General features: G+C 38.1%; 3 protein-coding genes across 4 annotated transcripts in view; 2 read left to right on the top strand and 1 right to left on the bottom strand.

Moving 5' to 3' along the window:
* Positions 1-11,206: 11,206 nt before the first annotated feature.
* Positions 11,207-12,185, bottom strand: LOC136687203 (uncharacterized). The gene is made up of 2 exons (XM_066661504.1): positions 11,705-12,185; positions 11,207-11,620 (listed from the first exon to the last, which is right to left on the bottom strand). The coding sequence occupies exons 1-2, from the start codon at positions 12,054-12,056 to the stop codon at positions 11,208-11,210; spliced, it is 765 nt and encodes a 254-aa protein (XP_066517601.1). The 5' UTR covers positions 12,057-12,185; the 3' UTR covers position 11,207.
* An 8,019-nt stretch (positions 12,186-20,204) lies between these two features.
* si:ch211-132g1.1 (T-cell surface antigen CD2) lies at positions 20,205-28,786 on the top strand. Its single transcript, XM_066661503.1, has 5 exons — positions 20,205-20,320; positions 20,517-20,807; positions 20,937-21,155; positions 21,510-21,668; positions 25,909-28,786. Exons 1-5 carry the CDS (start codon positions 20,257-20,259, stop codon positions 26,196-26,198), a joined length of 1,023 nt encoding a protein of 340 aa, XP_066517600.1. The 5' UTR covers positions 20,205-20,256; the 3' UTR covers positions 26,199-28,786.
* A 20,436-nt stretch (positions 28,787-49,222) lies between these two features.
* Positions 49,223-72,089, top strand: part of ptgfrnb (prostaglandin F2 receptor inhibitor b) — a 46,735-nt gene continuing 23,868 nt past the window's right edge. For both annotated transcript variants that reach the window (XM_066649829.1, XM_066649838.1), the window contains exons 1-4: positions 49,223-49,688; positions 52,628-52,993; positions 57,997-58,404; positions 69,233-69,592. In XM_066649829.1, coding sequence (XP_066505926.1) covers positions 49,652-49,688; positions 52,628-52,993; positions 57,997-58,404; positions 69,233-69,592 — 1,171 coding nt within the window. In that variant the 5' untranslated portion in view covers positions 49,223-49,651. The remainder of the gene's footprint in view (positions 49,689-52,627; positions 52,994-57,996; positions 58,405-69,232; positions 69,593-72,089) is intronic.

Here is a 72,089-nt window from a genome sequence, read left to right on the forward strand (position 1 = left end):
GTTTAGACCTAGATTAAATTGTACTTGGTTGATGCAGTTGCCATATGTGAATTTCCTTAATCAGCATGAAAATATACTGACAGCACGGCCTGATGCGATGGAAGTAAAATCTGTGAAGACTAAAGACTGTTTTTGTTCCAATGATACTCACAATGGACAGGGGATGTTTATGGGAATATCTGATTGTGCTCGTTATAAGATGAATTTTAAAGAGCCTAAACCTAAGGACGTTTTGTTTAAAGTGAATTTTCATACACCAGATAGCAAACAGAGTAGAACATTAATGGTGCAGTATGACATTTTGCCTGTAAATGTGACTATAGGAAATTTTAAGGATATTTGGTGGGTTTGTGGAGATAAAGCATACATATTTCTACCATATGGATGGACAGGCTGTTGTTATATGGCAACATTAAAGCTTCCTTATGAGGTTTATACTCTCCAAAAAGTTGAAGCAACTGATGAAGGGAATTCTGAAGGTAATTCTGTGAGAAGAAAGAAAAGGGAAATGGCTCAGTTTCATAACTTGGAAGCATATCATTGGAGAATCAGTATAGGAGAAAAATGGGGTATAGGATTATTCCCATGGTATGGTGTGACATTTTTAGCAGATCATATAGATAATATTACGTACACTTTACAAGGGTTTGCTAATGAAACAATAAGAGGGTTTCAGTATTTGTCAAATACTCAAAAAAGTCACAGATTAACTTTGTTGAAACATGACATGGCTCTGGATTACATTTTAGCTAAGCAAGGGGGTTTATGTGTAGCTTTGAATCTGACAGGGGATGCCTGTTATACTTTGATTCCGGATAATTCTGATAATATGACTAGTGTTATAGAAGCATTGAAGCATATAAGGGAGGCGTTTGGTCCATCAAAAGGAGCTGGATGGTCTGTGAATGCTTGGTTATTGGAGAAATTAGGACCACTAGGAGCAATGTTGGCTCAAGTTTTTGGAGCAGCTCTTTTAGCAGTGTGTATAATGTTTTGTTTTTGTACACTGTTGTTAACTTGTGCAAAAGCTATGATTTTGAAATGGGTTGGAGTTGTAATGCCTGGAAATCAAGTACAGATGCCATTATTAAGTAGAACCGACTCAGACAAACATGAGGAGGAAATGTTGGAAAACAACCTGGTAGAAAGATATCCATTTTGAATATCCACTATTATATATTTTTCATTCACATATGTTATTATCTTTTATTTTGTTAGGTTTATTATTTAGTAATCAATTATAAAGATTGTAGGATGAAGTATACACTGTAGCTTATAAAACGTATTAATCCATTAATGTTACTATTATTAAAGTTTAATTTGATGTTTATTTGCATATGTCATTTTTGCAAAAGATACTGGCTGTTGTTTCTTTCTTCCAGAAAGAAAAAGGGGGGAAGATCACTGTAAGGGAGGATGGTTGTTCGAGATTCCTGAAATGCTACAGGGATCCAAAAACTCAAAAGAGGACAATAAAACAGAAGGACTTTGAAAAGAATGGTGAAGACTTGCTGAAGCTCAATATGTCATCAACATCACATCAGAAGACAAAAGTTGCTGAAAAGACAATATTATGTCATATGTCTCTATTGAATTGTTTATTATTAGTAATCTTTGATAGTGATAAACCATTATATGAGTGATATTAAAAATTGTAACAACTGTGTATTATGAAGATTTATAGACTGATGAAATGTAATCTGTGTAAGTGTATTGAAATCTCAGAGTTTTTGTTTGTTTTCTCGATGTTAGGGCCAAGGGGTGTGTCAGGTAGGGACAGGTCCACTGGAAGGTCCGATGGGTCGACCAGCCTGAATTTGGACATTGGTTTGATTTTATTTTCTGAGATTTTTATATACATATACTTAAGTCAACTCCCTACACATATAGAATAAATTTAATTGGATTGGAGTACAATTTTTTGTGATCGCCGGGCAGAGGGATCGTTGAGGGAATTTTTCCTGTCTAAAATGTTTGAAGGATTTTCAAGAAAGATTGCTGCCGGACAGCTTTTTTCGCCCTCACACTCCATGAAATTTTGTTAAATCATAATGCAAGTGATGTTAAAATTGTGTGTAGGAAGGTATCAATTATTTGTTATGACATTTACATGTATGGGTTGCTTAAATTTTTTACGAGACTTTAACAGTCTCGAAGGGAGGAAATTATGAGGTATATTTATCAGATAGCCTCATAAGACAGTATTCAGTGTGTTCAGCCATATGCTCTATGTATGTGCGCCACAGAGAGGAATGTTTAGGATAAGCTGTCAGTGAGAGTAAAAAACTATAAATTATACCCCTCCCTTAGAGCATGCAAATGTAAACTGTCCTTTATGTTTGCCTTATTTGGAGAGGTGAGAGAAGGATATAGGAAAAGATCAGAGAGAGAGGGAGAGAGATGATCGGAGCACTCAATTGAACACTACTCTCTCACGGGATCCTTAAGAACCCGTAAGACACTGTTTTGGTAAATAAAGATGTATTTACACTTTTAACCGTGTCTGCGGAGATTCTTTTCCATCACCTGTCTTCACAACACAGCAAAAGTTAACAACACTGTGTTTAACACATGTTCTAGTTGAAATACAGCTGTCTTCACAGAAGCTTATATATGACGTCACAGCGTCTGTGTATTCGTCCAGTCCGTCTGTCGCCTCCTCAAACACAGCCCAGTTTGTGGATTCGAAGCAGCCCTGCAGCTTCTCTATATCTCCACTGGCCACCTCTTCACTGTTGTAATGGCCGGCTTGTTGGTTTTAAGTTTCTGCCGGTACGTGGGAATGAGGTGAACGAGGCTGTGATCGGAGAGCCCGAGAGCGGCGCGCGCAACAGCGCGATAGGCATTCTTGATGCTTGTGTAGCATTTGTCTAGTGTGTTGCCTTCACGTGTAGCGCACGCGATATGTTGCCTGTATTTGGGCATCTCCTTCGTGAGGTTAGCGCTGTTAAAGTCCCCCAGAATGATCAGCAGCGAGTCTGGATGACCTCTCTCTAGTTCCATTATCTGTTCGGCCAGTTGTCTCTGCGCGTCGCTGGTGCACGCGCTCGGCCTGATGTACACGCCGGCCAGAATGAAGGAGCTGAATTCTCTGGGAGAGTAAAACGGCCGACAGTTAATGAAGAGAGACTCCAGATGAGGAGAGCATGATGTTAACAATACTGTAGTGTCTCTACACCAGCGCTCGTTGATGTAGAAGCAGATTCCTCCTCCCCTACTCTTCCCGCTACGTTCCACGTCTCTGTCCGCTCTCAGTAGCTGGAAGCCCGGTACGTCCAGCACACTGTCCGGGATCAGCTCGTTCAGCCAGGTCTCCGTGAAGCAGAGGGCAGAAGCAGAGGAGAAGTCCTTGTTGGTCCGGTGGAGCAGGAGTAGTTTTGTTTTGTTGCTGAGAGATCGGAGGTTGGAGAGGAATAATGATGGTAGAGGTGTGCGAGGCCCGCGCCGCCTGAGACGCACGAGCGCGCCCGCGCGTCTGCCCCTTCGTCTGCGACTCCAGCGTCTCCTTGCGAGGCCGAGCAGTGTCAGCGCGGCCGTTGTAAAGATTTCCACACACTCTGAAGGTTTTTGAATAAATTCCGGCATAAATTCAGGAGAAATGTTGTCCCTGGCGGTTAATAACTGTTCTCTGTTCCAGCTGACCAAGTTTGAGGTACAATAGACAACATTAATTAACAAAAACAAACATAACACGGAGGAGCTCGTCACCGTGGCTGCCATCCTCGGCGCCATCTTTGAGACTGTATATATATAATTTTTTTTCACAATTTCTTACAATATATATTTTTCTTTGTATTTTGAATATAGGTTCATTGGTTAATTTCTCTTCTCTCTTTTGGGTCAAATTTTTCTTTTTTTATAGCACCACACATTCACACTTTTACACATAGACATAAATATATAGATTTAAAGATTTAGTTATATGTATTTCAGTCTGTTTGACAAACTTGATTTTGTGGCGTTCTGATCCTCGGTTACTGAAACTGGCTTTTGGAACATGGAACGTAACTTCTCTGGTGCGCAAGGTTGAGAGGTACCGACTAGATATAGTCGGGATCACCTCGACATACAGTATGAGCTCTGAAACCGATCTCCTTAAGGGGGACTGCATGCTCACATGGGTAATGACAGTGAGACCTGGAGGGGCGTGATTGGGAGGAACGGCCCCGCTGATCTGAACCTGAGTGGTGTTCAGTTATTGGATTTCTGTGCCCATCACAGTTTATCCATTACAAACACCAGGTTCGAGCATAAGGGTGTCCATAAGTACACCTGGCATCAAGATACCCTAGGCCGCATTTCGAGGATCGACTTTATAGTGGTATCATCTGACCTGCGGCCACATGTTCTGGACACTCGGGTTAAGAGAGGTGCTGAGCTGTCAACTGATCACCACCTTGTGGTGAGTTTGATCAGATTGTGGGGGAGGATGCTGGACAGACCTGACAGGCCTAAACTTGTGTTGAGGGTTTGCTGGGAACTTTTGCCAGAGGAACCTGTCAAAGATCTTCAACTCCCATATCCGGCAGAGCTTTGACTGCATCTCGGGGGAGACCGTTGAGACATTGAGTCTGAATGGGCCATGTTCCGGATCTCCATTGTTGAGGCAGCTGAACGGAGCTGTGGCTGCAAGGTTGTCGGTGCCTGTCGTGGTGGCAATCCCTGCACTCGGTGGTGGACACCCCGATTTAGGGAGGCTGTCAAGCTGAAGAAAGAGTCCTATCGAGCCTGGTTGCCTCAAGGGACTCAGGAGGCAACTTACGAGTACCGAAGAGCTAAGCGGCTTGTGGCTTCGGCTATCGCTGAGGCTAAACACGGGTGTCGGAGTAGTTCGGTGAGGACATGGAAACTGACTTTCGGTTGGCTCAGAGAAGATTCTGGCAAACCATCAGGCGACTCAGAATGGGAAAGAAGGTTTCCACCAACACTGTATATGGTGCGGGTAGGGAATTGTTGATCTCGACTGGGGATGCAATTAGGCAGTTGAAGGAATACTTCAAGGATCTTTTCAACCCCACCAGCATGTCTTCCACAGAGAAAGAAGAGTCTGTGGATCCCGGGGAGGGCTCGTCTATCACTGGGGCTGAGGTAGTAGGAAAACTCCCTGGCGGTAGGGCCCCGGGGGTGGATGAGGTCCGCCTCAGGTCCCTCAAGGCTCTGGATGTTGCCTTGTTGACACATACAAGTCTTTCCAAGAATTCCCACATAGGTATGCACTTTTTGGACACTGCTGAATAGATCACAGTAGAATGGAGGATCTTCTCATACCTTGAACTTACAGGTTAAGTGCCAGTGTGCAAATCCATTCATTTGGGCCAGCTGTAAAACTGCTACATTCAATGGAGGCAGCAGCGAGCTATTACTACATCTGTTTTTAAGACAAAACGACACACAACTCAGCATTAACAGACAAGTCCATTTCAAATACAGGAAATGAATCGGTTTCCTGCATTTGTCTTTGAAATGTTTTAGAAGAACAATGCACTTCAAAGCTGGTGTCACACTCTCACTCTTCTGTGTCCTGATTTTTTTCTCCATTACAGGTAAGATGACATTGTGTATTAATATTGTTGATTGTGTTGTGATCAATTTCATTGAAAATTGTATTTAATACATTGCCAACACATTTGGTTCTTAAAATCTGTAACATTTTACCATTATATCTTTTGCATGGAGAAAGTAAATCTTCTAGTAAATCAAGGCAGAATTTTAAATATTTTTTTATGTGTCATGTCTATAATCATTCTTCAGAGTGCAGCAGTGAAAACTGTGCCAACAAGGCTAAAGTCGGGAGTTCTGTCACCATTCAGCTTTCAAAACCTGAAGCTTATTTTGAAATAAGATGGAAACATGCTAATAAAAATGTTATCCGGAAAAAGGGTGACAATACAGCTCTACAGGCCAGTAATACAGCTATGGATGACAAAGGGTCCCTGCAGCTCCAAAATGTGAAAATGGAAAATGCTGGCGAATATAGTTATGAGTGTTATGGTAAAGATGGTGACTTTGAACTAAAGGGCTCAACCACGCTCTGTGTTTATGGTAAGAGATACATATAATGTTATGAAATCTTAAATAATAAAAGCTTAATTTGTGTGAAAATGGTCTTCACATAAACACAATTAACATAAACACAAATGCTGTGTTTTTTGTAATATATTTATCAGATAAGATCTCTAAGCCAAGTGTGAATTTCACTTGTCAAAACGGCCAGCCGAGTCTCAGATGTGAAGTTGCGAGCGGTAATGTAGAGTTCAGTTGGTATGAAAGTGGAAAGAAAGTATCTACTGGACCAACATTTACTGGAAAGGACAATAGAATCTATAAATGTATTGTCAGTAACCCATTTTACAATAATACAAGTGATGACGTCCCAGTATCATGTGAGTATTTCAGTTTTATTTACTCATTAATACAATTGTAAATAATAAGGAATTAAATTAATCTTTTGATGTTTACAGAATATGCTGTTAAATGTAGTGAAAAGTAAAGGAATATTCAGTTTCCAAAAGTGTGTGTGTGTGTGTGTGTTAGTTATAATGTTAAAGGCAGTTATAGCTATCACCAAGTTTACTTTTTCATATTTCATAATTCTGTGTAGCAGGTTTTTAAAAACCAGATGCAATTTTCCCCATTCTGATTTTTAATATGTGGTTAATTTATTCACACTTAGTTGGAGCTTATGTTACTTTTGTATTCATTTTCTGACATATTGTGTTGTTCATGTATAGATGTCTTTACTGTGCATTTTTGCATTAATGTACTATTTAATTTTGCACAGGTTCTCCAAAAACTTCAGAAGGACAAAATCTCTATGGCTTTGACTGGTGGATGATGGTGGGCATCCTGGCTGGGGGAGGAGGTCTTGTGCTTTTGTCGATAATAGTACTGGTAACTTGTGCCTGTGAAAGCTGTAAAAGACAAGAGAAACACCTGCAGGGTAAGCTAAGAATCAGTTATATGATTGGCACAAATTTGAGATCTTTTTTTGAAAAAATGCAATAAATACATTCATTAATTGCCTGTAACCACCTATCCAGTTCAGGGTTATGGTGAGTACGAAGTCCATCCTGAATCACTGTGCACAAAGAGGGAACACACCCTGGAGAGATACCAGTCCCTAGTAGAGCAACCCACAATCAGACATTAACTCATACACTCAAACCTAGACTTGAGTGTGTGGGCTGCCTTGGTTAGAGAAGAGGGCTTAGGACTAAGAGGTTAAATTCCCATGACCGGCAGGAAAATTAGGGGCGGTGTGAGTGAAGGAACAGAACTGTCCTCCACCCTCAACCTATATCCAAGGTGCCCAAGGCACCAAACCCACAGCTGCTCCCTGTTCCCAGCCCCCTAGTACACTAGTGTGTGTGTGTTCCCTGCCCCTAGAACACTAGTGTGTGTGTTTGTGTGTTCCAAGCCCCTAGTACACTAGTCAATCAATCAATCAAATTTTATTTATATAGCGCTTTTCACAACAAAAAGTCGTCACAAAGCAGCTTTACAGAGATCCGGGTCCAAGCCTCCTATGAGCAAGCCAGGGGCAACAGTGGCAAGGAAAAACTCCCTCAGCACACGAGGAAGAAACCTTGGAAGGAACCAAGACTCATACGGGGAACCCATCCTCCTCGGGTCGACACCGGAGACACAATAGAGAACAGAAGTAAAAGTGAAGGGGTTATAGTAATATAAATGTAGTATATTAGTGATGATATTAGTGATGTATGAGTCTTAGCAAGGCCAGGATCTTGTACAGGACACGGGCTGGATCAGGGCAAAACCTGGAGAGCAGCAGGACATCTCAAAGCATGAGAGAGAGACAGGAGAAAGAAAGCCAGACAAAGGGAACAAATAAAAATACAAAAGGTTAGTAGGGTCATGGTAAAGAACGGGGAAATTTGTCCTGCGAAAAAAGCTTCCACTGATCAGGCAAGAGAACCCAGCGACAGACAGCGTTGTTGGCAGTTACTACAAAGCTAACTAAGAATGCTGTAGCTATGGTGATATGACAGGATTAATACAGAACAGTGATAATATGAAAACCAGCCCGAACACCAATATAGAAGGAGTAACCTGAAGGTGAGTGATTAACCAAAAGCTTGTTTGAAAAGGTAGGTTTTTAATCTAGATTTAAAGATTGAGAGTGTGTCTGAGCCCCGAACAGTAACCGGAAGGCTATTCCAGAGTTGAGGAGCTTTGTGAGAAAAGGCTCTTCCTCCTGCTGTGTTTTTCTTAATGCGAGGAACAAAGAGTAGATGGGCATCCTGTGAACGAAGTGTACGTGACGGGCGATAAGGTATGAGAAGTTCAGTAAGATACTGCGGGCCTAAACTGTTTAGAGATTTATAAGCTAAGAGGAGTATTTTATAGTCAATGCGAAATTTTACAGGTAGCCAGTGTAGGGACGAGAGAACTGGGGTGATATGTTCAAATTTTCTAGCTCTAGTGAGCACCCTGGCTGCTGCATTTTGAACTAACTGAAGCTTGTGTAACGCTTTGCACGAGCTCCCTGCCAGGAGCGCATTGCAGTAGTCTAGACGTGAAGTTATAAAAGCATGCACTAGTTTCTCTGCATCTTTTAATGATAAAATATGCCGAATTTTGGCAATATTGCGTAGGTGGAAGAAGGCGGTTTTGACTGTATTGGATATGTGGGTATCAAATGTGAGAGTCGAATCAAAGGCTACACCTAAGTTTTTAATGATGGCATTGTGTTTTACTGTTGAATTATCAAGATTAATAGCAGCATTTCTGAGTGAATGTATCTGAGTATCTGTACCTAGTAACAAGACCTCAGTTTTATCAGAATTTAACATGAGAAAGTTTTGCATCATCCAGTCTTTAATTTCAGTTAGACATTCTGTTATTTTACGTAGACAAGCAACATCATTGGGTTTGGCTGATATATACAGTTGTGTGTCATCAGCATAACAGTGGAATTGAATCCCATGCTTACGGATTAGTCTACCCAGTGGCAGCATGTAGAGTGTGAACAATACAGGGCCGAGCACTGATCCTTGTGGGACACCATATTTAACTAAAGTATGATTAGAGGATTTATTATTCAGATAAACAAATTGGTAACGATCAGATAAATAAGATCTGAACCAAGAGAGGGCAGATCCTTTTATTCCTACCAGATTTTCCAGCCTATCAAGAAGCATCACATGATCTATGGTATCAAATGCTGCACTAAGGTCAAGCAGCACCAGAATAGAGATATAGCCCTTATCATGTGAAAGGAGTAAGTCATTAGTTACTCTTGTTAGAGCCGTTTCTGTGCTGTGATTTGGTCTAAATCCAGATTGAAAAATGTCATGAATGTCATTGTTTTGTAGGTAAGAGCACAACTGCTGTGACACGACTTTTTCTAGAATCTTAGCAATAAAAGGGAGGTTTGATATTGGCCTGTAGTTTGCGAATACAAGAGGGTCAAGATTGGGTTTTTTAATAATTGGTTTGATTACTGCTAGTTTCAGAGGTTTTGGTACATATCCAATGTTGAGGGATGAGTTTATTATTGTGAGCAATGGTCTAATGACTTTAGGTAAAATTTGTTTAAATAATTGTGTTGGTACAGGATCCAGTAAGCATGTAGTTGATTTAGATGAGCTAATTAAACTAAGCAAGTCATTTTCATCGACAGAATTCAAGTAGTCTAAGTGCACCTCAGAGCTGGCAGGGGGTTCATCTACGAGAGCCGATGTGACTTTGGACTGATTTTGGATTTTGAGGCGAATGCAAGCAATTTTATCATTAAAAACCCTCATAAAGTCATTGCTACAGAAATCAGAGGGAACAATGGGGTTGATTTCCTTTTTGTTTCCAATTAGATTTGATACAGTGCTAAAAAGGAATCTAGGGTTGTCTTTGTTGTTTTCTATAAGGGAAGAGATGTACTGTGATTTGGCTTTAGATAAGGCATGTTTGTAGTCGGTGAGGCTGTGCTGCCATGCAATTCGGAAACATTCTAGTTTTGTGTGTCTCCATTTACGTTCATGGTTACGAGCAGCCAGTTTTAATGCACGCGTGCTGTCACTGTACCATGGAGCAAGCCTTTTCTCTCTAAATTGTTTGGTCTTGACTGGTGCAACACTATCTAGGTTTGTACACAATAAGTGGTGTAGGTTGTTTGTAATGAGCTCCAGGTCATTTGGGTGAGTTGGAAAAGAAATGGTGGTAAGGTCTGGAAGGTTGTTGATAAAATCACTAACTGTTGAGGATGTTATAGTGCGCTTTCTAATATAGCGTGGTTGTGGACAAATATCAAAGTTTAACGCAATTTCATATGTGATTAGATGGTGATCAGAGATGGTCTCATGTAGCGAGAGATTGGATAGATTCTTTATCTCAATGCCCCGTGTTAACACTAGGTCCAATGTGTGTTTGCATTGATGAGTGGGCCCAGTAACATTCTGAGTGAACCCTAGCGCATCCAAAATTGATTCAAATGCAATTTTAAGTGGATCATGGTCCTTCTCAAAGTGAATATTGAAATCACCAACAATTAAGGCCTTTTCTGATACGATAACTACACTTGAGAGGAAATCAGCAAATTCACAAAGAAATCCTGTATAAGGGCCAGGAGGACGATAGATTGTGATGAGCATAAACGAGTGCTGCCTTTTTGATGCAGTGACTTTAAGAGTAAGTACTTCAAAGGATTTAGTATCATAACTAGATTTTTGTGTTGTGTCAATGGTAGGGTCATAAATTGTGGCTACACCACCACCACGACCAGATGTTCGTGGGCAACTGTAATAGCTGAAGCCAGGGGGAGTGGACTCATTTAGGGCAATGTATTCATTGGCTTTAGCCCATGTTTCGCAGAGACATAATGCATAGAGTTTGTTATCAGTAATAATATCACAGACAGTGAGTGCTTTGGATGTTAGAGATCGTATATTTAAAAGCCCTAATTTAATGCTGGAAGTGCTGAAATATTGCGTTCGCTGCAGTGCCTTGGTGTTAATTCTAATTAGGTTGTTAAAACTGATTTTTGGGCGTTTGTGATAACAAGCTTTGCGGGGAACCGACACAGTCTCAATGCTGAAAAATTTATTAGCGTTAATCAGAGTGGGTGACATGGACATGCTACTCATCATACTAGCAGTAGAGAGATGGTCAGGAGGAACATTAGGAATTTTAATATTACTTACCTGCTCGCTATCCATTCCACCTACCTGACTGATGTGACTGGGAATGACCAGTCAGTTCCGGCGCAGAACCACCTCAATGTTCTCAGAGAGAACTGCGGATCCTAGACGGCTCGGATGAAGCCCATCCCAACGATACAGGGCCGGACGCTCACGAAAGCACTCCCAGTTGTCGACGTAGTCCACGCCGACAGTGCCGCACCAATCCAGGAGCCAGGAGTGGAGCCCGAAGAGCCTGCTAAACGCCTCGCATCCTCGACGGTAGGTGGGCAGGGGGCCAGAGACGATGATCCTAGCATCCGTCTTCTTCCGAGCGGTATCCAGAAGCGAACGGTAGTGCTCCTTCAGGACCTCGCTGCGGCGGGCGGAGATGTCGTTCGTTCCCACGTGGAGAACGACGGTGCCGAAGTCCTCACGCTGCCGAAGCGCCGACGGAAGACGCCTGGCAACGTCCAGGACACGTGCGCCTGGGAGACAAGACACGGTTGCATTACTCTTTATCCCCGGCACTTTTAAATGTCTAACTATTGAATCACCCATAATAAGAACACCGTCCTGTTTAGTCTTCGGCGCTGGAGCAGGTGAAGGCCAGGAGCTGAGCACCTCAAACCGGTTGGCAGAAGTGAAGACTGGCTGCGGTGGAGGGGGGGACGGCCTCGGCTTCCCACGCCCACGCTGGCGCTCCCATCCCGGTGCAGGCGTGTAGATGGGTACCCCCGCAAACCGCCGCGGCAGAGGAGCCGGAGAGGCGACGGCCACGTAGGAGGCGTCGCGGGCTGCCTCGAGTCTCGTCTTCTCCCGCTGGAGCTCCGTCTGCTTCTCCAAGAGACGCTGAATCCGGCGACCAAGCTGCTCGAGCTCCGCGCCGAGCTCAGAAAGAGCTCGTTCCTCGGCAGGCGCCATGAAGAGAGAAAAATAAACAATGAGAAATAATATGTACGAAAAAAATGAAGTTAAGAAGCACGGTGGGTTAGGAATGATGAAGACAGCACACTAGGATAAGCAATGCCAAAGAATATGCAATAGAGATTGTAAATAAACGTCTAGAGGACTAAAACAGCGACAAACGGCAAACAATTTCAAATCAAGCACGCGAGTAGTCAGCCGGAAGTGACGTACCTGTGACGCTCCTGTGACCACTAGTGTGTGTGTGTGTTCACAGATGGGTTAAATGTGGAAGACACATTCCATTGTACGTTATACAATCACAAAATAATTGTACACCTCACCTAGGGACATTTTCAAGTAGCCAGCAATAAATACAAGAATCTGTTATTTGTTCTATCTCTTGAACCTCTATTTAACTGACGAATTCACAAAGAAGCCTATTTTAAGTCTAAATTCTGCTCAGTGTTATATGCATATGAACAAGCATGAAGCCTTCTTTCTATACTCTGTATTCTGTATAGAGTTTAACATCCACACCAATGTAAAGGACACATAGAAATATGAGGGAAATGACGGTTACAATGCATTCAATTGCGTAAAGAAAGAGAGCATAAATGAGCCTTTAATGGGTGTGACCTTTTGAGACGTCAAAATGGCACTACATGAGAAACCCTCACGCCACTGTGATAAATATGGCCATATGTCTGAGAGAATACCCCATTAAGCTTTTTCACAATTTTCATTATCATTACACATGTACAAGTACAAGGCTTCGCAGTTTGGAATCTAACCAGAAGGGCAATAAATCTCACGAGCAGGATTTAGAGTATCTACAGTGTGTACAGGTTAGATGAATATATTAGTATTCTATAAAAACACAATCTGCAGTGACCTGAACCTTTCTTTAAAGAGTTGAAAGCCATACATCTATTATTGAAGCTGCCATATTCACTGGGCTGGAACTCATCTTAGATAAACTGTAAGATAATAGAAATATACTGGGATTTTAGAAAGACATATGCTGCTAACAAGGCAATGTCCTATCTTACAAAGTTCATGGTTATTTCAAGACAATGCCAGACCTCATTCTGCACATGCTAGTACAGCATGGCTTTGTAGACACAGAATGACTGTGAGAAGAACTGCAGACACAGAAGAACCTGAGTAAGTGAATGCTTGTGCATTCTGTATTTATTTACCAACTCAACTGATCTTGTGGACTTCCTGTGCTGTGGCTCCAGTCACCTGACTGCAAGTATCAACTGAAACCCATTCTAAAGGTGTTAAGTATCACTGCTGATTCAATTAGGGAAACAATCAGCTTGAGGGAGTTTCAGCTATGACCAATCCCTCAGGCCTTTTGTTCTCTACCAAACTGTCAGTGGGCGGTCTCAGCTGGGACAATCAATCACCAACACAGGACAGCTGTGTGAGATCTCCATTACAAAAAAGAATGATCCCTCTGAAGCGTCAGCCTTTGTGTTCAGCCTTTCTGGGGTGAAGACATTCTGGGGTAAAGACATAACGTGTCTCCCAATCGTGTCCCCCAAGCGAGGCCACCAAACAAACAAACTAAGCCTAATTTTCCTCTTTCCACAATGTGTCCCTACCCCATCTCTCCTCTCTCTGGAACTCGCAGGCGCTTCTACTTCCACAGACGGAAACAAAACCTTGATAACCTTCGCTCTCTATATCACACATCCACACCCATAACCAATTCCTTCTCAATAGGTCTATGGAACTGTCAGTCTGCAGTAAACAAAGCAGACTTCATCTCCGCCTATGCAACCATCTTTCACTAGACATCCTAGCCCTCACTGAGACTTGGATCAAACCGGAAAACAGCACTACCCCCACTGCTCTCTCCATCAACTACAGATTCTCCCATACGCCACGGCCTGGTAAACAAGGTGGTGGTACGAGGCTGTTGATTTCCAACACATGGAAATATACCCAGTTCGAATCATCAGTCTCATACAGCTCCTTCGAATTCCACCAGTAAAAATGTATGTAGTCGTTGTATATCTTCCCCCAGGGCAATTGGTGATTTCCTAGAATAACTAGACACCCGGCTTTCATCCATCCCTGAACATGACTGTCCCATGCTCATTCTCTGTGGCATGAACATCCACCTTGACACTCCGGCTGCTGCTGACTTCTTCTCTCTGACCCACTCCCTTGAGCTACAGCAGGTATGCACCCCCTCAGCTCACAAAGCAGGTAATGCACTTGATCTCATTCTCACCAAACACTGCCTAATTAACTCTGTAAATGTTACTCCTCTACATCTTTCTGACCATTACTTTATTCAGCTCAATGCTTGTCTCCCTCAGCAACCCACTGTGTCCGCTCCCTCTGTCCCCTTCCAGCGCAATCTCCGCAACCTATCTCCCACCCACTTCTCCGCCCTTGTGACTTCTGCTCTCCCACCCCCCAGCACCTTCTCATCTCTTGAGGTCAATGACGCCACAGAGTCACTCTGCACAACACTGAGCTCCTGCTTAGATCGCCTGTGCCCTCTGACTACCAGACGCGCAAGACCCATGCAGCCCCACCCGCGGCTTACTGACTCCCTTCGATCAATGCGCACTAACCTCAGAGCTGCTGAGAGGAGATGCCGAGAAACAAAAGACCCATCACACCTGACACAACTACAATCCCTGCTCTCAGCCTTCTCAACAAATGTCACCATTGCAAAAAAGAAATTCTGCCAAGACAAAATCAACAACGCTACTGACACCCGGAAGCTGTTTTCAACCTTCAAGTCTCTGCTGAACCCTCCACCTCCACCCCCTGCAACCAACCTTACCACTGATGCATTTGCTGACTTCTTCACCAGCAAAGTTGCTGCAATCAGCAGCCGGTTTTCTGTCCCTTCTACACAGCCTCCGGCTCCCCTTCGAATCCTCCTAAACCTACTGCTTCCTTCCCTTCTTTCACTCCTCTCACAGAAGACGAGGTATCAAATCTTCTTAGAGGTGGCCATCCCACATCCTGTCCACTGGATCCCATTCCTACCGCCCTACTGCAAACCATAGCCCCCTCCATTGTGTCCGCAGCCACTTGTAATCAATTCTTCACTAACCTCTGGAACATTTCCAAACACCTTCAAGCAAGCTCAAGTAAGACCTCTACTCAAAAAACCTTCTCTTGCTCCTTCTATAGTAGAGAACTACCGACCAGTCTCTCTCCTCCCCTTCCTGTCTAAAATCATTGAAAGAGCTGTCTTTAAGCAGGCAACAAAATTCCTCTCCCAACATAACCTTCTTGACTCGAACCAATCTGGCTTCAAGAGCAGCCACTCGACGGAAACTGCACTTCTGTCAGTAATGGAAGCTCTTAAAGATGCCAAAGCAATAGGTCAGTCCTCAGTTCTCATTCTGCTCGATCTATCAGCAGCATTTGATACGGTCAACCACCGCATCTTACTAAACAAACTCACTGACATGGGCTTCAAGAACAATGCGCTCTCCTGGTTTGAGTCTTATCTCACTGGATGATCCTTCAGTGTGTCATGGCTTGGACAAACATTAGTGCGACACCGCCTCACCACAGGTGTGCCCCAAGGCTCAGTACTGGGACCCCTCCTCTTTGCCTTGTACACCACCTCTCTAGGCCCAATCATACATTCGCATGGCTTCTCCTATCACTGCTATGCAGATGACACACAGCTCTATTTATCCTTTCCTCCGGAGACACTTCAGTGGCAACTCGAATCTCTGAATGTCTCTCTGACATATCTACATGGATGAAGGAACATCACCTCCAATTGAATTACATTTGTATAATTTGTGCTGTAGTTCGAATATGAGATCCTCTTTTGTAAGTTGCTTTGGATAAAAGCGTCTGCCAAATGCATAAAAATGCATAAATGCATGACTGCACTTAACTGTCCTGCCTAATGCAAAAAAAATGCAGCTCCAGACTGTTGAGCAGCTGAATACTTAAAGAATAACTGGGCAAAAGTTATACTTGTAAAACTGTAACAACTTGTATCCTCTGTTCCTGAATGTTTAAACATGGAAGTAGGGCTAGAGTTGATAAAAGTGACAGTGAGTAAAATTTGTTTATTTTTTAGGACATTTTGATGCCAACATTATATACAGATTTAACCCATAAATGCAGCCCCTTTCCCGTCTTATTAGAACGTTATATGTGACTCACTTTCATAGTTATCAGTCTATGAACGGCCGTTCACTTGCACAAGATATACATAATTTGCTGCTCACCATTTTTTGAATTATGTGTTTATTGATTAATTTACATTTTGTGTGAATGTGACTAATGGACACTCAGAACAGCATTAAGATAATTATAATAATAATGTGCAATTACTTGTCATTGTACAACATACAATGAAATGTGTCTTTTAATCCATCTGTGGCAGTGGACACGCTCACACACTAGTGCACTAGGGGCTGTGAACACACACCCAGAGCGGGGGGCAGCCATCCCCAGCACCTGGGGAGCATTTGGGGGTTTTAGTACCTTGCACCAAGGATGTTCCTGTTGGCCCTGGGGATTGAACTGGCAACCTTCAGTTACCAAGCCTGGTCCTCTAACCAATAGGCCAAGGCTACAACTGAACTGACTGCAGCAATTTTGGAAGATGCAAAATAGATATGGAGTCTGAAGGGTTTGAATCTCATAATATGAGTATCCTGTTTTATGCAAATTACTAAATGCAGATATAAAGGCATGCAAATTCAAGAAAATGTCCTTAGTTTATATTTAGTTAAATCAGTTTGTATTTACAAAATATAATCAAGCTGGTAAATACAATTTTTAAGTAATTTCTTTGTACATGTTAAGGTTAAATAAAGGTCCTATAGAATTAACACAACACAGTAAATTTTACAAAACAAATCCCAAATTTCCTGGAAACAGAGTTCACAGAAAATAACCAAAAAAAGTAAGATATTCGATTTTATAAAATTTTGCTGGTTCTTTAATATAAATTTTATAGGATAAATCCTATTACTGGCCATACGTAATACTCAGGTTATTTTTTGCCATCAATTTAATGCAATTCAATACAATTTTAACTTTACTTTTCTTCTTCTTGGAAAGTACATTTTTGTTCCTTCAACTATTAGATAATGCATTTGTGTCTTCTGTGTGCGTGTGTGTGTGTGTGTTATTTTTTCTATTTATGTTCATTTAATAACTCATAAGATTTTAAGCGGAGGACATCGAAGCAGATTTTAACCACATCCATTACACTGAAGTGCAGTAAAATGTGTATATATATGTATATGTCCAGAGAACGAAAAGTGCTCAGGTGTTCATCTGTTTGTATTGGCATTCTCAAAAAGCAGTAGCATCAAATTAGGTGCACTCTCTCACCCAAGGTTATAAATCAATATGTTAAAATGTTCAAACATGGCAAAGTCGATTTTTACAAGCTGAACGTTGCCGGGACACACACACACACACACATATATTCAGGATTTTGGTGGTGTTGTGAAAGTGTGCATTTAAATGGGTGCTAAGGCCCAATGAATCAAGCCTAGTGGCAAGTTAGAAAACACTGCTGAGATTATGTAGGAGTTTAAAACAAGGCTGCTTTCTGTTTGCAGGAGAAAAAAAAGTGCATTTGTTACATTCAAGGTGAAGGCAGCTGTGCCAGTCGTCCTTCTTCAGATGGAAGCTTACTAGAGTCCCCCCCCATCCTCCCCCTCCATGGTCACCACCTCTCTACCCTCAAAAGAATCCAAATCACAGACTGATCAAATGCAACCTCTATCACTGACTATGAAACCGGCCCCTCTGGTCTCGTCCTCACACAACCCACATCTTCACCTTGTTATGCCTTCGCCCTTAGCTCCGCTGGACAACTCAGGGACAGTTCGGCTCTGACCACAGTGGCTTCTTGGACCCTTCAGACGTGTCTATAAGCCATTTTACAATAGAAGAAAAGAAAACTTGAAATGGGGATAGTGGGTACCATGTTTTTAGTAGTTGGATCTCATCTAAAGCCCGTCTTTTTTATTGCACAGTCTCATCTCCACAGGACTGTAGAATTGTATACAGATTTTTCAGGCCAAAATGTTTAATAATTTTCACTCCCCCTCTTATTACGTTGTAGGCTTTCGTTGTCAATTGTTTGTTTTTTCTTTTTAAACCATACTTTGCTGTGATGTTACATATATTGCTATGTATGTAGTGTAAATGTTGCTATAACAAATGTGTTTGGTAGCAGATTGTCAAATATTAAAATTTAAACTTAATAAAAAGGCGGACATCATACTGTATAAACCCTCAAGGGCCAAATTAGTATATTAGGAGGTTCATAAAACAACTATTAAATAACAAAACAATACACAAACTGCCACTTTTAAGTACACTACTACATATAGGTAGATAGAAAAAATAGGCATGTTGGTGTTTGCAAGAAGCTGTAAAAAGCTACAAGAGAATTATCTATTCGGTGCCATTGTAGTTGACATGATGTGACTGTAAGCTGACTGTAAGTTTGAATGTTTCCTAATTGTATGCTTTGTTCTGAGTTTTGTTTCCTTTTTTTTTTTTTTTTGTTTTTGTTTTGTTTTGTTTTCCATTATTTGAAATGGTTCCCAAACAATGTTTTTGTAGCATGCAGTTCTGTATTAATAAAAGCGACTTAATATGTGCAGATCATCTCGTGGCCTTGCTTTCTCTAGTGACCATTACTGTGGCCTCCATTGCCCTGTTGGGACTTTATTGAGGAAGCTAACTTATTGTCAGAATAGCGGTGGGCGCTTAGCTATATGTACAAAGTCTGCCTCAGAATGATGCTCTAAACATAAACAATGATGAGTAATGGAGCTAAAACTGGCAAACTCTTTTTAGTTCCACAAATAATCAATTCCCCTTTAAAAAACATAGACTTTTAAATGGTTCCAAACTGTAAAGTCCACTTTGATCATTTAACATTGATTAAACCCCTAAAAACACTTTTCTCTTCATCATCGAAAGCCTCATGCCACAAGTTGACAAGATTGTTTCATTCGGTTTGTGATTTGGAACGTTGCTCACATGCTACATATTGTCGCTGTCCAATTAAAAACATGTAACTTTACAAGAGAAGGAAAAAGAATTCAGTGGAAGAAAATGTAAAAAGAAAAAAAAGACTTCATTTCAAATAATTTTGGAGCATTTCTATTAGTACATTCTTTATGACAAATTCACACAATTTGGAGGCCAGAGCTTGATATCCAGGCATGCACCACAGATGTACCTTTGTACCTTTTCACAACATAACCTGAATAAGGTCTGGCATCGTGACAGTTTCATAATCACTGAGTCTACACACTATGGTACAACTGTGTCCCTTAAATAAATATATTCTAGGTGTACATTCATGTTTACAAATGAAGGAATGTAAGCTGTGTTTAAAATAAAGAAAAGAGCTGTAGATGTTTTTAAAGCAGAATGAAGTTTCAGTACAATTATTATTCACATTTCACAAACAGAGCAGAACATGACAAAAATATAGTGTGAACTAGTTACACTATATTGATTTATTGCTGTATTTCATGATCTAGAACTAATCACCCGACATCAGAACCCAATCTCAGTAATGTTCTTGTGAGCGAATGCCATTAAAAACTCAAAGAAATGTTTTAAAATCTACTGTAAATGATTCCCAGGAATGTACAAGCTGTCAGAAAAGTAAAGGGGGAAAACTTTGAGTAGACATACACAACCTTTAGGCCCAATAACCTATTATTATATAAACTAATTGTTCTTCATTATCTCACAGTTGCACTCCATTATCATGTTTCTTGAGTTAAACATTATGATCCATACCGAGTAATTTAAATCTCTTGATGAGTATATTTGGTGATCTGGAAAGGAAGAAAGAGAAGTCTGAAAATTCAAATGGCACATGTCACAAGAAACATTTGTCATGTAGAAAGGAAGATGTGACACATACAAGTCTTTCCAAGAATTCCCACATATGTATGCACTTTTTGGACACTGCTGAATAGATCACAGTAGAATGGAGTATCTTCTCATACCTTGAACTTACAGGCTAAGCGCCAGTGTGCAAATCCATTTATTTGGGCCAGCTGTAAAACTGCTACGTTCAATGGAGGCAGCAGAGAGCTATTACTACATCTGTTTTTAGGACAAAACGACACACAACTCAGCATTAACAGACAACTCCATTTCAAATACAGGAAACTGAAACGGTTTCCTGCATTTGTCTTTGACATGTTTTAGAAGAACAATGCACTTCAAAGTTGGTGTCACACTCTCTCTCTTCTGTGTCCTGATTTTTTTCTCCATTACAGGTAAGATGACATTTAGTATTAATATTGTTGATGGTGTTGTGATCAATTTGATTGAAAGTTTTATTTAATACATTGCCAACACATTTGGTTCTTAAAATCTGTAACATATCTTTTGCATGGTGAAAGTAAATCTTTCAAGCCAGAATTTTAAATATTTGTTTGTGTGTCATGTGTCATGTCTATAATCATTCTTCAGAGTGCAGTAGTGAAAACTGTGCCAACAAGGCTAAAGTCGGAGGTTCTGTCACCATTCAGCTTTCAAAACCTGAAGCTTATTATGACATAAAATGGAAACATGCTAATAAAAATATTATCCGGAGAAAGGATATAAATACAACTTCACTGGCCAGTAATACAGCTATGGATGACAAAGGGTCCCTGCGGCTCCAAAATGTGAAGATCGAAAATGCTGGCGAATATAGTGTTGAGTGTTATAGTAAAGATGGTATATTGAAACTAAAGGACTCAACCACGCTCTGTGTTTATGGTAAGAGATACATATGATGTTATAAAATCTTAAATAATAAAACCTTAATTTGTGTGAAAATGGTCTTCACAGATACTGTGTATGAATTAACATAAACACAAATGCTGTGTTTTTTAATATATTTATCAGATAAGATCCCTAAGCCAAATGTGAATTTCACTTGTCAAAACGGCAAGCCGAGTGTCCTCAGATGTGAAGTTACAAGCAGTAATGTAGAGTTCAGTTGGAATGAAAGTGGAAAGAAACTCTCTACTGGACCAACATTTGCTGGAAAGGACAATAGAATCTATCAATGTATTGTCAGTAACCCATTTTACAATAATACAAGTGGTGACGTCCCAGTATCATGTGAGTATTTCAGTTTTATTTACTCATTGATACAATTGTAAATAATAAGGAATTAAATTAATCTTTTGATGTTTACAGAATATGCTGTTAAATTGTTAAAGTTAAAGTTATAATGTTAAAGGCAGTTATAGCTATCACCAAGTTTATGGTATCACGTTTCACAATTTTGTGTACCAGGTTTTTAAAAACCAGATACAAAATTTCTCCATTCTGTTTTTAATATGTGATTAATTTATTCACATTGAGTTGTACAGCTTATGTTCCTTGTATTCATTTTCTCACATATTGTGTTGTTCACGTATAGATGCCTTTACTATGCATTTTTGCATTAATGTACTATTTCATTTTGCACAGGTTCTCCAAAACCTTCAGAAGGACAAAAACTCTTTGGCTTTGACTTATGGATAATGGTGGGCATCCTCGCTGGTGGAGGAGGTCTTGTGCTTTTGTTGATAATAGTACTGGTAACTTGTGCCTGTCAAAGCTGTAAAAGACGAGAGAAACACCTGCAGGGTAAGATAAGAATCAGTTATATGATTGGCACAAATTTGAGATTTGTTTTGAAAAATGCAATAAATACATTAATTGCCTGTAACCACTTATCCAGTTCAGGGTTACGGTGAGTACAAAGCCCATCCTGAATCACTGTGCACAAGCTACGAACACACCCTTGAGGGACACCAGTCCCTCACAGGGCAACACACGCTCACACACTCAGACCTATGAATGTGTAGGTTGCCATGGTTAGAGAAGAGGGCTTAGTACTGAAAGGTTTAATTCCCACGACCGGCAGGAAAATTAGGGCGGTGCGAGTGAAGAAACCTAACAGTCCTCCACCCTCAATCCTCATCTGAGGTGCCCAAGGCACCAAACCCACAGCTGCTCCCTGGTCACTGGGAATGGCTGCCTGCCGCTCTGGGTGTGTGTTCCCAGCCCCTAGTGCACTAGTGTGTGTGTGTGTGTGTGTGTGTGTTCACAGATGGGTTAAATGCAGTAGACAAATAATTGTTCATCTCACCTAGGGACATTTTCAAGTAGCCAGCAATAAATACAAGAATCTGTTATTTGTTCTATCTCTTGAACCTCTATTTAACTGATGAATTCACAAAGAAAAAGCCAACGCATTCATTTACGTAAGGAAAGAGAGCATAAATGAGCCTTTAATGGGTGTGACCTTTTGAGACGTCAAAATGGCACTACATGAGAAACCCTCACGCCACTGTGATAAATATGGCCATATGTCTGAGGGAATACCCCATTAAGCTTTTTCACAATTTTCATTATCATTACACATCTACAAGTACAAGGCATCGCAGTTTGGAATCTAACCAGAAGTGCAATAAATCTCACGTGCAGGACTTAGAGTATCTACAGTGTGTACAGGTTAGATGAATAGACGTTCACTTGCACAAGATATACATAATTTGCCACTCACGATATTTTGATTTATGTGTTTATTGATTCATTTACATTTTGACCCTGTGAAGGACTGGCGCCCCCTCCAGGGTGTATTCCCGCCTTGCGCCCAATGATTCCAGGTAGGCTCTGGACCCACCGCGACCCTGAACTGGATAAGCGGTTACAGATAATAAATGAATGAATGAATGATTCATTTACATTTTGTGTGAATGTGACTAATGGACACTCAGGACAGCATTAAGATAATTATAATATTAATGTGCAATTATTTGTCATTGTACAACATACAATGAAATTTGTCTTTTAATCCATCTGTGGCAGTGAACACACTCACACACTAGTGCACTAGGGGCTGTGAACACACACCCAGAGCGGGGGTAGCAATCCCCAGCACCTGGGGAGCATTTGGGGGTTCAGTACCTTGCACCAAGGTTGTTCCTGTTGGCCCTGCGGATTGTACCAAGCCTGGTCCAAAGGTACAACTGAACTGACTGCAGCAATTATGGAAGATGCAAAATAGATATGGAGTCTGAAGTGTTTGAATCTCATAATATGAGTATCCTGTTATATGCAAATTACTAAATGCAGATATAACACACACACACACACACACACACACACACACACACACATACAAAGAAAGAAAAAAACTCTAGTAAACAGTTGTTGATCATAAATGTTGGTGTTATCTGAATAAAGGAAGTAGTCACAAGAACAAGCATAAGTACTACAGGTACACTAGGTTCCAAACAGCACTTGCTGAATTTTAGGTGGAGCAATATTTCATGTTCCATCTTCAATATTTTCTGTCCCTTTCAAAATCTCTCATATTTTGTAGTCTAATAACATATAACTGAATTTCCCACTATGTATATATATCATCATCTCATTTAACTCTGAGTTTTAAAAAAATCCCTAGTAAGAACACAGCTGTTTGACCTCCTTTATGTAAAACTGACTGTAAAACTGAAGAGCTGCCATATTTAAGTCTTCGTACATCTCTTATCAGCTTGTATTTTATGAACAGATGTTCCTGCGCTGTTAAGAAATTCAATCTGACAATAGATACTCAGTTATCCTCAGTTATTTTGTGAGAAGGCACCATTGTTTATCTAATGCAACTTAAAATTGGCACAAGTCATAATGTTCATTTATAGTGACATTAAAATCAATCTGGTTTTACTTCCTCTTTGAGTAAAACTATTTTAAGAGACTAATAGTACCAAGACATAATGTAAGTTAGCCTTTTAGCACATTTTTTAATCAACCCAGTATCTTCAAGTCACATCCCAAGTGCCTTTCAAAGAAATGCACAGAAAACAGCAACACTAACTGAAAGCTAGTTTAATATGCAGTGTTTTACATTTTTCTTAGCTGCAGAAAAACTTCAAGACAAAACAAAACATTTCTACTGAATAATACCAAATAAATGTAGAAAATGTACAGTCCTGAGTAATTCCCACATAATCTACGCAATGCAGAAAAACATCTTTTAAACTTGCACTAACACACAAACTAAATTCTAAAATGCATGTGTTAACTGTTAAGCTTTGTTACATTAGTTACATTAACTGTTAAGCGTTGTTTTTAAATGGATTTAGTACAATACAATATATAGTGTGCCGATTAGCCTTTATTAATTGTGAACTAAGCTATACATAACTTTATACTACATATGAGGCAATGCCAGTAGAATAGGACACTCTGGAGCAACATGTGCCAAAACTATTATGCAGCAAATCTACTAATAAACAACAGGGGACAAAACCTCTTAATACCCTTGATTTTAGAAGGCATGTTTGATGAGCAGCAGTCCACAAATTTTTGTTCATAATTTTCATATACTCAGGGTTGTTGAGGTATTTTAAGTAATAATAATTAAAAAAACACATTGGATATGGTTCAGCTGAAACAAAAGCAGTAGCATAATCCCTTAATGTTTATCCTGATAGATCCTCCTATCAACAGTCATATAGACTGCAATGATTATGTATTAATATATGTCTGTACAACACAGTAACATAAGGCTGGCTAATAGCTTCAGAAATTTGAAATGAAATTATGAAATGAAATGAAAAACAATTAAGATTTACTAGTTCAGTTCAGAACTCGCCTAGTTATTTACTCATGGCTGAGGACTGACTGAAGCAGCGGATTTGTTTCTCGTTTAGAAATCCAATCAAATGCAGTATAATACATACATATTATAGTAACTACCAATAAGTTTATACAGCTAATACTAGTGCCATATTTAAAATGTTCAAATAATCCTTAGAAATATCTGGACTGGGAATCCATTTGAAAACGCCTGTGAGTAAAGGTTGCCACTATATCACATGCAAGAACCTACCAAGCAAACAAAGGCCATAAATCAGCAATATCCAGAAAATACTGTGACTTCTCTGGGCTATAGCTCTTCTGAATTAGACTAACTAAAATATATGGCACATTTCAACGAGTCCCCTTTCCATTTTTTACCCACAGAGAAGCATAGAATGATACAATTCAAAAGTACAAAAGCTCACTTCTGTCATGGAAAGGAAGTGTGTAAGTGCCAAAAGCAGTGGTAACTTGCACATCTGTGTTTTGTAGTTAAAGAATGCAGATGCTAGATTGGCCTCCCTGCAGTGCAGATCTGTCTCCCACTGAAAACAAAAGCCATATTGCATATTGTTAGTGTTCTCATTTATAGAGCATTATTAAAAGCAAAGTAATTGCAACACAAGTATAATGCCGTTGTTCATATTTTTTGAAAAAGTACAAGCAAAAGCATATTTAGAAAAAGTGTGCACAATAAATAAAAGAACATCAATTACATTTACATTTTTACATTTGTATTTTCCAAATGGGCAAAGCTCAACCCAGATTTTACTTTCTCTTCATATGGATACTCACACACATGTACACATAAAAAGGGTTTTCTGTGTGACAAGTTCTGCTGTTCCTGATGACAACACTGCTGCTCTAATTTCTCTGCTCTGTCCCCTTTTGTATAACCACACTCTTCCAAGTTTATAGTGAGACATGATAGGACGATATGACTGTTTCCATATGTGTCCCATTTATAAACATGAACCTGACAATCCCATTCCCACATCAACCAGCAGGGGAAAAAAGAACAGCAGAAGAAAACAAATAAGTGCTTGTTAAGTTTGTTGGTTCTATACCAGTTCCTTCCTATCAAGCTGAAGGAAGGTTGTGAAGATTTTTTTGTTATTATTTGACTGTTGCAGTGCTGACTAGGTTTTTATTAATTCTAAGAACATTGATCTTAAATAATAAACTGAATGAGACATGGAAACAGTGAGTCTCTTGTCTCTATTCTTAACTGCAGATGAAGATGAGCTCAGGCTGAACACCTTCCATACACCTCCACAAAGATCGAAGTATACTGCAAGAGGTCAGCCAGCACCTCCTGTTCCCCAAGAAGACCCTGAGGTCTCTAACTATGAAGTGAATGATCCTCAACCTAAGACACAGCCCAGAACCAAGAACCAGCCCCGCGTTCGACCTCCGCCACCTCCTGTGGATGATGATGATGAACAACCCCCGCCATTACCACAACCCAGGAAAAAAGTTCAAAACCCCAAAAAGCATCAAGGACCGTTGTACATGCAACCTTGAGGGAGTACTTTACCATTTATTTCTGGTGTAAACAGTGATGAGAAGTTTAAGACCCCTCTGTGAAGGTGAGGCAAACTTACATGAGATATGAATATATATGTAGTGTTATATATATGTAGTATATATAAGTAGTGTTCACCATTAATTTCTGGTATATGCTGTAATAAGAAATTTAAATAAGGCTATAGATATACAGTACCAGTCAAATTTTGGACACATCTTCTCATTAGTCATTGATGGAATAGGGCTATTCACTGTATAGAACTGTGTACCAGCCCCTACTTCTGCACAACCGCAGTTATGGTCTCACACACATTAAGAAGGCGAGCAGTTCTACAAATAAACTCTTGATGAGGCCACAGCTGGTCACTGAAAACCATTCCAGGTGACGACCTCATGAAGCTGATTGAGAGAATGCCAAGAGTGTGCAAAGCTGTCATCAAAGCAACAGGTGGCTACATTGAAGAATCTAAAGTATAAAACATATTCTGGTATGTTTAAGAATTTTTTTTTTACTACATAATTCCATATGTGTTCCTTTATAGTTTTAATGTCTTCCATATTCATTAACAATGTAGACAATAATAAAAAACAAAGAAAAATCATTGAATGAGAAGACATCCAAACCTTTGACTGGTACTGTATGTACAGATAGATTTGCTGATGGATGGATAGACAAGCAGAGAAATGGATAGATAAGCAGATATTGAAATTTAGAACATTTTGTATTAATCATTGTTTTTTTGGTTCTTGGATACATCACACAACAGGACAAATAACAATAAATAATTTATAGTAAATTCTCGACAAACCATTTACCTGAGGTTTACCAAAAATACAAGACATTCTGAAATATTAGACATTAATTTTTAATATAAATTCATTCTCATCTTTACACAGCTTTCTCTGTCATTATTGAATAATTTGTTTAGTGACATAGACATTTCATATTTACAATTTTTACACTCTGTGATGTTTTAAAGTATTAGGGGTTCCTGTCATGCTTGTTATTTTTACATTTTGTTTTGTATTTCTCAAATTGAAGTCTGAACCAGAAAGGGGTGGGGAGTAATTTGGAGGCTTGGGTATATTTAGTTAACCTGATTTTGTGGTGATGGACCATATCACTAGCACAGGGGAAAGCCTTATATTTCCAGAAAAAAAACTCAGAAAAAGAACAAAAGTGTACATGTAAACGCACACAAGACGCATTTAAAACATGTACAAATTTGACCACTTAAACCAGTGCTCAAACTGTGGTACGTGTACTACTGGTGGAACGTGAAGCAGTAAGAGGTAGTATTTCAAATGATGTCAAAAGAATTAGTACATAACTGAAAATCAGAAGTTTTAATGTATAAATTACATGATGTTTTACAGGTTTCATAGTCATGCCCCAATGAAATTTGTTTGTGTTAAAAAAATATACAACGCGCTACGCATACACTATAGGTGATTACGTCTGTATGGAACATGAATGGGAGGCAAAGCTAGAATTCTCTACACTTGAAGACATAATAGAAGGAAATGCTCAGCTGAAGGAAAATAATGTGGCTATTCTTCTCACAAACATTGTTTAACACAGCGCTGCGCCTCTTTCACCTACTGTTTTCACCTATAGTCTATTAAAGCACTTAACTGATGATAAATTGACTTTTTCTTGTTTTATTTCTTTCAAAATGCGTATTTCCCATAAATTTTATATGTTCTCATAAATGTATAATTGTGTTTAAAACATTCAGTTTAGGCCTAGTTATTCGTATATGCTCTATCATTTTTTCTGTACATTTCTAAAAATAATTCTGTGTAAAGAATGCAAATTTCAAGTAAAAAATTTGATAATGGTTGGTTCTTGTTCTAAAAAGTTGGTCTAAAAAGTAGACCGTCACATAAGTCAAATGACCGGGTCTCTGCCATTATAGGCATTGTACTTCTAATATTAAAAACACACACTCCACACGAGAGCTGAGCTTTTCTGGTGTGAGTAATCTTTAAATGCAATGTTTCTGAAATATATTTCCTTAATGCAGTATTTCTGAAAACATTTCTTGTAATGTTTTTGAGTGCTTCGTAAATGTTGGGATGTGTGACATAGTGGGCCACTGTATGCTGCCATCCTTTAAGTTTGAAGGTATGCACAATGACATGTACATTTTTGAATTTTGAAGCAGCAACATCAATTTTTGCACAGCACAGGAATAGCACTTTTTCATTGCATGGTACCTACTCTATTTGACTCTACTCACTTCTTGGTCTTTGGTATCTGGTTTGTATTGCCTTGCAATGGCTCCCCCCGAAATATAACCACTGATGTCGCAAAACACTGTCTCTAATGGGAATCACAAGCATAGAAGACTACAACAACCGCTGCGGTAATATTAAGTGTTGTTTACTCATCGTGTATTTGCATGTTTTTTCTTTTTTTGTTTGTTTGTTTTCTGGGAAGGAACACAGGTTAAACATGCATGAGTTCATACAGATCAGTAGAGTTTTTCCTTGTTGCACCATTCAGCTCTCGCTGGAGTCTTTTGTTCGCCACTACTCCAAAAACATGTTTGAATCTCTTCAAAAGGCCATGGTGTAATTTTACAGGCTGCCATCATGGCTCTTATGAAAACAAATTTTATGTCTACTGTAGCATGGAGATTTTACAAATGGCTAGTTTGTACTAGATGCATTTCATCATGATTGTCAAATCTCTATGTTTGCTTGGAACCACGAGTGACCAGGTACTAAAAAAATACCCAGCGGCGAGTAGAGCCAAGAAGATCCAAGTCAAGCAGAGTATGTACTATGCAGTGGAAAAGGTGTTTAATGAATGATTATACAAATAATTACTTTAAAATATTAACAGAAACAACAACAAAATATGTTTGTAGGATTGTATTTTAATGATGTATAGCAAATAACACTGTTGCCTAATGCATTTGCAGACACATTTTATGCTTTATTTTTATTCATTCCTTTGGCCAGATTAGTTGGACATTATGTAAAATCATAGCAATTAATTGCACCAATGTTTTACAGGACAAGCCACTTCAAACTGACAGTTAACCAATAACAAGTGATGCCATCTCCACCTAAAATGCTACAAAACCAGACCTATGCAAAAAATGAAAGTGTCAAAGTAGCTCATTGTTTGACTAGTTAACGCAAGTCTAGAATGTGATGCACATCTAACTGGAACATTCTACAAGCCTTTGCTTGCCTCCCTCGCACCAATCACAGGGATGTGGTTTAAAAGCACATAGAGCAAAAAACCACTGAGTGATACATCGTCAGCTTTTTTTTTTTTAGCACTCTTTGCTCATTTCCTGTGTGTAGGAGATATGAAGCACTGCTTCTTGTGATACTGGCCTTAGTTTGTGACAGTGGGTTTATCATAGAATATATAGTAACATTATGGCAAAACTCAAAAAATATAAAATAAATAATAGTATTAATCAGTTTTATCATAGTCTCACCATCTCATGTTTATATTTCTTTTTTTAACTATAAAATGAGGATATTCAACATGCTTGTTTTTTTAATTATTTATTTGTCTTTATTTACTCATATAGAAAAATCAAAACATTCATGAAATTTTAATGTTTTAGAATGGATATTTTTATAGTTAGTGCAATAAATCTTTTCTTAATCTGAAATAATATATAATGATCTTATACTTATTGCATACCCCTGAAAAACTTAATAAATTAAGCTGATATTATGGAATAATTTGAAATTCCTTCCTTAATTAATATTTTCTTGAACATATATTGAATTAATTATTGAATGTTTATTATTTAACTTCACAATGAAGTGTAAAAAATGTGATTTTGTTAAAAGCTTGAGACAAAATTTTTAAGGTTTTTAAAAATATATGTATGATAGTTGATAATTGAACTGCAAGTACTGCCAGGATTATTTACTTTAGTTTTTGTTTTGTCAAGTATAGCTGGCATGGAGCTTATTTTATACTTTGTTACATTGATTCTAAATATAAGAAGATCTTTTAAATAATGTAAAAAAAATGTACATTTTATTAACAGTTGGCAGTTAAATACATAAAGTATTCTACATGAATAATACTCATATTACTCATGAATAATATTCATGAATCTACTCATGAAAACACATTTGCTGCTTTATGGAGTAAGCATCAGAGGCTAAATATCCTACATAAATGTAAGGGGTGTTGGTAATACAAATTACCATTACTACATTTACAACATTTAGTTCATTACAAAATAAATGTACTAAAAATATACAAAATGTAAGTACTAAAAAATTAGTATAACTTTATCCCAATAAATTGAAAGTATCAGAATTTTGTTTCAGAAATTAGTGCTAGTATCATAAGTATACACATTTTGTTTCTGATACATTATATTTGTAGTGATAATTAAAATATTATACTTTATTAGTACTTACCAAAGTTTTTTTTACCTCAGTTTCTTACCCCATAAAACAACATAATTAATAATTCATTCATTATGAGTATAATTCAAGCCTGAAAATGGCTTTATTTATTTATTTTTTAAACAAAATTTATTACTTTTCTAGGAATAGTATGAGATTTGCACAAAGTACATAGGTCTTTTTTAATAGTTAAGGTATATATCAAGATTGTGTTTTGCTGAGCCTTTCCTGTTGCTGCGCATACAGGAAGTGGCCAAAAGTCTACTGATATTTTTTCATGATCAAGATATACTTAGTATAAAAGTTTTCCATCACGACCACCTTTAACCACAAGTCTGAAAAAAGAGAACCAGTATCTATTTATTAATTTATTTGTTTGACTGTCTAATTTAAAACCTCCAATAACACTTCCTCAATGACATCCTCAAAAAAAAAAAAAAATATATATATATATATATATATATGTATATCACATGCAAATTAAGAAAAAGCCAGTTTAATGTAGGACAAACCATTTGAGATTTTATGTCATTAAGCGAGTGAACTTTTTTTTTTTTCGTTTATTTATTTGTTTTATTTATGAAATGATGGCGCTAAGATTTCATTATTGGCCAGTACATTTGTCTTAAAGAAATAAGGAAAATAAGGAAATTCCTTTTGTCTGGTTGTCTGTATGTATATGTCAGTTCCTTTCTATTTTAAGTTCCACCTATATATTACATCTTACAAACTCCACTTATTAAAAAATAATTTGGGACACTATATATATATATATTAAATATATTATAGGGATTGAGCCCTGCTTCTGGTGATTGTCTGACCCTGAACTGAATAAGCGATTACAAATAATGACTGAATGAATATATTATGTATACATGATCTATGTATATGTGTATGTGTGTGTATAATTTTTTTTTATTTAATGTCAGGATACATTCCGTTTGGAAAGGGGCATGTTTACCACTGTAATCAATCACCTCTTGTTTTAACAGCACTGAAACACAATTGTTTGCAGTGGTTGACAGGTCTGGACTAGTTTAGCACTTGGACTGATTACTAAGGAGGCATGCTGTTGTAATCCATGCAGGATGTGGACTGTCCTTGTCTTACTGAAATAACAAGGCCCTGACATTGTCTGGTAGACAGCATATTGCTCTAAAACCTATACATTTTTTTGGAATAAACAGTTCCTTTACAGATATGCAACTCATGTTCATTAATGCACCCTATACCATCACAGATGCTGTGTTTATAATTAATGGGATGATCCTTCTAGCCATGAGAAAACATGGCATCCAAGATTTCCATCATTTTTGAGAGTTTTAGCTTCATTTATAGATGGCGTAACAGTGATCACAGGCAATGATAATGGGAAGTGCTTCTGAGCTCAAGCAGGAAATTCCACTACAGAAACATGTCTGTTTTTAATGCAGTGTCACCTGAGGGCAATATAGACAGCCAGTCAATACTGGTTTTGGACATTGTCCCATATAGACTATAGGACTGATTCATATTACTTCTCAAAATAGCTCTTGGAGATAATTCATTAGCTTGTAGATAATATTTTTAAAAATCATTTAATAAAATGATAACATTCTATTCAAGGAGATGATCTAGACACTGTTTTTCCTTCTATGATTCAGTGGAAAATTCAAGATTGAGTCACCCTACACGGTCAGAAAATGTATCACTGTGGTGGTAACTTTAACGGTACATATTTGTAGCTTTTTAATTAGGGAACATAATTGTACCTTATTCTATTATAATTTTAGATTTTTAAATTGTGTTGATTTCATCTCCAGAACGTGTATTGTGTTTTTTTTTTTACTTGACACAGTTCTATAATTAAAACTTACAAATTTTCACCTCTCATTCTGGAGAAGAGAATGTAATGTACCTTTAGGGAACACAACTGGACTTTTAAACACTGTTGTACCTCTGCCGTACATTTCATTTCTGAGAGTGTAGGCAGAACACCGTAGAGAAACTTATCACAATAGTTACAAAATTCAAAAGTAAGTGTAAGCAGTGCATCCTCTAATTACATTTTCCTTTTCTCACCATTGTGCTAAAATGCATTGTACTGCATTTTGCAACATGAAAATCCAAGTGAAGTAAATCCATTTTCAAACTCTTTTGCAATCTTTGCACAAAAGAGGAAGAAATCGAATGTAAAAAACATTTCTATTTTTGTAAAGGTAGTGTCACAGTCACACAGAACTGGGTTTGAGTCCTTCCTTGGTTCACTGTCTGTAAAGTAAAAACAAGGGTTTAGGCTTTCCCTCCATATAGCAGACAAACAACTTAAAGTTATATTCACAAATGCTTTCCCAGAATGTTATGATACTTCACATGCTTGACTTTATAGGGATTGAAATGTCAATGTCAATGGCATTATGGTGCAACTGCATGCCTAGATGGCACTATAACAAAAAACTGTTATGCAACCCAGGATTGACATGACAATTGATTTGTAGGTACTGAATGTTGTCCTGAATCAGATTCTTTGAAGATGATGTCATATTTAAAACACATGGCCACCATAGGCCAATCAGGTTTCAGCATCTGTTTGACAACCTTAATAAGGTCCAATTTTTATGAAACTTGAATGTTCCATAAATGTCCAGGGGGTCACTTCCTAAGTACATAAAAAAATTGTAACAATAGCCACTAGGGGACACAATTCACATTTGCAATAGGTAAAATATGTAATATCTCAGCGAAAATGAAGCATATAGACAAACTAATTTTTCTTACATTATAATCTGCCTAGGGTCTCATAGCTTTGTAATTACAACAATTGTCAAAAAAATTCCTCAATTTTCAGGTATGTGAAAATTGAGGGTTTTTTTTAACTAGTTCCTGGATCTTCGTTCGGTCAACAACCGGTAGTTTTGGAATCTGTATTACCTGTAGGTAAATAATTTAATTAAAAACAATTGGAACTTTGGACATGCTGCTGCTGCAATATTTTAACAAATATGTGTAGGCAGAGCTCTATGCACTCTTTGAACTAAAACTCCAAAAATCTTGAAGCAAATCAAACCAAAGTTGGTATGAATTTGTAGGTCATTAATTTGAAGTATTGTGCCAAATATCTAAATATTCAAATAGGGGGCGCTACAATTCGACATTAACTGAACATGAGTTTTTAATTGATTATAGCGCAACCTAGGGATGCAGTAACACCATAATTAGAAAGATATTTTCAAATATAGAAGCCCATGGGAAAGGTTCTTGTAAATTTTCATAATGTATGGTCAAAACACTTTTGAGTTACAGATGTATTTGTGTGACGTTTAGAAGGCAAGCTGACCAGCTACATTTAGGCAAAGCCTGGAATCACACAGTGATGAAATTTCAACTACTTTTTTGGTAATTATTAAAGTTCAGGTTCTTATGATTCTGCTGATACAACATATGTCCATATTGGGTTAGAATTCAGGGACAAGTTTGCATTCAAATATATATATATATATATATATATGGGTTTAATCTCAGCAATGCTTTCAAATCACTCTTGTGCATTGTACATTTTCATAACATATGGCAAAAGCATTTTTGAGATAATCTGAGATGTTTTGTGATGTTTAGAAGGCAAGATGCCCAGCTCTTTTTAAGAGCCTGGAAGTCAAACAGTAATGAAAGGTAAAAAAATTACTGATAGTTCAGATTCTGGTGATATCATATATGTGAATCCAGTGACAAGGTGTTGCTCAGAAATATATGGGTTTAATCTCACAAATGTATTCAAACCACACCGTCTGTTATGGCTGAATCCTTCATGACCCCTCCCTCTCCTCCATCACACACACTGACTGAGAGGCCCACAGTCACCCCTCTTCCTCTGCATACTTCATTGCTCTCTTTCACCCTGTTCTTTAATGGTCAGGACACCATACAGCAGGTATGATTTATGTGTTGGTGTTTTAAACCCCTCAGCATCACTGCTGGACTGAGAAAAGTCCACCAGCCAAACATCCTGCCGACAGTGTCCTATGTCCACTGACAAAGGACTAAACGACAATCAACACAAATTGTGCTGCAAAACATGAGCTACTCTCTCTGACTTTATATCTATAATGTGCAATAAAAATGTTGGTGTGTCTAACAAATTGGACAGTAAGTTAACACCAGATTTAAAATCTCCAGCAGCACTGCTGTGTCTGATCCACTCATAAGAGTGCAACACACATTGACACATCACCACAACGTCAGGGTCATTACAGTGCTGAGAATGATCCACCTCCAAATCATATCTGCTTTGTGGGGGTCCTGTGTTTAATGGTCTGACATTTGAAAAAAACATAATTTAATTACATAATACCTTATAGAGCATTATAAAGGCTCTTTACAGGCTTTCCATAAAGTGACAATTATATGGAACAAACTCAAAAACGGGACATAGAACAATACAACGAGTATTCAAAAACATGTAATTTATTTTTAAATATCTTAAAACCAGACCTTCACATGAAATTAATTATAATAATTATTATTATGTGGGGAAAAATACTCAACATTTTGAGTAAAAATAGATTAATATTTTAGTTTTTAAAATGATGCTAAAGATCTGATTTTAAGTTAAAATATTAAAGGCAATTCTTATGATAGATGAATGTGTCACGTCCTTGCCCTGTCCTGTCTCTTTTCCCATCATGTGCTCAGTTAGCACATGGCTCTGTTTGTTTTGTTCTTGTCTCCGCTCTAGCACCACCTCAGTTTTTGCAGTCTCGTTAGCAGATAGGAGTTTTAGTTACACAAACTTGTTCTGAGGGCAGAAAGAAAAATTGGTTCAGAGATATAATCAATCAAATTGTAGTGGGGGTGGGGCAAAATAGGCGGAATTTGAAAGACAAAAAAAAACCCTCTCCCGCAGTGCAAGACTGTGGTTGTGCAGCTGAGAAAATCGAAGCATACTTTCACAAAAGGTAAGAATTTTTCAGTCTTATTTGTTTTATGTAGTTATTTGAGTTTATATTATTTAGCAAACTTCAACAAAGTGAGTGCAAGTTTGCTGATTTACCTCATAGTTAACAGTAGTTTCACTGGTGTCAGCCAGCAAGTTGAATTATGTTTTTTTGGTAACATTTCACAGACAAATATAACTTTGCTTGATTTTGTGGAGAACCAAGAAATGAAGCTTGCATCTGAGAGCTTAGTTATCTATAGCAAAATCAGCTAATTTTAATGACTGTGAAACATCACATAATGTTGACTGGTAGCTATGTTAGCTACATGTTTACATGCAACCCCATGCTAGGAATCCTTATATATTTGGGATTGAGTTATTTGAGATTAACTGAGTATCATGTACCGTAGCAAACCCAGTTAGTTAACTTAACCCATTAGCCCAAATCATACTACACGGTGTGGGGTGGGTGCTGCTTTTGGGGCAGGAGTGCTGCCTATTAGAAGGATACATAGAGAGAAATGTGAAAGAATTTTTGTTCTTGGGTCGGGAGTACTGTTTTTCTTTAGAGTAAATTATTAAACAATGTTTTAATGACTAATAAAAATAGTTTTAATGACTATTTTATTGCTTAATCTTGCACTTAACGCAGAAATGTACTGTGTAGTGTACCAGTGCTGCTCTAATGGGAGGGGAAATGTACTGTATTACTGCTCTGAGGGCAGGGGGATGTAGCTACTGTATAGTGTATTACTGCTCTAAGGGCATGAGGAATGTAGCTACAGCTCCAAGGGCAGAATGTATCTAGTGTAGTATGGTACTGCTCTGAAGGCAGAAGGAATGTAGCTACTGCTTTGAGGGGCTACTGCTCTGACGACAGGGGGAATATAGCTAGTGTAGTGCAGTACTGCTCTGAGGGAAGGAGAAATGTAGCTACTGCTCTGAGAACAGGAGGAATGTAGATTCTGGGAGGAATGAAGCCGGCAAATAAAGGTGAGCTTTTCACAAATTTAAGCGCTGGTTGTATGCTTGAGCTTTTTGACAGTTGGGCTGCACCATATTAGAGTCATTAGTGTATGCAGTATTGTGTTGATGATGCTGGGAGAGTTTTCATCATTTTAAATTAAAATAATGTAAAGATAGAATAAAGGTAATAGTGTAAGTGTAAAAAAGGAAAGGAAAAGTTGAAGTATAAGTGTAGAATAGCTTAATTAGTAACAATAAAGTGAGCTAACAAATGACATGTGGGTTTTAGTAAATAGGGCCATTTTTGCTTAAAATTGTAAGACATTTTTAGTCACTGCCTGAAAGTAAGCTTTGAGTTATTGTGGAATTGGAATATATTAAAAATTGTTAGAAGCCCTGGGGCCCAGTGGCATTTGGTTAAAATTTATGTAAAGTTACAAGTAAAGGAATATATGAGAAATATTAAATAAATAAGAAATTAAAGGAGAAAATATAGAAGAAGAAAGGCATAAAGTAAAAAGAGTAAATAGTGAGTTATAAAAGATTAGGAAGCCACAAATTTGGGATAAAATACCCCTTTTTTTAGAGTTCACAGGAACCGGAGGAGTGTACTAAGGTTTAATTTGGGGTGCCCACTCAAAACAATATTGACGATCACTTTTTGAATTATTACACCTCATCAGGTAGCATAAATTAAAAAAGAAAATAGGGAGCAGCAGTGAAATTAAAAGCATGCTATAGTGGTATTAAGTCGACTTTTGCTGTTTGGGGCTAAGTGCTGTGTGTGTATGTAGTTCTGTTGCATTGTTGGGTGTTCAAACTTGGTTTGTGCTTTGGATTGTTAGAGGGTCTGTGTGTGTGAGAGAGTGTGTCAGTGGAGCTGGTCTCACTTGCCCCTCTCTGGTGTTTGTTTTTGTCCATAAAAAGTGTCTCTCTGTGTAAGGGGGGAAAGGCCATTCTCCTCCTTTCTGTTTTTGGGCTTGGCAGATTGAGTATGTGTGACAAAGTCTCAATTAAACGAATGAATGCTGGAGGTGATTATGAATAAGAGATTAGAAATTAATAGGGAAAGATACTGGTAAAGATAACCACTATGAGCCCTTTTCAAGACTTTTCTTAATTGTAAATACATTTATGAACTTGAAAAGAGGACTTCTATGAAATTGGATAAGCGGTTACAGATAATGGATGGATGGATGGAATTATGAGCTTGATAAGAGGACTTTATGAAATAAATAAATAAGTTTTAGATGTATGAGCCTTCATTTGAGACACATCACATGAGCTCAGGAAGGACTTTTTAGATATTAAGAATAGAAAAAGTGAAAGAGGAGTTATAAAACTGAGTGTTGTGAAAATGTGTGTGAAAGAGACGCACAACTAACAAATGTGTTTCTGGATGTTATTTAATTGGATACATTTGAATACCTATAAACTGCTTATAATTGGTAATTAAAAGGTTAAATTAGTATTGGAAAAAAGGCCAATTAATTTGTATTATATTAATTAATTCTTAAAGAATTCATGCGTAATTAAGTGTTAGAGAAAAAGACACCAAAAAGGGGTATATGTATAAATGTATTATTAATTTGTATATGGATATATAATGTGCAGTGCTGTGCAAAAGTTTAGGTGTTAAGAAGATTGAAAGGTTGCTTCTCAGTGGGTGAGGCACTTGTGTGAAATTGCAAGTGATCTAAATTATATGAGAAAAGTGGGTGTGTGTAAGTTTGTGGACCAGTCTTGATTGTGAGAAAATTTGAGAGACTTATTGTTTGGGGTCATTGTTCTTGGCCAGTAGGACTGGGTGTAGGCTGAGGGTCTTGGAAAGTGTGAACTGCCATGAAGTTTGGATCAATATTTGTGTATAGAATGGGACTGTAGAATTTCTTAACTTTGATGTTAATTTTCTAGTAAATTAACATTTATTGATCAGATAAAAGGGTTTTAATCTTATAACCTCTGGTGGTGTCTAGATCTTTGTGCAGTTCTATTCATTTATATAAACAATTAATTATTGTTGTCAACTGATAAGTACAAAAGTACTACTAATATTTGAATATTGGAAATAAATTCTGAAGGTTTAAAACATACCACTCGAATGGTTGTTCATATACGGAAGTATAAATTGCAAGTACTAGAATAACACTGATATATTAAGTTTTTCAAGAAACTAAAGGATGCAGTTATGTGACTATGTCACCCATAATATGTTGAAATAAATGTGTGGTGTCACCTGACCATATAGCTGTGATTTATATGTATTTCTAATAGTTAGTAATTTGAGGTTAAATATAAACAGATGAAAGGGCTGATTTGTTTCATTATGATTTCCTTTGCTATCAGTCAAACTTTGAACCCTCTCTCTTTTCATTATCCTTCCTGTTTAGAAAAAAGGGGGGTTATTCTGGTCTTAGGTTAATGAATATACATGCTGGAGCTTGTTTCCATGAGATAGATTTTACTGTATTGAATGAAAGATATAATGTTATAAATTAACTAAAGTGTTGGTAAATAAAGTACATATAAGCATACTGAACGTTTAATTAGTAATAAGTAAGCTCAATGTGTTAAATTTCTATCTGTCTGTTTCCCTTATCCTATGGGTTGTGTGAGAGAGAAAAAGTAGGAGCACAGACAGTGGGTAACTGACTACAGCTCAGCAGCAGAAGGGGGTACTGAAGTCACAGTGAGCAGCTGGATCCTGTCTGGGCAAGGCTTGTACATGTTTATCCACAGACTCTTTCACAAATACCTGCATTTAATATTTGTATATATACTCATATAGTCATTATTGCTGATACACATTTAGACTGCTTTTATGTATAGACTACTGTAAGAAATTTCTCAATTTAGGCTTTATATTCATTTATGTGTGGCATATAAGAGACTACATGACATACTTTTTAAAAGAAAAACTTGGCAAAAGATTGACTAATGCAGTTCATTTATTAAGATAACATACTTGTTAGGTTCATTTTATTAAGGGTTATAAATACGGGTTGTATTCAACTATGAGTCTAAGCTGGTTTGGGGTTTATTGTTGAGATTCTTTGCTACTACACGATTTTTGTGTTGCAGTCAAATGCAGTGAGGGTTCAGAATGTACAGGACCAAGAAACCCTCAGAAAACTGAATCAAACACAACTGGTGGACAACAAGAAGAAAGAAAATAAACAGGCTGTAGTTATACAAAGTCAGCCTTCAACTCAGCCGCTACCACAATCTCAGCTGAATCAGACACAACCTCAAGTGAGGCAGTCCACATTACATGGAGAGGTGCCAGTTACATTCTGGCCACAGCCTGTTTTTGGTCAGATGCAGACTTAGAGAGGAAGAGGTCGGGGAAATTTAGGTCGAAGAAGACCAGGAAGATTTAACCTGAACTTTCAGCAGTCCCCTGAAGTGTGCTATAATTGTGGACAGTTTGGTCCCTTTGCATATGAGTGCTTCAGACCTGTTGGGTCCTTTGATTCTGGATGGCCAAGGATTAGTTCACATAGCAAGGGGGGAAATTAAGAAAATTACAAAGAATTTGAAGAATTTAAGCATCATATTCACGTAAACAAATTGAGTATGTCATTAGCATGTGCACAATTTGCCTGGAAATTAATGTTCAGAGGGATCCTATGCATAAAGTAGTTTTGGAATTTGATGAAATAATAAAAACAGGTAGAAGGTAAATACTAGATGTTGTGAAAAAGACTTTAATATTTAAGCCTGAGTTTGTCTAACTAAGTAGGAGCTCAATCTGTTGCAAAGATTTTGTGTAGAGAAGTCATAAGCAGGTGGGGACTTCCAGATCGAATATCCTCAGATAATGGAAAAGTGTTTGTGGATAAAACAGTAAAATTAATTTTGTACAAATTGGGAATGCACTATACCGTCCACAAAGCCAAGGGATTTGCGAAAAAATGAATGGTGTTTTGAAAAATCAGATTGTTAAAATCTGTCAGCACACAGGTTTATATTGGATAGCAACACTTCCATTAGCATTAATGGTGTGTTGCTCAAGTGAGCTACGTGATTTGCATTTGACTCCTCATGAGTTGATGACAGGCAGATGAATACCTACACCATGTTTGCATACAAGTGGAAAGGGTCCAGTGAGATATATATATGAACTACTATGATTGGTTATCTCTCTGAACCAGTAATTTTTCTTTCTGCCCTCAGAATAAGTTTGTGTAATTAAAACTCCCATCTGCTCTCGTTATCCTTCTCAGATGTTCCTCATTTGTCCTTTTAATATATATAGTCCCTTTGTTTCAGTGCTCCCTGGTCTAGTCTTGTGTGTGTGTGGATTTGTGTTTCCATGTCTGAGTTTACCCATGTCTACCCTGATTCACGGTTGTCCTCTATTGGTTCCTGTCCTTGTTTGTTCCTGTTTAGTTTTGTTCAGTTTATTTTGGTTTGTGTTTTCTGTACTAGTTTGCATGTGTTTGTTTTCTCTGTTGGTTTTGCTTTTTGTTTTGTAAATAAATTCCTCGCCTTGAGTACGTCTGCCTCCTCCTCGTCTTCCCTGCCCAGCCGTGACAGACCTTCAACAATATATATGTAGCAAGGAATCCATTTTCTGGATATGCAATTTGCCGGACTTGCACACCAGTAAACAAAGGAGCCAGCGTCTGCAGTGTTCTGGAGCCTCCCCCTCACTGGAGGACTACCCCTTCAAGTCCAGGGAAAATTTTGGGGGGTGTTGGGTGTTGGCTCCGTTAAACCCCAGGGCACTAGAGGTTAAAAGAAATAAACACTTGAAATATATCAGTCTGTGTGTAATGAATGAGTACAATATACAAGTTTCACTATTTGAATGGAACTACTGAAATAAATCAACTTTTTCATGATATTCTAATTTTATGACCAGCACCTGTACATGGTGACACATGAGACATATGAACGTTATTGGTGTTCTGACATATAACACAGAAGCGGAAAAGAGAATTTTATCATTATAAAATGTAATTTTATGCCCTGTATAGTTTAAATATTTTTTTTTATTTTTAATCAACAAGGTTTTTTATCCTTCCCAAATGTAGTACTTTTCATTGTTCATTTCATGTCACTGATTATAGTGTATCCCTCATGAGAACGACATAAAACATGTGATGGTCCAGGATGACAGATCGATCTACCAACCAGTCAGAAGTGACTTTTTTCCTGTTATTCATATGCTGATTATTCACACCTCCACTGCCTGAATTCCACCCCCCTACATTTTCCCCTTCAGTTTGTTTTTTTTCCAATGATATACTGTACAGACAAATGTGATGTTCAAAGACTGCAAACAGCAATTCATTGCTGGGAATTATTTAAGTTTGTTGATGTTCATGGGGCCAAGAAATTTGGCTTTCAATGCAGTACTCGTACACAATATTTACCACTTTGTTGGAAGTGTTTCACTTGATTTACGTGTCTCTTTATTTTTTTTTTTTTGTTTGTTTTTTTGTTGTTTTTTTTTACATATATATATATGGCTTTGAGTTTGCTTTTTGTTTTTCTGGCATGTTCAATGTGACCACCCAACCCACAGCATCTACTGCCTATGTCTTTATACCAGCATTTTTGTGTTTGATGGCCACTTTTTCCCCACAACAGTAGCATTGTTTCTTTTGTTTGGGTTTATATTTGTTTGTTGTTGTTGTTGTTTCAACTTATACCTTGTGCTTGTGTACAGATAATACACTTAATTGATGTGCTTCTTCAGTTGCTATCTCCATGGAAATAATCACTTCAGTTTCTCTATCTAGTCTCAAGATGCTTTCGGTCAGAAGATGCTTTTAAATGTTCTCACTGTGCAAACCACACACCAGCCTGTCTAATGGTGTCACTCAGAATTTGTCCGTGACAGAGGACACCAGGTTTAGCAGGCCGCACAAGGCTATGTGTATGTTTTACCTCCCATTATATTAAGGACGATTGTCAGTACAACATCAGGTTTTATTTTATTGGCCAGCACAAATTATACAATAGGTTCTGTATATATGAGCTCCACAGACCCCTCAAAAGGTCCAGTATGTCTAGTAAGAGTCACCATTTTCATGAACTCTCATTACTTTCATTCTGTTTTGTGTCCCAGTTTAAATGTGCATGCTTTCAATTTTCTCTCACGATTTGTTTCAGCAATTTTGTTCTGTCAGGGTTTTCTCTCTCTCTCTCTCTCTCTCTCTCTCTCTCTCTCTCTCTCAGATTTTGTGCAATTTTACTCACATGGAAACAAGATTCTTTTTAATCACAATTCAAATATATCTCCATTTGTACTTTGTTTATCCTCATAAAACAAAACAAACCTAGAGCACAAAGCCTCTACTTTTGAATGAGAGCAACTACTAAGGATTAAACTCCCCATTTTCAGCTGTCCCCCAGAGGTTATAAACATTCCTGAATTTATCCTTGTTGACAGTTTCTGTAGTATCAAAGGACTACAGCTATATCTCAGACCTACACAAGGCCATTCTAGCTAGGAAATGAAATACACCATCTCAAAAAAATCTAAAGCCTGAAGATCCCAATTCCCTCAGATTGTTTGCTAAAACATGCAAAGTACACCAATGTAATTGTGCACCATCTGGAATGTCAGGATCCTGGGGAACCTCCACCAATACCAAAATATCAAACATAAGGCCTGGTAGTTTTGTCATGACCTCTTCCAGCAAATGATATTTATGGGGTGCTGTCAGAGATTCCTTTTGATTCCAACAAGTATTTTTGTCTTATTGAAAACCTTGGCCAAAGCTGAACGATCTCTAGTCTCTTCTGTTCACCCGAAATCATCTCTTATCTGACCCCAAATCCTCTGCTTCGCCCTCCTCTTCTTGAATTTGCATCTCCCCTTACCCTATCTTTCCATCTCCACTCATTCCTACTCTAACCCTGTGGTTCCCAAACATTGAGAATATTTTCCCTCCACCCCATATTGACACATGTACACATCTTTTACTTCCAAGCTCTACTGGAATTTATTTATACATTTATACAAAGCTCCAGTTTCCTCCCACAGTCCAAAAACACACGTTGGTAGGTGGATTGGTGACTCAAAAGTGTCCGTAGGTGTGAGTGTGTGGGTGAATGTGTGAGTGTTTGTGTTGCCCTGTGAAGGACTGGCGCCCCCTCCAGGGTGTATTCCTGCCTTGCGCCCAATGATTCCAGGTAGGCTCTGGACCCACCGCGACCCTGAACTGGATAAGCGCTTACAGATAATGGATGAATGAATGAATTTATACAAAGCTGCAATTATAGAAAAAAACAAAAATAAAATGGTTTTGCTTAACAGTTCCTAAGTGTTTCCCTGCACAAAACAGGGAAAAAGAGAGAAAACGGCTAAAATCTCATAACTCATTTGTGTTTGCACTTTATTTAAGTGTAATATTTAGTTTAAATATTAGATAACCAATGTTTCATTTATTTAATGTTACACTTATACAGCACCTTTCTAGAAACCCAAGGATGCTTTATTTTCAACACAACATTCAATCCACACACACACATTGGCGAGGTAAAAAGAATCAAATTGATTAAACTCGTGTAGGGTCATGAACTTTTCTTATGACAGCTACAGTAATCTGGCTCAAACATAAGGATACAAGATAAACAACAAAAATACAACAGCAGAAAATACTTCCCTGCCAGGTTGATCAGTCATTGTCATTCACATGCAAAAACAGATCCTTGAGTTTGGAACATTATAGAACTAACGTATCTCAGTTAGCTTGTAATATCATTGACTTTATTTCAGAGCTGCAATAATGAATGACACCCTGCGACTATACTGGGAGCCCAGGAGACAAAAAATACACATTTCTAACAAGTGTTACTTTAAAAAGTGGAGCATTTATGGTGAAAGGGATAAATCAGCAAGGGCAACTTTGTAATCTCTGCTACGTTTACGGTGAAATGAAAAGTTCTCTAGATGACAGTTGTTGAACCATTTAATGTGAAATGGTTGTAATCCATATTCTATAATATTGTACTACTACAGAATCTTCAAACTGTTTCAAATGGTGAAACTAAGAATCATACTTTTCTGAAAAAGCTAATGTTTTATTTTCTACAGGTCAAATATGTACTTTTCCATTCCCTTGTCCTTCCATTATTTGGCTTTGAAAGCAGAAGAACATTTATTTGTCAATTTTTAAAACTATTACCTAGCTTTCAACACATGTAGGCAACTATTTACTCTTGATTGATGGTAGCATCTACATATGAGCAAATGTGTACGTTATACACCATGTACACAACAATTAGAACACTTTATTCACGTGTAAGGTTTAGTTTAAAAGCTATTTAATACTAACCACATTTATTTGCTTAATTACCATTAGTGTTTTTAGGCAACGTACCCTACACCCTTTACATTCGTTTGAACGCCATTTTTGGAGAAATAGCGCCCCTGCGTGGTAGTTATTTATTCTTTTTTTTTTTTTTTTTTTTTGATAATTGACAGTCATAAAGCCTGTTGAATATTGAATATTTATTGTTGTTAATGATAAAAATTATTTCTTTCAATGAAATTGCAAATAATCAATATTATACTTTTAAAAAGTAGATCTATACATTATTGTATTATTGCAATGGTGGATTTGTGAATTTGTGAATTACAAGTTATTGTTTTAAAACTAGAAAACATTCATTGTTGTAAATGAAAAATGTATTTACTATACAAGTACATAAAAACATACACAAAGAGCAAATGTTTTTTTTTTTTTTTTTTTTTTTTTTTTTTTTTTTTTTTGCATTATGCAATATGTGCTGCATTAGTGCCAGTGTTTAAGAGGCAATAGATTGGTAGGAAGAAGGGTTCTTGGAGGAAGCATGTGTTTGCCATGTGCACTTGGTGAGAATTATCAAAATGGTGGTATTGGTAAAACTTGGATAGAAAATTTAGCAAAAACATAGGGGTTAAAAAAGGGGGGAAAAGAAATTTAAATAAATACAGTAGAACAGTAGAATAAATTGCCAGGGAAAAAAAGATGACATATTTTCCAGGGATATTCATACACATTTTCATACATTACACTGGCGAAATATCATTACTTTCTGTGAGATTCACCATAAATTAATTCTGCCTGAAAAGTTTGCTTTACCATCCCAATTATTTTTTGGAATATGTCGCATGCCTGAAATGCTGGGAGATATGTATTTTAACAAATGAAACAGAAGTTGACCAGAGAAAACATTAAATATTTTTTGGTTTTTAATTGTCTGCAATGAAATATAAGTAAAATAAATGTAAGAAACTCTGTGTTTTTGTTTTATTATCATTTTCCTTACTGCCCTCAATTTTTCTACTTTGGGGTTGAATTCAAAACTAACAGGTCACCAGTGCAGTGATGTCAAGTGTAATATGATCCCTCGTTTTCTTGCAAGTTAGAACTTGCCAGGTTTCCACCCCCTCTAGTCTAATTCTGTCTCAAAGTTGTATTCAAGGTTTTGATTCTCAGGTGTTGTGCTTTGTTTACTTAGCCATGTGCTTCTGTTCAGTCATGTGATAATTTGTTGCCTCCTTTTGTGTCATGTGACTTGTGTCATGTGCCATTTTTAGAGTGTCTGTAACTCTAGTGAAGTCACCTGATGAAAATCTGCCGTTCCTTTTGGTTTATGTGTGGGTAACCGTAACGTGTGAATATTCCAAATATTCACAAGAAATATTCCAAAACCCCAAAATTGGTACAGAGAGATAAAGTCCAAAAGACAAAAACGTGTATCAGGCAAAAAGTCAGAAAAGCAGAACTGTAGCCTGTTTAAGAAACAGGTGTCTCAGAAATGCAGGAATAGTTCAAACTATACTCTGCAACTTTGAAGATAAAACAGAGCGCTTAGAGGGACACTATGTAATTACAGCTTCAAAATCATTGTGATGATTCACTGGCCTGTAATAGGTAGAACAGAGCCTCTGTTGTTGCTACTCTTGGCTCAGTACTGCAGAAACTGCACTATGTAATTTTTGAAGAGTGTTGGAAACCACCCCTTCCCTCCCTTCCAATTTCAGTACAGTGATGTAAAAAGTAATAGGCACTAGGGGGAGCCCCAGGAGCACAAAACATCTTACTTAGTGTTTCTAAATTATTAAAAATGTTCTGGTGCAGAGAACACACCAGTTTATACTTTTGTTTTGACTCAGTGCAGAGTACAAGTGTCCTATGCCATTGTGACAGTTTACTTGTTCGTTGGCTTCTGCGTCACTCTGAAATTACACCGCCAAACCACTAAGGCTGGATTTTAAACATCTGCTTCAACCCTTTGTAGTAAACAATGTAAAGGTGTAGTGGTATTAGTTTTACGACTAGTGTAGTGTAGATTAGTCAATATTTCTGGAATTCTTGATTTGAGCAACTTGAACCATGTTTGTTCAACTGCAGACCAATCACATTTGTTGTGGTCTACATAGACTCAGATTTATACTTTTGCATTGACTTGATGTAGAGTCTACGCAGTAGGCTGTGCAAGAGTACGCTGTTGCAAGCATATAAACTTCTGCGTTGATGTCTGCGTCACTCTAAAATTACACCACAACACCACTAGGTCTGAATCTAAAACATCATCTTATCACTGTGTAGTACAGAGAATAGGGACAGAGAATAGATTACATGAAGCGCCAGAAATGTAATACAAAAAGTAATAAAAGTAATACAAAGCCAGTTTTCCCTAATGATCCCGCTTCTCATTTTTTTTCCAGCAGACATCCGTATTTGTATTTTTTTGTGTCTTTGAACATTTTTATTCATCCCTGACTCCCACACCATATCTGAGGAAAATTCTTGCTATGAATTTGCTGCTGGCTGCATCTCTGGGTGTGGAGAAGAGGAGTTCATGTTTCTGTACTTCTTTAGTTCATCTTAAACAATGTCCATCTGACTACTGACCAATCAAAGTCGTTATGGTCTTCAGCAACACAATGCATAGTTACATTTCTATAGAGGGGTGCATCAGGCCACACTGCCTACAGAATAGGTTTAACACAGAAGCATTAATTGGGCTTAGTACTCAGGAGACAACAACCTCTGTTAGTGTAGAGGAGCAGCACCTTTGGGTTCAAGTCCCACTCTGAGTGACTGTCTGTGAGGAGTGTGGTGTGTTCTCCCTGTGTCTGCGTGGGTTTCCTCCGAGTGACTGTCTGTGAGGAGTGTGGTGTGTTCTCCCTGTGTCTGCGTGGGTTTTCTTCGGGTGACTGTCTGTGAGGAGTGCGGTGTGTTCTCCCTGTGTCTGCGTGGGTTTTCTTCGGGTGACTGTCTGTGAGGAGTGTGGTGTGATCTCCCTGTATCTGCGTGGGTTTCCTCCAGGTGCTGCAGTTTCCTCCCACGGTCCAAAAATACACATTGATATGTGGACTGGCGACACAAAAGTGTCCATAGGTTTGAGTGTGTGAATGTGTGTGTGTGTGTGTGTGTGTGTGTGTGTGTGTGTGTGTGTGTGTTGCCCTGTGAAGGACTGGCGCCCCCTCCAGGGTGTATTCCTGCCTTGCACCAAGTAATTTGGGGTAGGCTCTGGACCCATCGCGACCCTGAACTGGATAATCAGTTACAGATAATGAATCAGTTTACAAATTGTTGGACCAGAAGAGAATACATTCCCCAGTTCCTCCCACCAAGGTTTCTTCCTCCAGCTTCGAGGGGGGTTTTCCTTGCCCTATTTAAAAAAAAAAAAAAACTGATTTTTGTTTTACTTTTCAATACCCATATCCATGTTTTTTTGAAAGAAGACACTAAAGAGAATTTGGACAAAACATTACATAAATACTGAGAACAGTGTGGGTATATTCTAATGAACATGTGTGACTTGCAGCCCACTGCTGAACAAAGTTTTGTTACCATGACAACACACACAGCCATGAGACTAAAGCTTTTTAGCTTTACATTGCGGTCGTGATTTCACAGATCCATGTGGTTCACTGATTTTTTTTTTTTTTTTTTTTTTTTTTTATTATTTCTATAACTGAGTTACCAGCCCATATATAGATAAACAAAATCAACACCAGATCAACAATGGATGCCAATTTTGCATCCAGAGCATTTGGTGAGATACAGCAGATAATTTCTTATCTGCTGAGCAGATAAGAAATTATTTGTATATTTATATTGTAGGCCTCAATGAGCCACTTACTAAGATTCAGGTTCTCACGGGCTTTAAACTTTAAAATGTCAGTTAGTGCAACCTCTACTTGTGCTTGGGACCCATCAAGGAAAGATCTTTGACTAATGCTTTTCAAGCACTTTCTGTTCCAGCTATATTTTCAATGTAAGAATAAAATCAGGCGAGTCTTGCTCACGTCAGTTGTTTGGTGTAAGGTGGTCAGGAGTGCCTCTTAACTCTTAACTTGTCTCTTAACTTCTCGTCATGATTTTCAGATACAATTAACTTATCATCATAACTTTTTAGTCGTTGCTCATGCAAATAGTGACCCTGCAAGATCCACAGATTTTTTTCAAATTAGTCTGTGCCTAAAAATGCATTGTTCTTAGATGTAAGAGGGTGTCAGACTTGAGTTTTTTTTTATTAAAGTTTTTTCAGAGTTTTTAAAAGTCTTGTGCATTGATGCCATTCATTTTTATAATAAGACCGAGTGCACTCCCACTGACGGGAACAGATGTAACACTTGACAGACCTGCTACGCCACAATTCTAGAAAGGAAAACTAAGAGAAAACAACTTAGAGAGAGAGAGAGAGAGAGAGTGAGAGTGAGAGTGAGGTAGGTCACGTGTTAGCCCCACCTGAAAAGTTTTTAACTTGACCTTTGATTACTGAAGGAAGAGTTTTTCGTTTCATTCTTTATGACGTTTGCTGAAGGGTCATATACGCGATAGTGATAGCAGCAAAACATATGTTGTATAAAGCTAACCTGTCCAGTGCCACTTTGGTCTTATTTCTGAATTTGAAACAGGTGAATCCGCTGGAGATTTTTAACTCTGCTTTGGGAACGTGCTTCGGTATCCCAGATCAAAGCTTCGTCATATTTCGTCACAATAGCACGTCAGTAAACTCCACGACGTGATTCACCGATGTGTTCCCGGTGAACGCTAAGTCCTTCAGCGTCCGTCTGGTCCTAGCGAAGAATGAACAGGTTCGTTCTGGATGTATAAACCGATGACAAAGAGAGAGGGAGAGAGAGAGCGCCAGTCTACTGTCAGTTCCTGTCCGAGTAAGAAGAATTTTGTCAAGAACTACGCAATACAACATCATGGAAAAGCTGCTTCTGTTTGTCATCTTCTCTAGCGGTGAGTACAAGACAATATATGAAGTATATTGCGGATTACATATCAGATATGTTGTCATAAGCCAAGTCAACTTGAATTTGTAACACATTCTTTTAGTAACACATTCAAATAAAAACGTCTCGATGGAATTCATTAACGCTTTTCCTAACGTTACACTAAGTCTTTCCAAATAGTAAATCTGTTATTTACTTTAGTGTCATATTTGTGTGGCAATTAATCTACTTTATACAAATTTGCATGTGGCTAATTATGCATTCGAGAGAATGTGCAAATTTTTCCTCTTTTTTCCATAGTCAACATGGACTCACATAAGGGGCTGCGGTGTAGTGCTAAAAGTCATCAGTTTGGCTGTATTTCATTCATATTTCCTTAATGTCAAATCAATCATCATTCATTTCTGTTGACATATGTAAAACCAGGTGTGCAAAAATACTTTTTTCAGCAACTAAATACACAATGAATAAAGAAACGGTTGGTGAGTACCTTTACATTTATTTGTAAAACATGGATTATCAATAAATGGGGCATGCAATACCCAATTTGCAAAATTAATCATAGTTCCCTAAAGATTTAATGAAGCATCTGTGATATGTTTTTAGTCAATATATAACAAGGATCCCACAGCACTGCACCATTTGTACCCTACCTAAAAAGCCCTGTTCAGAATTACTGGGGTCAGTGCCTATTCCTTTTCACGATAATGAGCTACAGATCAATTTATCATGAGCATTTCCTCTAAGCTCATTGTGCTCATTTTGCTCCATTAACCTTGTCTTTGCACTCTCACATAAAATTAAGTCCATTAAACATGCACATTTAATTAAGGACTGATGCAGTAAGTTAGTGTAATGTAGTAGTTTTGGATTTTTTTATTTTATGGTTTTACTCTACTTATCTCTATGATCTCAGCTATTTGTAAATGATCAGTTATTCTGGAGAATCATGACTAACAGAGCAGTTAGATTATTGCTGTATGTGAAAAGTCTTGGAGTGAGTTACTCCCAATGTTTAAGTTGTCCAACTGGTTCCAGTTCCCATGTAATCAACTTCCTCTACCAATGCGTGAAACAGATGGTTGCTAGAGCACGTGTTAGATATTTCTTTCTTCATTCTCTTTTGGCACTTTTAATTCTCTTCCTCTGCAAATTTTCCTGGCTCTATTTACACAAGTGTCAGTGATTCTTCTCTTCAACGAGAAGAGCCTCTTTTGGGGCCTTAAGAGGGTTTTATTTTACTCTGACTGTGTGTGTGTGTGTGTGTGTGTATAAGCTGTTTTCAGTCATAGGTATTGTTGTTCAGTATCAGTAGTTTTGTTGCAGTTTTTCTGAAAGCTTAACCATTATGAATAACAAAAGTATTAAGTGACACACTGTATGTAATTCAGAAATTAGTCATCCACCTTACAGCCCAGATTTAGCAAGGAATGATTTTTACCTATTACCAAATTTGAAGGTCTACATGGAAAGTGATTTTTTTTTAATGGTAGCAACAAATGAACATTTCTTTCATATCTTATAAGAATTAATTGTGGGGTGTTTTTTTTTTTGTTTGCTTTGTTGGCTTTTTGTTTGTTTGGTTGTTCTGTTTTTTCCTTGGGTTGTGGGTTTTGGGTACAACCATCGGAGTGGGTTTACTCTGGGTGATCTGGTTTCCTCCCACAGTCCAAAAAACACACGTTGTTTAGTGGATTGGCTCTTTAAAAAAGTGTCCATAGGGAAGTGTATGTTGCCCTGAGATGGACTTGTGCCCCATCCAGGGTCTGTTCTCTCCTTGCACCCAGTGATTCTGGGCAGGCCCTGGATATACCGTAATCCTGAACAGCATATGTTTTACAGACAATGAATGTATTTGTTTCAGAGAATTGGAAATCTAATTGCTAAATCTTACAAATATGAAGGGTTATAACATAGAAAAGTAAAACTATGTAAAATTTATCATTTTTCTTCATACATATACCAATAATTTATTGAATAGCCCACATAGTCAGTTTAATTATTATTCACACCATATTTAAAGGAACTGTAGTTAATCATACAAAAAAAAAAAAAAAAATCAGAATGGGAATGTGCTTTCCTTAGTCTTCTCAGGCATTAGATTTTCTACTGGGCTTTCCTGGTTATAGAGCTAGTGTTGAAGGACCTGGTGAGATTCTCCACCAGAACATAGACATCAATCTTCTGATATCACCAGCTTTGTCCACATTCTGAGACGGATTGATGATTCTACACTAGACTGTTAGCCATTGCACCTCTTCCGGGAATAGGGATAGGGGATTGGGCTAGTTTCTTTTTCTATATACTGCTTTGTAACTTTTTTAATTTCATGTCCATCTCCCTGAAGAAGAACATTTTGTTTAAAAAAAAGTTATTTTAAGGAATGACATGAAAGACTTTTGACATGAACAATCTCTAATCTAGTCTCTAACCATCCCGGTGCTGATAGGTGAGTAATAGAATATGGCCATATTTATGAATTCCTGAGTAAATATTGACATGGTTTATTTAAAGGTAGATTTTAAGGAACATTAGTTAAGATATTTTTTACTCCTTTTTGTGCTCGTTTGCACTCTGACTCTGCACTCGGTTTTCATACGATTATCCAAAATGTACATTTCTGTAGTGCTGAGCCCAGAGTAGCAATGAAAGAGCCCCTGTTCTCATTATTACAGTTCAGTGCTGTATTACAGTTCAAGCAGTAATTTTAAAGTTAATATTGCATAGTGTTCCTTTAAAATACTTCAGTGACTTTTTTGGGATTTTGGTGTTAAATTATACAAACTGATGATGAATTTAACTACCAACAATGATTGGGATTGGGATTGAATGGGACATAAGGGTACCTTTTTATGAAATAATTAAGTATATTAACGTTTCTTTTAAGATGTTAACCATCCATTCATCTACCCATCCATCAAATTTTTGCAACTCTTTGTTGTTTAGGTTTGAGCTGGGGCCGAAAGGTGTCAATACCACCAGGACCTCTGCTTCGGGTTGAAGGTCTGCCACTGTCATTACGGTGTGACGTATCTGACTATGAGGGCCCCCAGGAGCAGGACTTCGACTGGAAAGCAACACGAGGGGTAGAGACTATCAAAGTCATCTCCACTTTTGAGACTACATTTCCAGATCAGTCTTTAAAGGATCGGGTGGAGAGTGAGGACATCAGTGTAAAGAGACTGGGAGATAGCACAGTGGAGCTCAGGATAAAAAAAACCAAAATCACTGACAGTGCAGTGTACACCTGCAGTACTCCCAGCACTGATTCTGTTATGACTGGAAACTATGACGCAAGTGTGCAATTAAGAGGTAGGTGAAGTATCTTTGTTAACAGTTTGGCAGAAGAATAGATTTTTTAATTCTCCTTGGAGAAACTGAGTCTCTGCATTTAACCCATCAGTGGCACTGAATACACACACCCTCTAGGGGCAGTAAGCAAACAGACCAGAAGCAGCAGGCAGCCAGACATAGCATCTGGGGAGCAGTATATTATGAATCATCTGTGAATGTTGAGGGAAGAAAAAGCACATTTAAAGCCCTAAATGTGTCTATGTTAAAGTCCAGCAGCACTTTGCTGATATCACTGCAGACGGATTGAAATGCAGCTCTTTTTTGTGTTCTGTTAAGGTGCCAGGCACTTGAAGCATTGTTTCATTTCTTAGGGGAAGGTTTTAACCACTATAACTTGTAAATCAGTTCCATGGGGCCAGTTAACACTTTTAGCTTGCTTTATGCCACAAGCTAGCTGATGTTGTATGTGGGCGGATTTATGTTACTTGGAGTAGTGGTGTAGCCATAGAATATATACAGGCAGAATATCATGAGAATTTGAACAATTAAAAAACGTATTCTAACAATATATAAAATTTTAATCCATTTCTGGAAGAATGGCCTTCCCAAAAAAACAGAACAAAACATTGTCTGGATGGCAGCATGTTGCCACCTTTATATATTGTACATAATTTTTGTGAATATTTATGAATACGTTCTATGAAACGTATTCCTGCCAGGGCTAAAAGTAGAGATGATGCAACACAGTCCCAATTAATCTGGAATTAGGGTTTGAACTTGGAACCTTTCTTATTCAAGATTTTCAGTATTTTAAGAACTTTTTCATGGAAAAATACAGATTCCCTGCAGCATGGTGGTGCAACAGGTAGTGTTGGGACCTGGGGATGTTGGTTCCACTCTCACTCCGGGTGTTCTCCCCGTGTCTGTGTGGGTTTCCGCGGGGGGCTCCGGTTTTCTCCAAAATCAAGTTGGTGGGTGGACTGACTACTCAAAAGTATCCATAGGTATGAGTGTGTGAATGAATGTGTGAGTGTGTGTCACCCTGTGAAGGACTGGCTCTCCCTCCAGAGCGTGTTTCTGCCTTGTGCCCAGTGATTCCGGGTACGCTCCGGACCCACCCGGACCCTGAACAGGATAAGCTGTTACAGACAATGAATAAATGAATGAAAGAATGAATAAAACCCACTTGTTTAAAATAATTTTAAAAAATGCAGAATATTAAAAAAGAATTAGTTACATGGCAGCACGGTTGCGCAGCAGGTAGTGTTGCAGTCACACGGCTCCAGGGACCTGGAGGTTGTGCGTTCAAGTGCCGTGCTGGGTGACTGTCTGTGAGGAGTTTGGTGTGTTCTCCCTGTGGCCTTGTGTGTTTCCTCCAGGTGCTTCAGTTTCCTCCCACTGTCCAAAAACACACTTTGGTAGGTGGATTAGCACCTGACCATAAGCTCATGCCAGTGCCACTATTTTTGGTAATCATACACCACCTAATTCCCAGGTGCAACACCTGGTATCTCAAGCCCAGAAAACAATACTTTCAGCCATCTCTCCACAAACACTACTGGTCAGGGTGGAAACTATTCCAGAATTTCCATACCTTGCACAACATTGCCTTTCCCTCAAACAACTTCTCCATAATCGCTGCCTTCCTTACATCAGCCCACACACAACACTCCATCCGTTCCTCCACCTTAAGAGTATATTTGGCTGCAATAAACTTCTTCACAAAACTAATAAATGGTACACCTCATTCTTCCTCCAGTCACTCTCAGATTACCCTTCTCCTCAAAAGGAAACTGATAGGTTGAACCTCATCTTCTATCTCAAAGATCACCAATCACTTCAGACATTTTATTATGCTACTCACCTACTATTGCCCCTACACTTGAAGCCATTATTCTCCTAGTCTTCTTTAGCTTTCTCAAAATTTCAGAATTCACAACTCTCTCAATCTCATCCAGTTCATTTATTTACCCCCTTGTGTCAGTTCGGCAAAACAGCCCATCTATATCTTTTTAAATTACATTGTCCACTCAGTCCCTACAAACCCCTTATACAGTACATCAAACATAGGAATTCCCAGAATGCTCAGCCAACAGACCCACTCTTCATCAAACCAAATAAAATCAAATTTATTTGTATAGCACTTTTTACAACTGATGGTGTCACAGAGCAGCTTTACAGAATTCCAGGAAAGACAATGTTTGGACATAAGAATGTAAAAATCCCCAAATGAGCAAGCCAGGGGTGACAGTGGAAAGGAAAAGCTCCTCAGGCGGGTAGCTCCAGAGCAAATGGTGGTGGCTGGAGCGTGGGCAGCTGGTCAGAAGCGTGGAGCAGGAGCTCGACAGTCATTCATCAGTGTCCAGCCGGACAGGTGGGCAGTTGTCCACTTGGAAAAAGGTAGAGGGTTGGAGTTAGTTTTGATCTGTTTGGTGTATGTAAAGTAGAGGATGTGAACATTTCCAGAGTGTGGCTAATGACTCCGGCAGATCTGACATTGACAGCTTTAACTAAAAGGAGAAAACCAGAAGGACACAGACGAGGGAGCATCCTAAAACACTGGCATTATACGTTAATAACAGAATTTTGTAATCAATACGGAATGTAACAGGCAGCCAATTCAGTGATGATAGAACTGGACTGATAGGTTCAAATTTTCTAGTTTTAGTGAGTACCCTGGCTGCAGCATTCTGAACAAGTTGAAGTTTACTTAAATTTCTGCTGGTGCATCCTGACAGTAATGTGTTACAATAGTCAAGGCTTGAAGTAATAAAAGCATGTACTAATGTTTTTTGCGTCATATAGGGATAAGGCATTTCTAATCTTGACGATGTTCCAAACATGTAAAAAAGCTGTCGTAGTGATACTGCCTATGTGTTGATCAAATGATTAATCCGGGTCAATTATGACGCCTAGATTTTTTGCTGCTGGACCAGGTATAACTGCAAGGTCAGTAAAATTAAATCTGATAATTTATTTCTTGCCACCTTTGGACCCAAAAGCAGGACCTCTGTTTTGTTACTTTTTAGAAGGAGGAAGTTACACAACATCCAGTCTTTCACGTCTTTTACACAGTCCTCTATTATCTTTAATCTGTGTTTGTCATCACGCTTGGCTTAAATATACAATTGTGTGTCGTCTTAAAATAGAGCTTTGCGGAATTCCAAATCTTACTTTAGAATAATAAATCAAAGATAAATTGTTTGCTTTTATGAATTGATAACGTTCCGTAAAGTAAGATTGGAACCATGATAGCTTTGTCCCTGTGATTCCAACCATGTTTTCTAGCCTTTCTGGGAGAATATTATGGTCTATCATATCGAAACCTGTATTGATGTCAAGAAGAACCAACAGGGATACATGGCTTTGATCAGAGGCAAGAACATAATTTGTTATCTTGACTAGAGCTATCTCAGTGCTATGATGTGGCCTGAATCCAGATTGGAATATTTCCTATATATGATTCTTATGTAGATATGAACTAAATTGATGGGCTACAGCTTTATATCTTGGATAGATTAGAAATAGGCCTGTAATTAGACAATATGCTAGCATCAAGATTTGGTTTCTTGATCAGTGCACTATATGCACTATTTTATAATATTTTTTAATTTTTTTATTGGGACACGTTATTTTCTGGCTTTTACTCCATAAAACACACAGTTTTATAAATAAGGCCCTAGGAGCAACGGGCACCACCTTCACTGGAGCGGGAGTGGCTGGGATTCCCACGATCACTTGAACAGGAGCAGCAGCAGCTGGGATCACCATGGTCACTGGAGCAGGGGCAGCAAGCATTCCTGCAACGATGTCCATGGAGGCAGGGGCCTGTGCTCGAACGGCACGTGCTGGAGATGTTCGAAGGCCAGGTGCTGTTACGGGCTCTGAAGGTCCAATGGGCACATTCATGAGGAAGTCCAAATGGTCTATTGAACAAGAACCCTCATAAAATGTGCCCCCGCTAGCCTTGCCTCTTCTGCCCTGAGATTTAAGTATAACGGAACCAAGCCTGAAAACAAAAAACATCACAAAAAAGACATCACAAAAGCAGGAAAGCAGGAGACAGGGCAAGAGCGTGATAATAGTGTAGTGTTGATACTGGTCAGCACAAACCTTCTAATATTCCCAATCTTAAGGTTGAGGTATTCTGTTAAATTTAACTTATTCTGGATGCATTTGTTAGCCACATACAAAGAAGTCTTGGAAATGGGACAGTATTATTGCACTACACTGATGTAATCAACCTATAAATGTGTACTTTGAAAGTATATTGTCCCTAAATTGAACTGGTATCCCTGCTCAAAACAAACCCAGAATACAGTTCTAGCTTTCTAAATGTGACTAAATTTTGCTCACCTATTATGTTTTACTGCCCATTAACCAAAGCAGACTAGAACCAGGCCTGGTGTGTGTATAATGAATGTTAAGTAGGTTCGTTTTAAAAAAACATCATTAAAAAAATTGAAGATTGAGTGTAACTGAACTGCAGAGTATCAGTCTTCTTTTATGAAAATGAAAACTATGGCAAATCTAGTCACAACACCAAATGCAACTTTGTCAGTTTGGGAACATTTTGGATTTCAACTAAATAAAAAGGGAGAGCCAGCCTATATAGTTGAAGTACAATAATACAAAAAATTTGAAATATTACCCACATGACATCCAGCTATTGAAGCCCAACTGCCTCCACCAGCACAAAACCCTGGAGCAGCCTCAAAGCAAACAGTTCAGGCCAGGTCCAGCCAACAATTAGGGGTATAGCACCAGAATCAAGATAATTAAAATAATAAAATTGGGGCAGTAATATTGCATATCGCAGTATTAAGCTCCATTAAATCAACGTATGGGAAATTCTTTCACCACAACAGTCCTAATTTTATGCTTGGTTTTCTTGTTAAAGTATAAACATTTTTTGTTATAGTGTGTACAGTCCATGCATGTATTTTTGTCCATTGGTGTAAATATGTCAGCACTGTCCTAAAATGTCCTAAAAACCTTCCCTCTTTATTTTTTGCTTGCAGTGATTCCTGATACACTGGTCTTGGCCCCTGAAGCTCCAGCTGTCTCAGTCTTTGAAGGCAGACCAATTATTTTAAGCTGCAACATCTCCCATGACACCACTGAGGGTATTTATCTGTCAGTAACTTGGTCTTTTAAAAAGGACCAGTCACAAGAACAGGATCTTCTTACATTTGGCCCGGATGTGGCTGTAACTGTTGGAGGGAATTTCACTCAGCGCTATGCAGATGGTGGAATGCATCTGCATTTGGATATTGGGGGTTCCTACAGCCTGATGCTGTCTGGAGCATTGCCTGAAGATCAGGGGATGTATGTGTGTGCTGCCAGTATGTGGACCAGAGAACAGGGTGTGTGGAACAGGATACAGGAAAAGACAGTGCTCATGGGTCAAGTGGCTGTTGTTCCAACAGGTGAGGATGGATTCCAGTGCGGTTTATGAGTTTAGGTACACTATCTGGGCAAAAGTATATGGAAAACTGACTTACACATATATCACATGAGTTTTTTGGAGTATCTATTCTAAAACCATGGGCATTCATATGAAGATGGCCCATCCTTTGTGGATGTGTGCATCCCAAATTTTAGGTGGTGTTATCAGGGCTCTGTGTAGACCACAGGGGTTCCACATAAAGTCCAGAAAGTAGCTTTATGCCAGGAAAGTGCCAAAGTCTATTTGTCTATCTTCTATTGTCATACATGCCATCTGGAGAAGTATAATGTAAATACATACTCGCAACACTTCAATGTCTAAATTATCGTATCAGTGGTAATACAACAGGCATCCTTGAAGGAAGCAGGAGGCATCAAACCCTTTAAGCTGCAACCTTAAACATTATATCTTCAGCATTAGCCAAATATTAAACAAAATGTGCTAAAATACTTTAATGTCTTGAAGTCTGTTTACCTCCCATTTTTAGAATAGAAAATGTATTTATTTTTTTAAACAAGTGCTCCTTTAAAGCCCTCCAGATGATCCTTCTTATTCTTTATGAAATATTTCCAAATGTATAAGTAATTTTTGTTAGATAACGAACTGCAAGTCACAATGTGTTTTTTGGTGTGATTTAACGGCAATGCATGGTAACTCATTACTAATGAACAAGGTGTTTCTGTGTTTGTCATTAGGAGTTAATGATGATCAGGAACAGTATTATAAAGTGATACACATTAACTCATTAGTAACGAGATGTCATGTGTTTCAATTAATAATAATAAACTGAAAAATACTTTTACATACCTTTATTAAAGAACACACTTGCACAAAATTAAATGTTATTTTTATGCTAATTGTGTTAAATTAATAATTAATTTGATATACATTAATTAAATACATTTAGTACAAATGTAACATTTTCAAATATTCAGAAGAAACAACAAAATATATGTAAACATTTGCTTATTTTGTAAACAGCCATAGCTTAAAATAATAAAATAAATAATGTAGACTATAAATCTACCACAAAATTAAGACGATTGTGTGTGCATATAAACAGCAAACATAAACACTTACACCAAAAAAACACCCTTAAAACTTAAATACAGAATAGTTGCTATGCTGAATTAATGTGTTCTGTCTGCTTGGTTAAAGCTCACATTGTCTGTTGCACTCTCCTTGTGGTGTTTTTGGGTTTCCTGGTACTCATCTGGGTGCTTCTGCATGAGGTGGTGAGACAGATTGCTTTGTGTTTCCCTTTTGTTGTTACAGCAGGCTTCTTTCATCTTACAATTATCTTGGTTTGTTGTACATCTGATATTTTGTAACCAAACCATCTCTACACTACTGAAGTCACTCCCATTTTGAAGCAAACTCTTCCACCTCAAAGTCACTCTCCGCCATCATGTGGAAACCATGTGGATGTGCCTGAAGGCTCATGTAATGAACATATACCTTTTTATGCATAACTGCATTATGTCATCATGTAATATCATTATTATTATGATACTGATTTTATTTATAGTTTTATACATTTTTGGAGATTGTGGATGGAGTTCTTGAGAGGACTCCATGCACTGACTTCATCCATTGTGTTGCAGTAGGAATTCAGTGCTAATGTAGGTACTTGGTACTTGGGAACACTAAAGAGGTGTAATTGGATGAATGGTCTGCCTGATCCGAACCCAAGTAATGGGATGTTATTGGACTTCTGTGCTACACAGGGAGAATAGGAATGAGAGCCAGGTTTATTCAGCTTGAGGCTCGGAATGAGTGCTGAAAGAGCGTCACGTTTACTCTGGGGAATTACAGGGCTCAAGTGCAAGATTGCTCAGTTTAAAGAAAGGGGCACGCCAGGTTAGTCTTGTAATTGGTCAGGGTAAAGCTTATCCTCCCGTCCTACATTGTGAGGAGAGCTGTTAGGGTTACAAATGAAATACAGTAAAACTTTGAGAGAATTTTTAAAAATATTTTTGAAAGGAGGTTTGAAAAGACATGTTTGAGACATTTGGTACAATTACATTAGGGACTCTGAGGAGCCAGAATAACCTAATTAGGACATAAAATAGACTCTGGACTTTAACCTTGTGCTTTCTGCCAAAATGTATGGGTGAAACTGTATATGTAAATCTCAATGCCTGTTATTGAAATATGGCAGAATTTATATTGAACTGCATGATATGCATGAATCTACTTTAGAGAAGTTCATGGTGGATAACATAGCAAAAGCATTTCTGGATTTGGAGATGTGGTAAATGTCCTTCCTTTCATTTCCAGTTTAAATCAATTCTTTAATATTGTGGTCTAAATTATATTCTGGAATGTCCATGGTAATGTATATTCAAAAAGTCAGGTCTACAAGAAAGGTCACAGACATTTAGTAAACATTGGAAAATGTCTCGTTAAATAATTTTAATAAATGTGAAATGTAGTTTTTCCACTGTCAGGATTTGGCACTACTCTTTCTTCTACTCTACTTCTTTTTATGTTTTTTTTTTTTTTTTGCGTTTCTCAATGTTCCTTCAGAATCTGTCTCCATCTGTTCCCTTGTATCTATTTACTGTCCTATGTGTTCCAGGTCCCTTTGACTGTTGAGTGTCTGTTAGTCATTCATGGCTTCTTTGAGCACATCCTATCCATCTATATCTAATCTTCTATATTTGTGGTTTCTTTGTTTAAGGTTTGTCATTTATGGTTGTGGTTTGTTTCTTAGGTTTCTCAGTCTGTGACTTTATGCACCTAGTCCTGTTCTCCTCTGATCATTAGTACTGTTCCTTTGTTACAGTGGTGTTGCTTTGTGTGGCCTTTTCTCTCCCTTATCCCATATCCTGGTCATTTCATATTGTTTCATATGTGTTCAGATAGGAAATTATTTCTGATTTGGAAAAGAATAAGCTAATAATTGATGGACAGGAAATATTTGTGGGGGTGTGTATTGGTGGACTTTGTGCAATCTTTTGGCCATGATGATTAATAAAATGGAGAGGGAAGTGTTCAATCTATGAAACATGCTGCAATCTAAAGGACACACACGAGTAAATACAGTAAGGGGATGATAGGGTTACACAAAGGTACACAGCTAACCTTCCATTTTTACCATGTTTAATTTTTTTCAACACATACACTATAAGATTAAGACAAGATGAGATTAACTTTATTATCCTTATAGGGGAAATTTTTCTTGGGCCACCAAATAAAACTGCATATACATAGGAAGACACATGCACGTGATGGCACATTTACTAAAACAAATGAAATGGGTCACATTAACAAATAAATACATAAAAATAAATAAAAATCTACAAAACGTATATGGGGAGCCTGGGTCGTAACAGAACAGCACTGAAAGTATATCTTGCCAAAAGTATTTGCTCGTCTGCTTTCACACACTTAGAAATTTGAGTGACATCCCTTTCTTAATCCATAGGGTTTACATTTACTGCATTTAGCAGATGCTCTTATCCAAAGAGACTCACAAAAGTGCTTAGTGTAAAGACATAGTGTGTATCCTAGCTAGTACCTTTTAGGTTAGGGTCTAAATTCCCTCTGAACTCAGATGCTTGTCAGAACAAGGGCCAGTGCTGATACCTAGAAAGAAAGGAGTTAAGTGGAGATAAGTGCAAAAACATGTTAGGGTGAGCACTTAGATTATTGCTTACCTAAGTGGGTGACAAAGAGATGGGTCTTCAGTCTGTGTTTGAAGACTGCAAGAGAGTCTGCTGGTTGCACTGGGGGTCGAAGTTTGTTCCAACATCTGTGTGTCAAGGCTGAGAAGAGTCTTGACGCTAGTCCTCCATGTGACTTTAGGGATGGCATGTCAAGTTGAGCTGTACTTGAAGCTTGAAGGGCTTGAGGTGCAGTCCAACTCTTGACCATTGCCGTAAGATAGGGAGGGGGTGGTACGTTCTTGGCTTTGTAGGCAAGCATAAAAGTTTTAAACCCGATGCAGTGACATTTGGAGTGACATGGGTGAACTTAGGAAGATTGAAGACAAGCCATGCAGCTGCATTCTGGAACAGCTGAAAGGGGCCTGATGGCCTGCAGAGGAAGACCAGCCAGGAGTGAGCTGGTGCAGTCAAGCCATGAAATGACTAGAGACAAGCACCTGGGCAGCCTCCTGAGAAGGAATGGGTCATATCTGTCGGATGTTGTACAGTAGGAATCTGCATGACAATGTCAGTCTGTTAGCTGAGTGTCATCAGCAAGAGAAACCATGAGAAATAATAATATCACAAGAGAACGGGTATGCAATGAAAAGAGAAAAGGACCCAGTACAGAGCCTTGAGGAACACCAGTGGAGAACTGCATGGAGCAGAAGTTGAATTGTTCCAAGTTACCTGGTAAGAGTGATCTTCCAGATAAGACTCAAACCATTTCCATGCCAAACCAGCAATTCTGAGGTTGCTGAGGACCAACAGGAGGATGTTGTTGTTGATTGTGTCAAAGGCTGCAGAAAGATCCCAAAGAATAAGAACCGATGACAGTTTGGCTGATCCTGCTGTCTGGAGTTTCTCAGTAACTACTACAAGGGCAGTTTTGGTTGAGTGTGTTGATTTGAAGCCAGGCTGGTAGGGATCTTGCAGCTGGTTCTGGGTAAGAAAGAGGAACAATTAATTATAGACTTCACATTCAAGTCTGTAGTTGCTAAAGTCTGAGGAGTCAAGAGTGGGCTGCTTCAAGGTGGAAACCACCCTGGCAGTCTCATGGTTTAAATTGATGTCAGCCCACCCTTTGCTGCTTTAACAGCTTCAACCCCTCTGGGAAGGCTTTTCACAGGTTTAGGACTATATTCATTAGAACTTGTGACCATTCTTCCAAAAGTGCATTTGTGAGGTCTGATGTTGGACGAGAAGGCCTGGCTTGCTGTCTCGGCTCTAATCTATCCTAATTGAAAATGGGATTCACTGAGCTCCTCAGAACGACCCATTCTTTCATGAATGTTTGTAGAAGCAGCCTGTATGCCTAGGATTTTGTGTTTTACAGGGGCACACAAAATTTAAAGAGGTAGAGATTTACTCCTTTGCCCAGAATTCATAAGAACACAATTGTGCATCTGCTAAATCCTATTAAAACTAACTATAAAACTAAGGTTAATTAAATTAAAGCTACACTGTCATGAAGGAGAACTGAAGATCATATTAGCAGTAAATTGGTTAAAATTAATTTTATTTACATGCACATTTTTGGGACAAATAAAATATAAACAGTATAATCTGCAAGATTCTGCGAGTCTTGGAGAGAAAGAGTGGAAGATGACTCACAGGAGGATTACATGGCTACGGACAATGGAATGGCTTTGACTATGAGAAAGGAGACAAATATAGTGGCAACAGGGGCCCTGCATTGAACAATACTTGTTATGGAGTTGTTCAAATCAGTCGGTTGAAGTCCAGTAACAGGTTACTCACCACAGTTCACAGGATATCAACACCTCTGTTACTACTGAGGAGAACACCAGCAAAAGTGTATAGGAGGGTGAACCTGATGTTAACCAGAGGAATGGTGGAGAGCAGAAGAGGGTGAAACAAGGGGAGAAAGAGAAAGGAATTGGGCAGAGAATAAAATAAAATGGCCAGCTGCAGTAGATAAAGTAGGGTGGGGTTGCATAAATGATTATTTGAAAGGTATATTGGATGGTTTTAAGGGATCAGCAGAGAAGAAATTGAATAGTTTGGGTAAAGTTACTTATAAATAAGGAATGGCAAAGTTTGGTAGGTTTCAATAAAAGCAAAGTGGACAAGATATAGTGAAGTCAAGATGGCAAGTACAGGGTGGGCCATTTACCTGGATACATCTTAATAAAATGGGAATGGTTGGTGATATTCACTTCCTGTTTGTGGCACATTAGTATATGAGAGGGGAAAACTTTTCAAGATGGGTGGTGACCATGGTGGCCATTTTGAAGTCGGCCATTTTGGATCCAACATTTTTGTTTTTTTGGGAAGTGATACTAGAGCTGCCATTCACAAGTTTAGTTGAGGAATTTAAATGCTCAAATGTAAGCCATGAGATGATTTTGTCAGGATTGAAGGATGCAGTGGTTAAAGCAGGTTAAAGTGGAAAAGACAAATGGCAGTGAAGGTAGCCATGAGCTCATTAGAGCTAAGGGATGTGATTGGCTAAGTGCAATGCGGAAGAGTGGGCTTTGGGTCAGGTGATTCATGGAAAGCGTTTAGTAAGGCCACATCATCAGAGAAAACAAATAATGACTAGATTAATCCTCCTCAAGAAGAGGAGGCATGGTGCGCTACAGCAGCGTCACGGGCAAAACAAGGCCAGTGGCTCCGCTAGGATCACTTCGCAAGAATTGTGGGTGATGGAAGCAAGTTTTATATAGTTTTCACTTGGAGCAACTTATGATGTCCTTCCAACTCCACAAAATCTGGGTAGATGAAGACCCTAGTTGTAAATGATGTACAGGGGTTGGCATGCTGAAGCATATTCTATTTGGTTGTAAGGATTGTTTGTCACAGTTGAAGTATACATGGCAACATAATTAGTTGCTAAGGGTTTTAGCATGTTTGTTGGACAGCAAACGCTTAGAGGTAAATGTATTAACAAGTGGTTCTGGTAATAAAGTGATTAGGTTTGTGTGTGAGAGTGAACGTATTCGAGAGTGTGCACAGGCTATAAATATTGGTAGATGGGGTGAAGCGTAAGATTGGAAATTGCTGGTGGCCATAAGTAAAAAAACTGCAGGTCCCAGAGCACATTGTATTAACTACACTGTATATATGGTGCTGTACTCTGAAAGTAAGATAGTTTATTTCATGGAGTTAACAGTTCCATTTGAGGATGTAGTAGACATTCGAAATGAAGAAGCTGAAGTACCTGGACTTGGAAGCTAAGGTGAAAGAGGGAATGTGGGTGGCAGGCACATGTTAGACTGGTGGAGATGGGTGTTAGGGGATTTGTAGCCAAGTCTGCCACATCCCTGCTTGTGCTGTTTGGCATCAGGGGCTGGAGACTAAGGGCAGCTGGAGTTATTAGAAACAGCTGAAACGTGTAGTCAGTGGTTGTGGATAAAGAGAACACTGACTAGTTGGGGAAATGTGCTGTTGTGGTGGTTGGTGATGTAGCACGTAAAGATCACATGAAACTGGTGTCACTGGGCATGCATTAATGGTGCCAGTGGGGCTAGGTACAGCTTTAGTCAACAGGGAGACCAGTGTGGATTTACGGTTGTTGATACTTAAGGTAAGGTAGAACTGTAAAGCGGGCTTGCAGGGGGTGGGTCTTGGACACCAGACTTCACTGTTGAGCCTTCTGGAGGTGTCAGGGGCTTAATTCAGCGAAACACTGACGAGGGGATGTGCCTACCTGATGACCCCTGTGAAGAGCTAGTGATGCAGTGGGTGATTTGGGTACTCGTGATGGGCTCAGTGAGTAACCATAGATGTTAAGGGTAGCTGGTTTCTGATCGGATCATAAACAGACACAGCAAACTTAAGGTGAAGCTGTAGGATTGGAACAATGGAAATTATGTGGCTGCAGGTGGAAAGAGAGTGGGCTGGGCCCTATGTGAACGGATTGGTATAGGATATTTTACATCTTATCTTGTGTATGGTTATAGGTGTAATAATATTCCTCCCTCTGACATACACAGGGGTACACTGAAAAGTGTGTAATTACTTACCTTCTGCAATGGCTAATTTAAAAACTAGGGTAAATTACAAGGGTAATAAACTCAAAATAGACTATTATATACAGAAATATTAGTTTTACCAACCTGTTTTTATAACTCTAAATATTAATGAGAGTTTTCTCAATTACAAAATGTCATTTATTGGTTATGGGTTTGGTTGTTTGGAACTTTAGAACCTCTTTTAATGCCATATGTTTTCACATAACCTCAGATCATCTTAAATGATATCTAGCCCAGAGAAAGCAGAAACATTTCTGAACAACAAATGTTTTTTTTTGTTTCAACAAATGTTATCCTCAATTCCCATACAATTAAACATGCAAATAAAAGGATAGGCAATATAATACAGTGGTAAACCTTTATTTTGGGCGTTTTGAAGGACTTAAACTTTTTTATATATATTTGCCCATTTAAATCACACTGGTAATTGAAAATGTCTAAGAAAATGAAAAAGAACTGTGGAATGGAAAATGGACAGTGGCACAACAAATAGTGTTGCTGCTACATAACTTTAGGGTATTTTAGGTGTTATGCACAGCCTCATGTAACTCATGTTACATGTATGTCAATTAACTGCCATAATCAAAAACTGCTCCTGTGCAAAATGGTTCTGGAGGCAATGCAGTAAATTGGCTATCAGCCAAAAGGCAGGGCTGAATGTGATTAATTAGTATACATTGGTGTAGATTTTCAAATTTATTTATTTATTTATGAATACGTTATTTGTAATTTTAAATCAGCTATTCAGAAAAGAAAAATAGACATTAATAATGGTGATACCCACTCCCACCCATTCCAATGCCAAAAATAAAAGGATAAAGAAAGAGGGTATACAGTGATACCTAGATTTTCGCGGGGGATGCTTCCAAGACCACCAATTTTTTTTATGTATTTAACGAGTATTTGGACTTTGAAAACCCTCCCTGTTACTGTTAACAACCCACCCTTTGCATTAAACAGTCATTCTATAATGTTTTTCAGCTGGAACCACATGTGATATCCCACCAGTTTCTTTAATAGAGTCATTCCTAAGCTGTGATTTAGCGTCAGTAAATTTCACTCGGGTGTGGACATGAACAATACATGTACTGTACGTAAGAAACACTTGTAAATGATATATTTTGTCACCTACAGACCCAGTCTAATACATGTAAATATTAATGAAATAATGACTATTCATCTTTTACGGTTTTCCTAGATTTTCCCTCAATATCCGTGATATAGCGGCCATAAGCCCCCTTGAAAAAACCCGCAAAGTAGCGAATCCGCGAAAGATGAACCGCGAAGTAGCAAGAGATTACTGTAGTAGGGTAATAAAAATAATAATGCATCTGACCTGTGCATCATTTGGTATAGACTGGGTTGTTTTATTGTATATATTGTACCAACTGTTGTGTATATATGGTATACAAAAACACTGTTTGAACAGGGGTGCTGTGAAGCTTTAGGTGTATGGATCCAACTGGCTCATACCAGCATAAATATATGTATGTGAAATTGAATCAGATAATTGAGGTATGTTTAATAAATTCTAGAAAGGGGGCCCAGGTTTTATTGTATTTATCTCTTGAACCTCTCCAATTGTGTCTCGTCTTCTCTAGTCGAATCATAACAAGTACTTCCATAACCCAAATTTAAATGAGGGCGGTTTGACAGATTTCAAGCCCCGAAGAATCAACCTCCGAGCCAGCAGTGTTGTAATGGCCACAGTGTTCGTCTGAAGGGCAGTAAATTGTTCTTCTAATGGAAATACTCAGAAAATAGCAGTTATAGGGTTAGGATTACAGGACCAGAACATGTCCTAAAGTGGCTGAAGCAGAGTTGGTTCAAAGATAAAATTTGGCTAGTCTTGCATTTGAATAATGTAGTCGATGTACTACTTTGAATCGGATGAGGCCTTGTCTGATGCAGAGAGAGGTGGTGTTTATGCGCTACGTTACACAGCAATGTTTCATCAAGAAGTGTAACCTCCAAGTCTTCTTCCTATGCCCGCTTAATGATGTCACATGTGGGGGATTCATTTCTTGAAGTAATTTATAAATTATATACATTATATATTATATACACTGTCTTTTCTGTATGGATCTATGTCCAGTATGAAATCAACTGCATTTTTAGGGGGCAAGGACTGGACTGGGAAATGTTTTCTAGCAAACATACCTGGAGATATCTGAAAAAGTGAGTCTTTGGTATATTATACACTTTCTGCAGAGTTTCAAATGATTCAAATGTGCTGTCAATAAAAAATAAAATAAAAGGTCCCCAAAAAAATATCAGACCCTTTCTACACCATGTTTTGAAAGCTGAGATTGAGGTGGGGTGAACAGATGGTTATTTATTAATGGGAGAAAAGTATGTGTCTTGATCAAATTTAAATGGTTTCTGAATTGAACCCATATTTTGAAGGAACTTTAATGACTGGGCTTAGATTCTTAGATTCTTAGGGCGATACTGTGAAAACATATTGACCATAAGTCTATAGAGGTCCATACTGCTCCCTGACTGCATTGGAATTCATATGCTGAAATCCAGTAATTCAATTTGGATATATTAGCTGCACAATAATAAAGTAAAAAATAGGCAAGCCTAGTGCCCCCTCCCCCACCACACACACACACACACACACACCCTTATATCTGGGCCTTTCTAGAAAGACTCTTGATTTGCGGGGTATTGTTATTCTAGATAAATGTGGTGATAAAGCTATTTAGGAAGCTGCAGAATGTAATAATGCTCAGCTGCCACTGAGGACGTTTCTGAAGAAGTGTTATGACTGCAGCCTCTTTTTGCAGACTTATTTCATGACTGGCACAGGATGGTTTACAATTATACTCTGCTTCCTTAGAAGCAGCAGTCATGTGCTATTCCACTTTATCTTAGCCTCTGCCTCAGAGGGAGCAGAGCGTTTTTGTATAACATTCTGTACCTGTTTCAAATGAAGCAATCATAACAAATAAATATGCAGAAAAGAAAAGAAATCTTCAGAATCTGTTTGAGTGGCATACTCAGTATTTGTAAGTGGTTAGTTCATAAAAGAGCTGATTCTAAATGTTGAATCTGATAGCATATAACAACATTAAGAAAAGTTGTATGAGTTTTACTTAATTATCAACTTGTACTGGAATGCTAACACATTTCCCATTTGTTTTTGTTTTTTTAGCTGAATCCTTTACTGTGCAAGTTCTGGGCAGCACTATTCTCACTGTAGGAGACACTCTCAACATTACGTGCTTGATTTCTGCAGATGACTATGCTGTCTTAAGTCTGGAGGTGACTTGGTTGCTAAATGCCACACAGGTTCTTGCCCATCTTGGTCAAGATGGAGTAGTGACAAAAACCTCAAATGCACTGTCAATGAGCAAGGTTGGAGAAGGCATATTCAGACTGGAGATACTTGGCGTTGGACTATTAGATATGGGATTCTACTCATGCAAAGTTAGAGCCTGGGCGCAACAAAGCAAGGGAAAATGGTACCTGGCTGCAGAGAAAACATCAACTCCTGTACTAGTCTCACTAAAAGGTGAGTAGACATGAACTTCCTTAATTATAAGACATAAAAGAGATATTCTGCATGCAAACAGAGAATGGCCTCAATGATCTAGCACTCAGGATTAGATCGGAGGGAGTCCAAGATTGTTGAGAATTGTTTTTTATACATTGCATATAGCAATGTTTGAGTCATTGCTCTTCCACCAATTATTTATACTTCCCAAAAATTATTAGTTGAGTATGGGGATTTGCATGACTGCTCACATATATTGATGGTCTTAAAATAGTAATTTAATAATAAATTATTGTAAAAAAACAAATGATTGTCGACTTGGGGAAGACTCCTAATGCTATGCTTTCCGATGCTTTAACATTACACTATTTGCTAAGCATTCTTTTTAACATCCAGAAAAGACTAAAACTAAACTCATAAGAGTGATGTTTTTCTCAAACACAAATATAGAGGACACACTTAACAGAGACTACTAGCCTCATGAACTGTATGTTGAACAAGGTTGTTTAAAATTAAAGTTGAGCATTTGAAGTGTTTTTAGTTTTAGATGGGAAATATTGATTTGACAGTGAGATTACTAAAGCATTTTTCAATGTCCTTAAAATATTCAGTTTAGTATAAATCAATAAAACATATGCTGCTTACACATAGCTCCAGTGTTCTGGGGTTATGGGTTCAATCCCTGTCTGGGGTCCACTGTCTGTGGTAAGTGGCGTGTTCTTCCTGTGTTTGTTAAGGTTTCCTACAGGTGCGCTGGTTTCCTTGCACAGCTCACAAAATAATAGGCTGACTAGCTTTGTGAAAATGTCCATGATTGGTTTATGTGTGATGCCCTGTTCTGGACTGGTGCCCTATCCAGAATATGTTATATGTATGTAATATGTAAGATTTATTTGCTCTTTTTTTATTTGTGGGTCAAAGAAATGGGAGACGTATTTAGTCATTACATAGTGCATTCTAAAAATCATAAATGCAAAAATGGCAGTGGTTCTGTCAAACTCTGATGGTGGTGAGAAGATTTTTTAGGCAATAATCTTGTGCTCAACACTTACTAAGACGTGAGCACCACGTAGTACGTCAAGAGCACCAATTAGCTTCTCTCGCAAGGTCCTGCAACATAACTCCTCCATCATGGACGAAGGCCTATTTAACATTTTGGAGTCGCGTCACATTATAGAAACATATATGCAACGACTCAAAGATGACAAGGTAAGTTTATATCTGCACACAGCAATTAAAAATACAATAACAATAAAATAAACCATTCTCTCACAAGAAAATAGTGTGCATGTGCTAATGATATTGTTTGCTACATGATATATACAATGGTTATCTTTTACTAAATTTTCTTTCTGTCCTTTCAGTTGTGTGTATGAGTAAGTCAGGAGATTTGAGATCATCAGGCTAAATATTTACTGCCTCATGGCGTCTGAAAGCCACAGCGTTATTTTCTAAGATGGAAAGGAAAATTACATTAAGAAATAAATTATAGAGCCAGAATGTAAAATTCTGGAACACAAGGTGGAACAAAACATTTGAACAAGAGCACAACCTCGTCTTTATTAGTACAATTTAAGGTGGAATGGTAAATTCGAACAAGTATTAGCTAGTTTAGCTTGCGGGTAAATTGTAACTTGTGTTTAGGCAGCTAGTTAGCGCACAGTTGGGGGACTGTTTCGACTGTTTTATTGCAGTTTTCAGTTTTTGTTGGTTGTTTTTTTTATATTTAATTTAATAATTAATATTTTTAATTTAATTATTATGTCAAGAAAAGCCTTGTATAAATCAGTATTTTAAATATTTTTAAGAGTGAAAGAAAACAAATATTATGAATAATATTAAAAAATTGTATTGAGAATGTGAAAATGGTTACTGTATGATTGTGTTTATATACCAATATTTTCTGTAAAGTCATAAATATTTTGACTGACCAAATATATGTTTATCACAAACATCACATTGCAGATCTTTCAGATGAACCTGCAAGAGTGAAAAAGTTCCACAAAGTTATAGTACGACAGGTATATATAGTATGGCACATGCTGGATATTTTTATGGAATCTAAAGTCCTGGATATAACTTTCCAGGGGATGGGCCTGTGCTCTGACTAGACCCTGAGTGTTCGGCAGAGCTGCTGGTGATTGGCCCGAGGGGTCCAGGGTGGACCTTTAGTTCTAAGAGCCCACCCAGGAATCTAGCGGGAATCAGGACAAATAGATTCAGTCAGATAGCGTGCTGATTAATTTATTTGGTTATAAAAAGATATTATGATAAAAAGTTTCCTAGTAGCTTGAAATATGGTTTCCTGGTGGATTATTCAACAGGTTGTTAGATATAGCATCAGTTTTAACACAAATACAAAGTAATATAACAAATAAGTTGGGACGTCTTTGTGTAGCAGTGTTAAACCAAGCAGAGAGGAGTTTATCAATTCACAGGGCTTCAGGATAAATGTCTAATAGGTTAGATTACTGAGTTGTTAATCTTATTAAAAATATAACATTTGTAAGTTAAA

This window comes from Hoplias malabaricus, chromosome 2 (assembly GCF_029633855.1).
Source record: "Hoplias malabaricus isolate fHopMal1 chromosome 2, fHopMal1.hap1, whole genome shotgun sequence".
In the NCBI taxonomy this organism is placed as follows: Eukaryota; Metazoa; Chordata; class Actinopteri; order Characiformes; family Erythrinidae; genus Hoplias; species Hoplias malabaricus.

Excerpts from the sequence above, each read along its gene's own strand:
- LOC136687203 (XM_066661504.1), bottom strand. The coding sequence starts at position 12,056 with ATGGCGCCTGCCGAGGAACGAGCTCTTTCTGAGCTCGGCGCGGAGCTC. Across the intron at positions 11,621-11,704 it reads GCCGAAGACTAAACAGGACG|GCGCACGTGTCCTGGACGTT; the intron begins GTGTTCTTATTA and ends CTTGTCTCCCAG.
- si:ch211-132g1.1 (XM_066661503.1), top strand. The coding sequence starts at position 20,257 with ATGCACTTCAAAGTTGGTGTCACACTCTCTCTCTTCTGTGTCCTGATT. Across the intron at positions 20,321-20,516 it reads GATTTTTTTCTCCATTACAG|AGTGCAGTAGTGAAAACTGT; the intron begins GTAAGATGACAT and ends ATCATTCTTCAG. Across the intron at positions 20,808-20,936 it reads AACCACGCTCTGTGTTTATG|ATAAGATCCCTAAGCCAAAT; the intron begins GTAAGAGATACA and ends TATATTTATCAG.